This window comes from Manacus candei, unplaced genomic scaffold (assembly GCF_025592945.1).
Source record: "Manacus candei isolate 608988 ecotype Guabito, Panama unplaced genomic scaffold, ASM2559294v1 h1tg000014l, whole genome shotgun sequence".
In the NCBI taxonomy this organism is placed as follows: domain Eukaryota; kingdom Metazoa; phylum Chordata; class Aves; order Passeriformes; family Pipridae; genus Manacus; species Manacus candei.
In genome coordinates this window covers 10164303-10236391 of record NW_026138062.1, presented here as the reverse complement: position 1 = coordinate 10236391, position 72089 = coordinate 10164303, and positions in this window count along the sequence as shown.

The window sequence follows — 72089 nt, the reverse complement described above, 5'->3', positions numbered from 1 at the left end:
ATTCTTTATTAGGTGCCAGATGTACAAGGGGATATTTCCTGAAGTATCTTGCATGCTGAGTACAGAAAAGGCTCCTCCTTTACATACATATTCATTGATTTTCCCAGAATGAATGTACATATGATAGTTATTTCCCTGAAATCATTATCTTATATTCCCTCCCCTTTCCACATGCTTTCTTCTGTCCCAGAGGTCCCTCTGGTGGTCTCTGGTTGTCGTAGACCCCAAAGTTATACTCGACAACTTGATGAACTGGTGTTGCTTCCCAAACATGGAGCTGACTCAGCATACTTAGGCTGGTTACTCTCCCGTTTCTCTTTTTGCTAATGTTTAATGTGATCCCACAAAATAAGCATTGTGTGGTTCCATTGGCTAGTGATTTTTAAGAATAAGCATTGTATTTTCCCTACCAGCTGAGCAAACACTTGTTCATCTGGCAACACCTCTAACAACTAAGGAAAGAAATCCCATTTTGAACTAGCCAAGACCTAGAAGAGATAATGAAAGTCTGTAATTTATGTCTGTTTGAAAGGACCACACACACCAGAGTTTATATATGTTATTTCCTATGTGACTTACATTGAATATGAGTCTTCATAACCTTCTGAAATTATCTTGGTGAATTTACACACCAAAACCTCTCCAGTTACTCTACACTTCTGTTTAATAGTCAGCTTTGCTGAACTATGCACAAATTCCATATAAAGGTGAAATTAGAGGGTAAGATGAGACTAATTACAGTTTTATGTTTAATGAGTCAATCATAATTGCATTTGTATAACTACAGTCTAAAATATTTCACATGCATTTTGACAGATATTCACGGAATGAGATTAAAAAAACAACTTCAGAGAGATTGGGAAAATATTATGTAGCTTATCTATTGATTTCTGAAAATTCAATAGAAATCGTTCTTGCTTAAATAAGTTTTTAAAAGATTTTTTAAGCTCTCCTTATCCTTAGTCCTGATAACCTCAATACTTGTTTTTTACATAAGAAATAATAATGATAATTTAATATTGAATTTAAATCAATTTAGTCCATTGAATTGATATCTACTGTCAGATATCTGCCATTCTTTTAAGATGTTTATAAAGCAAAGATATGCTATTTTTTCTTAAGATTATATGAATATATCTGACTCTTGATCTTATTTTGAGTTTATTGATAGGATAGTCTCTATTGATAGAACTTACAAATAACAGCATATTTTCCTCCAAACAAAGTTTAGGGTAACTGAAACTATACATGTTTGGATCAAATGCAGTAGTAAAAATGGAGAAATATATAAAGAGGAAATACTGAAATGTTGATTTCATCGAATAAACTGTTTAAAGCTTTGCATCCTGAGCTTCCCAGTTTCTAAAATATTTGAAAAAAATCTGCTTACAATCTCTAGATAAATTAATTCTTACATTTCAGATTGAATGAAACATTTTGCAGAACCCAAAATATTCTCTGAGATAATTTTTGTCTTATTTCAAGAAAATATGTTTGAGACTGTTCCAAAACTTTCACTAATGGCATTTTCTTCAACCATAAAATGAAGGAAATATATTATCTGCACAATTCTCATTAAATATTCTTAGGTAGGCATGTAAATAACTATGGATTATATCAAACTGTATCAGTAGCTCTAGATACAGGTTGAGAAGGACAATCCAGGACAGATATTCGTGCCCAGCTTCCCTAAACAGAGCATGGTAACCGCTACATGCTTTAGGCAATTAACATAACCAGGAATTATAACAAAGATCATCAAACCTACCCTGCAGGGAAATACTAAGGAGGCAAAACTGCCTTAAGTCTCATATCCATTAGTTATTTAAGCCTCCCACATTAACAGTCCTTACTAATCAGAATCTACCTGTACTGGCTTTGGCTGAGGTACAGTTTATTTTCTTCACAATGTCTATGTTCTGGGTTAACCTTGGCATGGGTTGATTCTTAAGTCCAAAACTGCATTATGGTAGGGACACAGAAGACAGAATTCAAAATGTTAAAATACATGTAAGGTGTATTTGACATCCATTAAAAAAAAATCAAATCAAATCTAGTGGAAAATACCTACAATTACGGCAAAGAGTAGCTTCTCTTAATAGTGTGATTACAAATTTTGGTCCAGACAGAGGAGTGGAGAAGACCAGTAGAAAGGAAGGAAGGGCTCAGACTAAAGGGAACATCCTAAGTAAAGATAACTGCATCAACACCTGACTGAATAATTGTGTGAACTGCTTTTAAGATTCCTCTTAAATCAGCAGAATTAAACTATTGCACTTAGTAGTTTTTTGGTTGGATCCAAATATGAGATAATCGGAAAAAAAAAAAAGCAGTCATAAAGGAAACTAACCTGGGAAGAACTCTGTAAGGTTCATTAGTGTTAAAAGAGTATGAGGTAATTCTAGGCAGACCGCATAGCTGCAGGAACTGCCATAGCATCTAAGCATCAGGGAAAATACATTTGGCTGCACATCTAAGTATGTAAGATATATTCATTAACTTTATGGGGAAAGTAATATATTCATAGCAAAACCTTATTTAACAAACTTTGGACAAAGATTCTTTAAAATAAATGCTGAAGCTGTACCTGTAGCATCCTTTTTGCTGCTTTCATGAGGGCGTTTGCTCAGTGAAGGTAGACTCTGCTCACTATTGTTGCAGACCAGTAAGATTAATCTTGCACAGTGGACTGCTGTAAAGCAAGACTTCCCATGCAAAAAGTGTCAGGTTTTCTCTGTCCCATATCTCTCTGTACCAGCATGACATCATGGAAGATAAATCTTGTTGAAGTCTTGTAAACATGGACAGTTACATCGGTATTGTTAAATGCATTTATTCCAGGAAATTGTCCATGAGTCCCCCAAAAAAGTAGAGGAGTCCATCTATGCTGAAATCAGCTGAAACACCATTAGAGCAGACTCACTATGCCCACACTTGGCCTTTAATCCTTGCTGTCAACCACATAATACCTCTTTAAACCTAAAACATATATAACATTTCATGAGTAGGGCTTTTTATTCTCTCATTTCAAAACATCTAGGATAGAGAGAGGATTGTTATGCAGCACACAAGAGTGGTTATTTTCATGCTACAAAACTGAGGCTATCTTCTGCAAGACTGGAGTGCAGCTTAATTATATAAAAGATTGTTCGAAGATGCTGAGGTGCCTGGGACAGGCAAAGAATCATTTGGTACAGCCTCATTCATAATACCTCTCAGAACTGACCCTACAGTGAAACAACCTCTAAAGTACATTTGGCCATTATCTTGGACAAATGATTCTTGGAACAGCGTGAGACAGAGGCAGAGAGTAAACAGGAAGCAAATCACAAGGAAGGAGTTCATCACTCAAATGTGCTTCCCCAGCCTTTTTATTTAGCAGAGTAAACATGATTACATTTAGAAAAGTCTTGTGAATAAAAGTGTTCAAAAAACATTGCATAGGATATTCTTAAACACTGACATTTTTCTTTTTTTTTTTTTTTTTGTGGAGGAAACAAGACAAAAAACCATCCAATGGAAAAGTGAAAATTTAACAGCATTTTTTTGAGAGATATTGAGTAATTTCTTTTTGCAGTTGGTGAAATATTACAGCACAGAAGGCTGTACATTTTCTTCTGGAATAGTTTTCTGATATGTATTCTGTATACATTGTTCTGGCAGCTCCATTTTGGTTCCTTCAAAATAAACATCTCTGAATTTATAAAACAAACGAATAATTATGATAAATAAAATTTAAACCTGCAATATAAGTGTAAGAAAAACAAATCAAGAAGGTTCGAATGAAAACCAAAACATTTTGAGAACACCAAAAATAAAATAAATCAGATATACAAATGAATCCTTCAGACTTAAACTGTAATGAAATATTATTTGAGATCTTTATTTAAATATACATTTTTGTATTAGGGATCTGTCAAATGCAGAAGCCCAATGGAGAAAAGACTGCTTCAACTTCACATGCCCATATCAAACCAGGAAGAAGGCTGAGCATGAATTCCCAATGGGCATGTTCAGAAATAGACTTATGCAACACATACATACAAAAATACACATCTGGCCACATCATTCACAGTCACACTGATAGTTCACAAGAACACAACCCAAACACCCTCATCCTTCTCCCCCGTGTGACTTGTCAGGATAAAGACAAGTCAGTGAAAAATATCTGTGTGTATATATACACTGTGCAACACGGTTCCCTCTAGCTCAGACACTTGGCTGCCCAGTAGCTGGTCCTGCATCCCAGTCTCCCCAGTCGTTGGAATGCCCACTGTCCCCCTGCGCTGCATCCCCAGTCCAGTTGCTGGTACAGCCCCTCTCATACACATGCACCAACACACAAAGAGACACAAATACACAAACTTTGGATCCCTCTGGGAACTGGGATCCCACATACAGCCCATCCATCAGCTGTTTCTGGATCTTGGCTCTTCTAACAGTGCCTTAGACACAGAAGGACAGACACACATATAAATGTCAGCTGACCCCTGGGTCAGGCAGTGTTTGTCTCTCCAACTATGTTATTTGGCTTCCCTTACCTGCCCTGTAACACTGCACTCTTCTGTGGGTAGGAAGACGATCTTTTTATTGCATAATCAAACATTTTTCTAGAATAATTTTTTAAGCCATAATTTTCCTCTTTTTGCATATTAACAATGTTAGTAAGAAATGACATGTCAATGTTTTGATGCACTTAAAATAGCAGCCAATAACTTTCACTAGGACAAAGAATCTATCTTACAAAGTCTGAAGTTTACTGATACTTATTAAATAAATAATTTCATGTTATATTTCAAATTAAAGAGAACATTAATTTATGCTACATTAAAATGGAGAATCTCTGTAAGTGCAATTATTACAAGAAACTTAACTTTTAGGGAGGTTCATATAAATACTGAACTTAAGAAAATTACTGAGAATTGGTACAAGTGATCACACATCAGTTCTTGCAAAAATTGCATTAGGGAATCTCAGTTTCTTTTACACTCATAATTATACCTTATTGTCTGGACCAGACCGTCAAAAGAAAGTTGATGTGCAAGAAGACCATCTGCTAGAAAGTGGAAAAATAAAAATACTGTGTTTTGAAATTAATTTCTCTGTAAAACAGAAGGAAGGTGTTTTAATGAATATATAGGTGATTAACTATGGAATACCATGGAAAATTTCAGAGAACAGCAGCCTAGTTAAACCTCTTTTGTGCTGACTCAGGGGGTTCTGTACAGTTTTTGTTCCTGTGAAAAGAAAAAGAACAACAACTTACAGCTCTCAAATAAACAAATACAAAATGCAAGTAAATAGAAGTATTCACTAAAGGAAGAAGGAATAAACATAACACTACTGCAAATGAAATGTGTGATACTAGAACAGATGTTGATGCAAAGAGTATCTAGCAGACAACAGAAGTGACATTTATGGTAACAAGAGCACTTGGATAAATCTGTGTCTTAAACTGAAGCAGTATCACAACACTGAGGTGAAATACATCTTATTACTGTTTTATTGTAGAAGGGAAGCTGTGATTAACTTGGCAGACTGTGCAGGCTGTGGAATACTTAAAAAGACTAAGGGAATACATCTAGGATACTTCTCATGCAAGGGGAAGGCAATATGATGTTAGGACTTTTGCTCTTCTTGCGGTACTTGGGCAGCAACTCTCACAGCACAAAATTTCAACTCATACTGTTGGAATGAATGAGCAATTTGTGAATGGCAGTCTCTTCAAGTCTAACAGATATGATTTTTTAGGGTCTCACATGTCTCCATCCTATGAGAATACAAATTTCTGTCTAAGTAACTGCTGGTTCACAGTAATGTCTAAAAAAATTCAGTCATTGTAAAAATACATGGGTGTCCTCTTCTGTTTCCCATGAAGAGGGATTGAGATAGCAAACCATTTTGACCTCAATAAACTACCCTGCTTCTTTGCAAAGACATATGCACAAAGGAAAGACTAAAGTGCTTACAGACCTTCCTTCAAATGACACTGACCAAATCTGATTTGTTTCTTTGTCCATTGCCGTTTTGTTTCTCTCTTCCTCTCCCTCCTCTCTCTCTCTCCTTCTTTTTCTCTCTCCCTTCATTCTCCTAAGGAGTTATATGTGCACCATTGGAGCTATTGCAGAGTTACAACATCTTCAGTATCTTGTAGAATACCAAAAATTCTAAGAAAGAAGAGATGATGGTTGCAAAAAATATCTGGAAGGCAACTGGAGACAGCTTACCAAGGGTCATTAGTCAGGAACTTTCTCTATGTCATGAATCATATGATAATGGATTTGAGTTGATGGTTGTGTTCTTCACAGTCTACTAAAGTAAAGAATAAAAATCTTAATACTAAGAATTTTGTAAAACAATTATTGCTTCAACAGAAAATCAAGAGACCTGGTATATATTCAGGACATTTTCATAAGCCTGCCCCTCTGAACTTCAGGAAAATTATCCCACAGTCTGTTTCACTGGCTAAAATTGTGGTTTTCAGTGACACCAGGAAAAGAGCCAGTGTATGACACTGCATGCCTGCAAAAGGCAGGCATTTGATAGCATCCACAGCAGCAGGCTCACTAAAGCTGTAGCTCCTAAGCAGCTATGTAGGAAGGGAAGCACCTGCTAAGGGTATAGATATGCATAAAAGACCAGATCAGGCCTTTAAAACACAATATCTATTTCATTATTATATTTTTATTAGTAATTTCGAACTAAATCTCCCTGTAATTGTGCTTTTGTTGCTTTACTTACTATTATTTAAAGGTAATTATAAAAACTGTTTTGTAATTAAGGCCTCCATCTTATGGGCACAGTTATGTAGGCCACTGTTCTCTTTTCCTTTTTTGTACCTTTTAGGACGAAAGCAGAGACAGTTGTTTGCTTCTTAACTGAATTTTTCTGTGAACACTCTGCTTTTGTTCCACGTTGGCATTGTCTAAACAGAAATGCTTCCTGTGGTTTCGGAGTATTTTTAATTGGGTCCAGAAAGAGAATCCTTTAGCTTTAAATTTTTCTGCATGACCAATAGACATCCTTGAGAGAAGGCAGGGCTTTTAGTGTGGGAGCTTGAGCTGTCTTGATGACTGATAATGACCATAAAATGTCTGAACGGTCTTGTGAATAAATGTACCAGATATACAGTGATGCATATCCAAGGTGATAGTCTAATTTATGTGATATGCTCTGTAGTGTTTAGGTGTAAGTTCTGCTGAGCAACAAAATAAGCATTTTGAAATGTAATACTGACCTTATTTTGTGTTTTCATACAGATTCTGTAGTGATGCTGCCTCTTGCTATTAACTCTTTTTCCTGCTACCTTCACAATGGTTACATGTAATTCTTTTCCCGACTAGTATTCTTTGGAAAGTTCAGGTTTGAATCTTGTAATCAGTGTTGGTACTGATGTTGTAGGATCTTTGACAGTATGTTTCCAAGTGGGTCAAAAGTTTTACACAAATCAGGTACATCAAAAATGTTGAAGGTGCATAGGTGAGCTAATAACAAGTTTTCACATGAATATTGTCAAATCTACGTGCTGAACTTGATGTGATATGTTGCCCTGGGGGGTTTTTTGGGGCACATTAAGATTTGACCATGAGTTTCCCAACCTAACACCCAGCTCAGTGTTCCAGTGTAGACATGGCTTAGGAAAATCCTGCAAGGATACCAATGATGCATGCTAATCTTCCTTTGCCCAGAATTAAAACCAAAATGTAATGAGGTTTTCTTGTTTGTAAGCAATTTTTTTCTTTTTTTCCCTTTTGTTATCAAACAAAAAATCTGGTAAAATGAAATCTGGTTGTCAGAACGCTCATTAGTCTTGCAAGTTGTAAAGTCAAGGGTTTTCTCAACTTGAGCAAAATCGTATGAATCTGGAGTTTTCCAGGGGATGGCTAGGACTAAAAGCTATGACTAGCAAGGCACACTTTTCTTGAAAAGAAATCCAAAGCCAGTCCATGGAGCTTGGGGAGGAAAATTATTTTTTAATTAAAACTCTTTCTGACAGTTTAGCTTTGGAACTACTGTGCAGTACCCAGATAAGGACCACAAAGATTCCTATGAGGAATGGCTTTGAGAACTGAGATTGTTCATCCTGAGAAGAGAAGCCTCAAGTAGGGATCACATAATGTATATATATATGTGCCTGAAGGGACAGAGCCAAGCTTTTTTTAGTGGTGCTCAGTGGCAGGACAAGAGGCAATGAAGACAAGTTCAAATGCAGGAGGTTCTGTCCGAATGTCACAAAATTTTTTATTGTGAGTGTGACTAAGCACTGGAAGAGGTTACCCGGGAAGGTTTTGGAGTCTCCATCCTTCAAAAGCTGTCTGGACATGTCCTGGGCAAACAGTTCTAGGTGACTCTACTTGTACCAAATGGCCTCTACATGTCCCTTCCAACCTCAACCATTCTTTAACTTCTAATGGAGATGGAGTTTAGCTCGTCTTACCTTAGCTACCTGAAAATAACACACAAAATCTGTGGTCTGAGTTCAGTGAATAAGCAGCAAAAACTCCACCAAACATCATTCATTCCAAATATCTTAGATAACTATCTTAGTGTGGAATGCCATCACATATTCCTTATGTATGCATGTCTAAGTTTAGATATGTCTTTATCTTTGAAATCTCAATCCTGCGTATCAATTTAGAAATGTACTTTCTTGCCTTTCCAATATCAGTTATTCTAAGACTTTGCCAGCCATATAAACTACCAAGGTAGTTACACCTCTATGTTATAGATGCTATAAATATTTCTTCAGTTCTATAAATTATTAAATGCAAAGTAGATAAATACTTATAAATTCTGCTTATAGATTCTGATTTATAAATATCATAATTGTTCTCTCATATGGATTAATGTAAGCAATGTCAAATTTAATTGGGTTTTTTCAGTTGGTACTTAGAGATAAACATCTATTTCATCTCATGTGAAACACTAAGCACCACATTTTCGCAGGAATGGCCTCCAAGCTCTTCTCACTCTTCTAGATGAATAATTACATTGTGATCTCAAAAGCATTTGAGATCTCAAAATTGGGAGTTAGACTTTGTGGTACAGACTTACATTAGGAAGAATTTTATTCTTCTGGTTTATGATTCTGGTTCTTCAGCAGAGACTGTATAATAACTTTTGGATAAGTAACATACAAGTAAGTGTTAAGGTTTATGATTCCATAAAACTATTTTAGGGATTTTTAGCTTACCATTAAGGTTTTAAATTTTTTAGATAAATAAGGGTTTAATTGTTGCAATTTATAATTTTGCAATTATATGTGAGTATATACATACATACAAATACATATTTATATACTTATTACAAAGAAATTGGAGAAAGAAGCCAAAAGAAAAAAGAGAGACAAGTATTTTTATGTAAATTCATGGATGTAGAAAGGAAAATAGGATTTGGTTATATTCAGTGAGCAAAAAAAAAAGAAAGATGGAAGAAATATTTGTACTCTTTTATTATTATATTGTCCCTGTAGCAGACCATCTTTTAAGTATGTGCTGTGCAAGTTTTCTTTCTCGTCCTTACAATGTTTATGTGTTTCTACCAGTAATTTTCTTATCTTCCCCCTCCCTAAATCAAAAATTTTTGAGATAAAATTGATTTCTTATGAAATTTTGTGGTTGACAAATCTATTTTAATTCAAATAATAAGATAAAGAAGTTTGAAATGTATCCCACTGACAGTTTTTCAGAAAACTCACAGTTTATTTTCCTTTATAGCTAAAACACTTTTGAACATACCAGTTCTGAAGTGCCAGGATATTGCAGTAACGTGAAGAACAGAGGAAGAAAGCTGCTCTGTACTTCTGCTTTCCAGTTTTATCTAATATGCTAGTGTGTGGTTGTATGCTGTTAAAACCCATAAGAAACAGGAAGTCTTTTGGGATATAGACTCAGTGTTAAAGAGCGATTGCTGTGATTCTTTAGTCAACTGCAGATTTTGGAACCATTTCTTTCATTTTGAACCACTTCTTTCAGGACAATGATTCATGCCTGTGTGTGGAGAAAGCACTTCAAGTCGAGTCCTGTTCTGTAACATAGCTGGGTGTTCTGATGTATTAATTTACACATCACCTCAAACTTCTAGCACTTAGTAGTTCTGCATCAGCTTTGCAGTTTACGGATTCAGTCTCGTTCTCCTATATGTTAATCACAAAGATTGTATGAGGATTCACAGGATGCAGTTTATGGCACAGGGGCAAAAAGAGTTACCCAGCCTCACAGGAAGTAGCCTAGAACTCCTGATTATCCTAGTACAAAGAAAAATTTTTGTAGATATATTTCTGTTATTATTAATGATCTTGATCTATTTTAAGAAAGATTGTATTCTAACAGATTTTACCCATGCGAACTTCCTTTGAAGAAAAACCTCTACAGATTTCCTAATTAGCAGATTAATATAGCTGATAACTATGACTACATCAGTTTCTGAAAATCTTTTTGCAAAAGTTCCCTGAAAAGATGTCAGTATCAAACATATGTGACTATATTTGCTTTCACCAGATGTCTTTTCATATTCTTTTTGTTTCACTAGATATTTGGGGAAGGAAAGAATATACAGGTCTTCCTGTATGGACATCTTTAGGTAGCATCTCACTTTAGGATATGAGATGCAAAAGGAAAATGGATTTGTAATACTTGCAATTTACTGCTGGGTCTAGAAAACCTTCAAGCATTTTGCATTACATGTTCTTCACACAGCAATTATTCTTAGTGTAATTTATCCTCATTTTGAAGAAAAAAAAAAAGAAAAAGAAGAAAGAAGAAGATATGAAGATTAGAAGAAGAATGTTTCCAGGGAATATTTAGATGTTGACCTGATACATATTGGATTTGCTGTAATTTAAGGCATGATCTTAGTTATTAGCTTGCATTTTTGCTCTAGGTGGATTTTGATTAAATATTGCAAAAAATCAATTAACTTTTACATAACTAACTCATCTAGCTGATTGTAATTTAAAATGTGTACTTAGGACATGAGCTAAGACAAAAATAAATTAACACGATTATTTCACTTCCACTAGAGTCATCTGTGGGTCAAGGTCCTAGAGCCTGATACTAAAATTAATTTTGTAGGTGATCAAAATAATAAATGGATCTGCTCAAATCACTAAAATTACTTATAATTTGCCAGCTGCCCTTGACAATAGCTTTCCTCCACTTTTGCAGATATAGTGATGTCATTCATTGTTTGCCAACCTGGACAAGATCTTCTGATATGAAACTTTGAAACCTCCTCTTATAATTTTTGAAAGGTGCTGCCTCTCCTCATCCCTTTAGAACAGGAAGAGAGTACACATCACCAGGTAACTTGGTACCTGACTTTCAGTAACAATCCTGTCCTTTCAAAAATCATTCGCTAGTCAATGCAGGGGGGTGGGAGTACCTGACAGCATGGACCCTGTGAGTTTTCAGGGTGTCCCATAAAGTACTATGAACCAGAGTGGGGAATACAGTTGTTATGGTTTAACCTTATACCCCACTTAACTCCCTACACACACTGCTCTCACACAGTCAGACAGGGTTTCCTTACCAGCTTGACCCCAGATTCCTCATAGTAGAGCCTCAGATGCCTGGATTCTTAAAATAATTTAATCATGATGCAACAACAGAATAACAGACAAGAGCTGATGCCTCTGAGGAGCGACACTGAACAAAGGAGTCCCTGGGCTTTTTTACCCTCACAGTCTAAATCCACGAAAGTCTGGGGTCTTCTTATAGAGTCATCAGCTCCTGATGTGTCTCTGAGTGTCTGGTCACTTGACTGGTGCCACAGGTCCCTGTGTCCTTTGTTGCGCAAAGGGTTGTTGCCAGCTCCTGGCATCCTGTCTCAGACTCCTGACACCCGAAGTTCAACCTGCAGCTCACACACTGAGATACCTGCACTAAACAGTGTATTCCTCAACAACTAGCAGCTTTTTATATTCTAATTCTATTACTATTACTATGATTTTTCCTTTCCCTTTCTGGTCTACTAAACTGTCTTTACCTCAACCCATGAATTTTACTTTTGGTCCAAGTCTCTCCCTCATCCCATGAGGGGAAGGGACTGGGCAAACATCTGTGTAGTGTTTAGGTGCCTTCTGGGTTAAACCACAACTATTGATTAATTTTAATTTTATCTCTAGATACCACAAGCCCGTGTATTATTCAGAAGGAATCTAGCATTATTATAGTTAAGGAAGACAATGCATAACTTCATCTGACAATGCATTGCGTGTTTGTGGCATTGACATAAAATAACCATGACTGGACTATATCAAACTCTTATTAAAAATTTTTTTTGCATTTCTTGATGGACCAAAATTTATTTTTATTAGATGGAGTATCATTTCCTCTTCATAGAATCATAGAATCATTTAGGTTGGAAAACACCTTTAAGACCATCAAGTCAAATTACTAACCCAACACTGTCAAGTCCACCAAGAAACCATGTTCCTAAGCACCACAGCTACATACCTTTTAAGTACCTGCAAGGATAATGACTCTACCACTTCCCTGTACAGCCTGGTCAATGCTTGACTACATTTTTAGTAAAGAAATTTTTTCTTAATGTCCTATCAAAACCTCCCCTGGTGCGACTTGAGGCCATTTCCTCTTGTCCTGTCACTTGTTACCTTGGAGAAGAGACTGATCCATATCTTGCTACAGCCTCCTTCCAGGTAGTTGGAGAGAGGAATAAGGCTTCCCTTCAGTCTTCCTCTTTCCAGGCTAAACAAGCCTGGCTGCCTCAGCTGCTCCTCATAAGACCTGTGCTCCAGACTCTTCACCAGCTCCATTGCCCTGTTCTGGACATGTTCCATACTTTCCTGTAGCAAGGGGCCGAAAACTGAATACAGGATTCAAGATGCAACATCACCAGGGCCAAGTACAGAGAGATAGGTAATGTCCCTAGTCCTACTGGCCTTTTCTGAGCTCCTATGCAATACTTCTGGTTCAACATGTCTTCCGCACACAGACTTTACATTCTGTCAAACAGATTTAAAAAATTATCTTTTTCTTTCTCTTTTTTTAGATTTTGAACACTTAGCATAATTAAATTCTTTAATACTTTGGATTTGACTTTTAAAATCTGCTCTTTAGTCTAACATTCCTTATGTCTAATGTCATGATTACAACCTCCAAGTTTTTAAATTGGATTGTCAGAACATGCCAATTTAGACAGTTATTTCAGAGTTGCTTCCACATGGAAATCTGGGTTCTCCCATGTGACTACTGCCAACCTTAGCTAACTATGTTGCAATGCTATTTTAATGAAGAGAGAGACTTTTCATTGAGCACCTGCTTCTCCAAATGTGTCTGATTTTCACAAAATGGTGTAATATTTTGACTGTTTTTGAAGATGCACTTGAGTCAGGCATTTGTGTAAGAGCGGCTGTAGAAAATGCAAATTGAGCAATCTGCATATTTTTTTATGACACAAATTCTTCCTAGTAACATTGAATTTGTTGTAGTTTCATATTATTTAGACAAGTCAATCCAAAGCCAAATTAATCAACTACCTTCTCTATTCAGTAATCTATTCCAATCAGGTTTACAGTATGTTTTAGGGTCTAAGAAAATCTCCAAAACCAAAAACCAAAACTGTACCAAGAGAGAAATTTTCTTTAAGATAGAGAAATTGATATAATTTTAGTGTTTTAAAACAAACTGGTAGATGATGAAACATATTGGACGTGAGAATCTTTTCATTTATTTATTTATTATCTACCTCATAGTATAACATATTGTCATTGTTTGCCCATTGTCTGATTGCAAATGACAAAACAAGGTGACCGGAAGCCCATCAAAAGTGGTGGTGCATAGATATAGTTAAATCATCTTATGTCTTTGAATTTTTAGGCTTCCTAGGTACTACTTCTGTAGTTTATATGTGTCTGACTACCATACCTGCAAGACTGTAAGTTGCTTTTCATGGTATAATAACATTGCTGTCATCATCATCATGGCTAGGCTTCGTGAACGAAGATTTGGGAAGGGCTCTACCCACATTTGCTACAAGTACACTGGTGGCTAAAAAGGCCAATACGAGATAGACAAGTCCAGTTGCAAAAGGCACAGCAGAAAGACTCCTTGGGTGGTATCGGCAAGACACGATTCTTTCTGCATTGTCTTTTCTCCTTGAGGGTGATCCTGCGTGCGTTCTCAAAAGAAGCAGCAGTGTTATAGATGGTGTGTCTCCAGGCCTCCCAACTGGAGGCCAGAGTAGACCTGTGATGATGATCAATATGGCCAAGGCTGAGATGTTGTTTCAGAGAGTCCTTGTATCTTCTCTTCAGGGCTCCTCTCTTGTGGTAGCCAGTAGCATTGCTGTAGTTTTGGTCTAAAGACATAAATCAGATGAAGTTCTCATAGAGAGGCAATAGCTTTAAAGCACTTTGATTTAGCAAATGAGTTTTCAAGTAGATAAAACTTTTTTTTGGTACATGTAACAGAAAAACCTGCTGTCAAAGCTAAATAAATGTGCAGCCCACAATATTTCATGTTTAGCTTGGTTCTTTGACTTTGTAGGTGCTGTGGTTTAAGCCCAGCCGGCAGATAACCACCACACAACTGCTCGCTCACTACCTCCCACTCCTCTGGTGGGATGGGGAGGAGAATCACAAAAAAAGTAAAAACTTTTGGTTTGAGAAAAGAACAGTTTAATAATGAAAATAAAATTATTTAAATAAAATTTAATTAATTTAATAAAATTAATTAATTTATTTAAATCAATTAATTTACTTAATAGAATTAATTTTAATAAAATTAAAATTAAATATAATAATAAATAAATAATAATAATTATAACAATGAAAGAGAGAGAGAGGAATAAAAGCCAAAAACATCAAGCGATGTGCAATGCAGTTGCTTACCACCCACTGACCAACACCCAGCCAGTCCCTGAGCAGTGAGTGGTGGCTCCCAGCCAACATCCCCCCAGCTTAGATACTGGACATAGTGTTCTGTGGGATGCAATATCCATTTGGTCAGTTTGAGTCAGCCATACTGACTGTGCTCCCTCCTGTTTTCTTGTGCACCTGTTCATTGGCAGAGCATGGGAAATTGAAAAGTCCTTGACTTTGGGTAAGCACAACTTAGCGATAGCCAAAATGTTGTGTTGTCAGCACTATTCTCATACTAAGTCCAAAACACAGCACTGTACCAGCTCCCAAGAATAAAACTAACTCTCTTAGAGCCAAAACCAAGACAGAAAGTATAGATGCTAGCAAAAAAAGACATGGAACGGAGAAGGGATTACATATTAAGATAAATTCCTTAAAGATGTTAGGTGTAGAAATGTAAAAAATTCCTTTCTAAGAAGTCAACATCCAAAATAGGTAAGGCTGTGGTTTTGGTTTTTTTTTCCTTTTTGGGGGGAGCAGGATTGTTTGTTTTTTTGGGGGGGTTGTTGTTTGTTTATGGGGTGTTTGGTTTGGTTTTTTTGTTGGGGGTTTTTGTTTGGTTTTTGTTTTTCTTTGAAAACTCTATACTTGCTTGGAAATTCAAGATCTGTCATGAATATATACACAAAAATATAACTACATTTTCACATGTCCAATAGGTATGTTCTTTAGCTTATTTATGTGGGCATTTTCTAGAGCCAATAATGTATTATCAATACTAAAAATCAGACATATGAAAAAAACTTGTGTTCATGTCCTGGAAGTAAAAGCCAAACATTGCAAACATTGCAACGATTCCAAAAACAGAATTAAAATAATTTATCATTAATGAGCAAGTTTGTGACATAACCATTATATAAATAACTCATCTGAGAGATGTCATTCATGTAAATGTCCAAATGCAGTGATATGAGTAATCTCAAACTTTAAGGATTCTTACAAACTCTGAATAAAATGTTTAATTTCTGAGTTTGTACGTTCTCCAAGGAAAATGCTTTAATCAAAATATTAGAAACTTTCAAGCTCCGTGAATTTTAAAGGTATAACCTATTGCTGTAATATCTTACACATTCACAGACATAAAGAATTAAATACTCATGTGGAGAATATAAACAGGTGCAAATATATTTCAAGTATAAGAAGTAAGTGATAGATATCTATTTAACTGCAGGTGACATGTAGTAGGAGATAATGCATTATAATAACAACTTTCAATGGTAATGGTTTCTCACTGTTTTGTATATGTTATAAGAAACAGGAAATTTCTAAGTGTGTAATTCCTAAGAAACAGCTTGATCAAAACTCCAGAAAATTACTTAAGTGAATTTTAATGAGTTGTAAAAACAGAAATCCTGCTATAACTAATTTGTAGATAAGACTCCTGTAATTAAATATATCCATTCTTTATTTAAATTATATTTCTATTGTAATATCATTAATAATAGAATCTCACATCTGTTTAGTGAAAAATTTTAACATTGTATAGACTATAACTTTCAAAGAAGGATTTGTCACTGTTAAACTTTATTTCATCAAAAAAGCAACTAAATATATATATAAGTAGACATGTATAGGCAAATAAGCAGTATTTAATCAGAATAAAGTCTCATGACAAAGAAGAAAGAAAGAATTTTGTAAGAACAATTCAAGATAATATTACAGCTAAATTTTTTTCTTTTTGTTTTTTCCTGGTCTCTTCAAGTGATACTTAACACAGGACTGACCTGAAGAATTTTATGTCAGCGTATGAGTAATTTTCCATTACATTAGATGAACCTCTCAGACCAAAGACGCTCTTTAAAATAAGTGTGAATTTATCCAAAGAAAATTTAATGCTGAGTCTAATACACTCTTCTAAATTTGACCTTTCACATTAATTTGTAAGATACTTATTCTACTGCAAAGAAGATAATTGAGTCACCTTTGTATGAGCTTCTATCATGTAACCTAACATGTTCATTCACACACCCACAGAGCTCAGAGGGACAATACCAGGAGGTGGAGACCAGATAATATTCTGCCAGGATACTCTCAGCTCCATCTCCCTGGGACTCCCAGGTGAATCTGCGTGTCAGAACACCTCTGTGCCTCTAAGGCTGAGAGCACAGTAGGGTTTGCCTGATGGGATCAATAAGCCAGAGAGGGGAGCAGCATGAAGCTGTTGGTGCTGCTGTTGTTCATGTGAGTCCTCTGAGGATTTGCCTGTTATCTGTGTGGCTGGCATGTGGTGTCATATGTGTGCTCTGTGTGCTTGTGCCTGCATCAGTCTTCCTGTTTGGACCTGAGGACATGAGGCTGTGGCAGCCTCATCTCAGACATGATGTATTTTCCTCTAGCAATATGTATATTTTCTTTTAAAAATATCCAACAGATAATTGCATAAGATAGCTTCTAACTTCCAGGTAATTCCTTACTTATGATGTATCACTACAAAATTTCTTTTAAAATATTTTCAGTACATCTGAGGAATTACAGAAATTAATTATAAAGTTAAGATTGATTTCCAGTAATTGAAAATAACTAATAAATTAATGAGAATAGGATTGAAAAGAAGTTACAAACAGAGCAATGTAAATTGCAGTTTGGTCGGAAGAGCTTTTATATAATTCCTACTCACTAGTTTTGGTTCATCTTAGTCTTGTAGTCTGTGACTTTTTCTTTGAGCTTCAGGTTCAAATGAACTTCTCACTTCAAAGCAAAATTCAATCAATCTAGCAATGTTGCTTAAGCTTTCATGTCAACACCAAGTGAAACTGCAGGGAGCTATTTGATACAATTCCATAATAGACCTATTTTGTTTCATGAAAGATTTCTCTGCATTAGGAAGTTTGCTGAAGAGTTTGAAGTCTGCAGAAAAATCACTTGCCTGAGAAAATTAGCCAAGTTATATTTTTTCTAATTAACAGCATCAAGTGCTGAACCATGGTTAATGTCTAAACTACTGAAAAAAAATCTCAAATCAAACCCAACAGAATAAAAAGAGCTTGGTATGGGAAATAAGTCGATGAGTGAAATTAACTTTTCCTAGGAGCTGTTTGTTACCTGTTGCACAAGCATGTGTGCGGGGATTTTTTCAGCCATTTTTGAAACTGATATTATCTCCTGCTGCAAGACTAAGTCTGATTTGGGGGAAACATCTGATTTTTTACCTTTCTGAACATTTCATGGTCTCCCCACTGCACATTTTTTCCAATATTTTTAAGCGTAAAATTTCTTCTAAGTGTAAAGTCACCTATATAAAATTATTTCAGTAAAATGTTTTGCATTGCCTTTTTTATAAGAGTTCTTTCAGAGTTTTCACAGTTGAATTGTTTGAATATAATGCCACTAATTATTTTTCTATATTGTTTGTTACATGTCATATTTACTGTCATATTTCTGTAGGGTTTGTTGTGGGGTTTTTTTGTTTATTTGGTTGGTTTTTAATCCTACCTGACACCCTATTAAATAGCAATCCCAAAATCTCTATCTTCATTTAGCTCTTATTTTGTTTAGGAATATAGAAAGATATATGTTTTCATTATTGAATGAACTACTTCTGAAAATTCATACCAACAAAGTTTGCAAAGGACATAAACACTATGAGTGACTTCTCACAGCAACTTCATAGAACGACTTACTATATATCTGACAGTTTTCTTATGTATTTCTTGAGTAACAGATGACATCTGTCCTTGAACAGGTTTCTGACAGTACAATTTTTTGTGAAAAAAAGAAATTATATAGTAGGGACCAAATTAATTTTCACCTGTGACCTCAAAACCAATTAAACCGTTTAATTAATTGACAAGTGCCATTGATGTTCTCAGAATTGTATCATATAAATATGAAAGTTACTGGCTTAAAGTGGGAAAAAAGATGCTGATCCAAAATCAAAGCATTAAAAACTGACAGAAGTGTCATAAAAGTTCAATATTTTTTCTAATTAACACCCCAGAATAGTTATTTAGACCCTTCATAGCCTTTCATTAAGAATCTACTCATATGGCATCTGACGCCTCTTTGAAAATTTTGCAGAAATCTACTGATAAAACACGTTTTTCCAGAACAAAAATTGAACTTGCTAATTGATATAACATCCATATCAAAAACTCTACATATATAAGTACATTATCCTCACTCATCTGAATGAATTTATCAAGTGTGGTCCAAAGTCTGAAGTGTCTCATGTTGTTGCTTTTTGTATTTCTCTGATCTGCAGACTGCAGTATTATCCACACTTCTCTCTTAGCTACAGTATAGCTTTACCTGCTTCTTGCAGTAGTTTCTTAGATAAATATTTTTAGCTTCGCCACTGTTGAGACCAAAATTGTTGTTAGTAAAGTAGTAACTTAAAATGTTAATATTGAGGATTTCAAATACTCTTTGGGTTTACATTCAAAAACTCATTAAAGGAAACCAAATCAGATGAAAGACTTTCTAGCTTCTGGTAAATGTCATTTTCATCAAAACAAATAAGACTTAATGTGTCAAAGTGGTCCTGGTCAGTGTTATAACACAACATTGTTACTGGGAGTTTACTCCTTTTTGATGTTGTTAGACAGGGAATACTTAGAAATCAAAAGGATCGTATTTTTAAAAATCAAACACTTATTTTTATCTTTTTTTGTCCTTCATTTTGAAGCAGTTTACAAATCTGGTTTTATTGTCCTTCATTGTTGTTCTTTAATCATTAGATTTACTTTGACTGAAAAAAAGGAAAACCAACAGTTTGCCCCTCCAACCCTGTTACACTCAAACTTAAAAGCCTTATGAAATTTACAGATTCTCTGTCTATCCTCTGATGCAGTGTTTCTATACTTAGTGAATTAACAATCCTACTTTAATTAGAGTTAGAATAATTATGGGTTTTTTTCTTGAGTGTATGGCACAAAGCATGTATATGATATTTCCCTCAGCAATGTATGCCATAATAATATTATTTGAGCCCAAACGGCTAAGGTCCCTGATAAAGATAAGTCTTTTAAGTAGAACAGATGTAAAATATTCTTTTTATGTGAAAACAACAGAATTCCTCTCAAATAATTTTGAATTACCATTTTCTTTTCCTTTTGGTAACTAAAGTTTAGTTGTTATTCTGAGCACTCCTCTAGCTATGAAAGAAAAAATGTGGAGAAAAAGGAGAGGGAAAACCACATTAACTAGACTTCCCACTCTGGAATTAATATTCTTAATTGTAGAAGAGGATTTTTGCTTCTTTCCTTTTCTGAGTATAATGACTAGACAACTACTTATTATCCTGTGTGGGTCCTGTTTTGGATGCCTACATAATATTTTTCTAGAATACTGCCATTCACATTCTTTTATGTAGGACTTCATACTATTGATGGGTTCATGTTAGTTTCAGAGTTTAGATTTCAAATTTTCAAAAATCTGACTTGGAAGTCTGGTTATATTTTTTACAGAAAAATAGTTCATGTAAGCTTTTATTTATAGTTAACTTCAAATGGTTCAAAAATTAGATATATGTCTTTAGATATAGCCATTTCTGGTTTTGCATCTAAAAGATTTTTCATTAAGAATAAATTAAATATTCAACTCGAACAGTTGAATTTTTAATTTTGTCTTTGTATCATTTTTTTCTCATAAAATTAATTTCATGATTTACAGCAAGTGTTCCTTAAGTATTCAATTTTGACAACTCAATTTGCCAAATATAAAAAAGTCTTTTTAGATTATTTTCCTCAGTGGTCTATTTTGTAATTTATATATATACAGATAGGAGCTGTCGTAGGTTGCTTCTGAACTGCTTATTCCTAAATGTATTCCTACTTCTTCATTTTATTACAGCTTGCATGTCTACTTTAAATGGTGCTTGGAATCTCTTCTTACTTGGTCCTTATATTTCTTTTATTTACAAGTCTTTACACCATACTGTCTCTACTTATGTCACTCTGATTAACAGAATAAAGTTAAAATGAAGGTAACTGCTCTCCACTGGTTTTGGTCTTTAATATTATATCTATTTTAAACCCAAATCGGGCCTAGTGCAAGGAATTTCTCTCTTTTTTCTTTCTTTTTCTTGTAGCAGTTAAATTAGATTTTTCTTTTTTTTTTTTCACTTTTACTTATGTCTTTCTCATATCTCATTACCATTAATCCATTCTTATTAATTTTCTCTCATTATTGTAGCACCCTTTTTTTTTACCACTTAGTAATGTTCTAAACTCATTGAAGAGAAGGGTTTTTTTCCCTCTGATTAGATTATACTAAGAAATAACGTCAGTTGTTCAAAGCTGAAGTGCAAAAGAGTGGTGTCATTCCATAAACAAAATAAGCATTAAACTGAGAGTCAAAACTCCGAAGTGGAGGAGACATATATAACTTATTTTTTTCGAGAACAGTGAGGGTAAAATTACTTTTTTACTACTTTTTTACATACTTTTTTAGGAACTGGAAACTAATCCATTATTCAATTTCTGAATAAAAACAAAAAGAGAAAGAAAAAAAGGAAAACTCTCAGTTTATTTTATCTTAATTGATGTCCCTGATGTGTAGAAAATCGTGCAATATTGTACATTTTCTGTACAATTTACAATTTTCAGCACTATTTTTTAGTCACTGCAGGAAAAAAAATGCCATTGAGAATTTTAATATATGAAAGAATTTCCCCATATTTTTGATACTTGTATGGTTTTTGATACCTGTAATTTATTGTCTGTAATATCTATCACAGTCTGGAAAGTGGGTACAGTTCTGAATCCAAGCTGTATTCATGTATGCCTGTGTATAAGCCTTCCAGTAACTAGAGCCAAAATTTGAATTCTAATATTGTAATATTTTTAATATTTTGATTTGAACCACAAAAATACTTAAACAATTTTTATGTTCAGTTCTCTAGATAAGTGTCTGATTTGTATAAATGCTAAAATTTCACGTCACTTTTATGCTAAAAGTATTGTTGTTTATTTCTGTTTTTCTAGAGTTTTTGTTTCTTCTTACAGATTCAGCACAATACAGGCAAATAAACTATTTTATATCATGCAGGATGCCTTAATCATTATTTGAGGAAAAAGGCATTTCTCATTATAACTTTCAGTATTCCAAAATACTTTTTTTAAAAATACATTATGCCACATTGGCTCAACAAATTTCACGAAATAGTGATGGGAGATGTCAAGTAGGGCAATATATAACATAAACAGGAAATTATAGCATCACTCTTTCTTTCTGATTTTCTGAATACAAAGAGAGAAAAGTAAGTTAGTAAATTTATTCTAGGGCTAATTAAAAATCAGAAAGGAGAAAAATTTGAAAATTATGAATTCTTTTGAAGATAAATCTTTTGTCTTTTTGATTGAGCTTCCAGAAAATGTTAATCACAGTCCCCAAAAGCTTCTGAGAGATCAACCAGACTAGATTAGTGAGACAAACTGCAGAATTCATTGAATAAATTATGGGTATATTAAGCAAGGTAGCATCAGTAATCACAGTTATTCAGGTTTGCCACCTGCCTAGTGATTAGCTTCCTATGAGCCTCATCACAGTAATGTTTTAATAAGGGGTTTGAATGAAAGTGAAGTACTGGCTTCACAAACTAATGGGATTTCTTTTCTTACTGATCATATGCAACATGGCAGAAAATGAAATGTATGCAACAACATTAAGGATTTTTTTCCATCACAGTTGCCCTATGTACTATTTCACTGTGATGAAGCTACTTCAGACCTCCCAGTTAGAGGTCTCAGCTTCCATAAAGAATCTAGTGGATATGTAGACACTTAGACTGGGAGAATTGCTTTTCCTTTTGTGTATCCCCAAATACATTTATTTTTCCAAACCAGAACTAAAATTGTTCTGTGTTGATGAATCTGATGAAATTAGCTCAGTATTTTAATGAACACCTTGTCTCTTAGTAACTTTGATAAAATTCAAGTCCCAGGAGAAGTTTCTCAAGATCCATGTATATCCCTTTATCATAACCAAGTTCTAATGTTGAGGTTTCTGCACTTCCCCATAGAAGACATCCTAAGCCACGAGCAGCATGCCCTAACAAGGTTCACAGACTTAAAACCTAAAATCTGCTTCTTCCTCCAGATCTCCATAGCCACTCAGAGCCACAATATAGCCCATAATATATTCCTGCCAAGCCTGCAATAATTCACTTGTCATAATACACAAATGATACAAGCCAACAAAAGTGGATTAGTGTTTCATCTTACGTTTTGATCTTTAAAGTTATGCTTAAAGAAAAAAGTTTCAATGTAGGGCACTTTTTTTTGGAAACCATTTGTGATTTATTATTATAATGAGATAAACAGGCCTAGCACAAACGTTTGATTTACATAACAATATTTCACGTGGGCCAAAAAGTGCTTCCACTGCTGTCCTAGTTTATCACTACGTAGATATAACCAAAACTGTGTATTCTACACCCTCTATGTAATTTCTGATGGACTGTTAATAAATGGATTGTTTGCAGCAGCTGCCCAGGGCACACCTGACACCTCAGGCTACCAGCTGGGCAGTACAGAGGCTAACGAACACCATTCTGTTCTTGTTCCACATCTGGGTTACACATCTGTCTTTGTGGGTTAAAAACAGTTTTCTCAGACTTGTGATCTCTCTTGAGGTGGGTTCATTTCTCCCGCTGGTTTACTTTTAAACAAGCACAACTTCTTAAAAGGATGAACGAAGATCAGGACAGTTCCAAGGGATAGCAGAGTAATAGTGCAGACCTCAAACAGTTAGCAGAACTCTTTACAAAAGTAATAGAAGAAAAAACAGTCTGCAACCAAAACACAACCCAGACCTGTACACTGTTCTTGGAAACTAAGAGGCATACCTGGTATTCTATAACTGCATTTAAAACAAATCAAACCAAAAAACCCTCTGGATTTTTACCAAAACATGCTATGGCTAGCTATTGCCTGTTACTTTATCAAATATGTCATAGTAATCAGTACTGAGGTTGCTACAGCATGCTTTCCATGTATGCTTCATCTTCTTCTATATATCACAAAAGGACACTATTTGAGGACAATGACAGATAATATACTTTGAAAGGGCTCTATTGCATGTCTTTTTTTTTTTGCTTTTGATTACAAAATCATTGGGTTTTTTTCACACTTTTATCATGGTGAAACTTAATGAATATTTAGAGTAAGTCATTAATAGATATAGGGGTTTACATTTTAATCTGTGAAGGTATAGATACTAAAAGTAAACTCCTCATGCAAACGAAGGAGTGTTTAGAGGATGTGATATGGTAAACTTGAGGGGCTGTAAGAGAATATAGGAATCTCTCTTACTCCTTTAGTAATGTTTTGAATCATCAGTCCTGATATTTCTGGAAAACTGGGAACTTCCCAGGTCTTCACAACAGCTGATGCAGCAATGGCTTGCAAGCCTCCGTCACTTCCTGCCACAGTGCATTTGAGACGCTCTGATTCATCACTGTACCTCTTCCTCACTTCATTTTCTCAGAGATACAGTACATTACTTTCCCCTTCTCCTGGTTCACACAGCATCACTACTTGCATGCAGGATTTTCCTCTCAGAGGGCAGAGAATTACTAAGGAGAGAGTGAGGGGAAGTACATCCAGAAAAATATGTCCAAAATATTTTTCTGGATAAAAACCATCAAAGCTATTGAACTGTTTTGTAGTACTGATTAATTTCTAATATATGCTTGTTCAAATATATTTTGATAAAACTGAGTAAGTTTGGTCAGGTATGTATTTTTCTGTCTTGTCATCATCGGAGTATGTACAGGTCATATGGTTTGGTAGTAAATTAATTATTTATAAAAACACTTATAAATTCATGCAACATAATATTGATATTAAGACTGAATAAGAGGCTCTCCAGACAAATATAGAAGATAAGACATTTTTCAGGTTTGTTCATGTCATTCTGTAACTTGTCTTTGACAATCACTATTAACAAACTATTGTCAAAATGTACAGGAAATCTTAATATATTTAATCTTCCTTGATGTCTACAGGACAATTTCTTCTGATTTAAACAGAAGACAAAAGCCTAAAATACTTTCCACAGATTACAGAATGATGTTGAAATACCTTTACCATTTGCCCATAAGGAAAATTTCCCAGTCTTTAGGAGGAAGAGGATGACTTCAGTATTGAACTGTTTTTTTTTTTTCTCCTAATGGATCTACATAAAGAATGCTTGTTATACATCCAACAGGGTTTTTTTATATTTCAGCTAAGGCTTGTAACCCTCAGTATTATAATTTTATTATTAGTAGGGAGTTTTTTTTTTTTTCTGTGAGGTTAAAAATAGTATTAATTTTATAAAATTCCTATCCAACGGTCTCCTCTTGCTCAGATCTTTTTTCCTTTTACTTTGTTTTCACTTAAATTATGATAAATAAGTAAATGTAGGTGAGGAGGAGTTCAGCAATATATATTTTTATATTACTGTGTTAGAATGTATGCAAATTTTCGTCTCTAAGTAAGAATTTTAATAGCCTTAGGCTTCCATATATGGAATAACTGTAATACTACTCTGTGCTTTTATTTGTACTTTCTGTCTTCCTAGTATATCCTGAGATAATTACACATAATATTCTATGTTAGGATGCATCTTCAAATTAGATGGTAATACATTTTCAGCTTTATTTTTTTTAAGTTCTTATAATCTAACTGCTTTCAAGTAGTTAACACGTAGTTTAAGAAATTGTTTTGATAACTGTTTTCATCTGTTTTAATGTCCAAACTGCTGAAATAATGCCTACACTGCCAAAATAACTCTTAGATCTATTTCTGGAGTTCCCACAGGTTATTTAAAATCACTGAATGTCTAGATCCTTTCAACTTGCCTTTTATATGTCCTTCTATGTGCATGAAGATACTGAATATCACCACTTTTGGTAATATCTTTCTCATTTATTTTGACACTTTGAGAAGTCACTTAAGTTTTGCAATATTTTGGACTTCAGGAAAAATCCAATGTTTGCTTACAGGCTGAACAACCTAGGCTGATATTACTCATGTGTTTACAATTAACTATAACCATAAAATTTCGCTCAGCTATAGAGTGGTTTGTGGTAGGATTTTATTGTTGTTCATCTATTTCTCTTCATTTGAGCACAGTTTTCCACATTCTGGAACAACAAGTACATAAATCAAACAAGACATGAGAGGAAATATATTGTGCATGCCGTAGCTTTTCTGTAGCCATGTAAAACAGGAACCTGTAGCTATTATACGGCACAACATAACTGACAACCAATATAAGCAGAAATCTTTTAAAGTAATGTAATATTGATTTTGAAGCCTGATTACACTAGGTTTTTCCACATATTTTCTTAAAATAAATTTGTATTTTATGTTTCATTTGAGTGGCTGTCATTTTGTTCATTGTCATGATTTTGTCTTACGATAAAACCAGTTATAGCAAATAATTTTTTGCACTCAAATAACTATGTTTTCATATTTTTATATTGCCTTTTTTATGCCTTTATGTTTAGTGAATTCTGAATATTTAATGTCTCCATTCAAGTTAGGAAAATATAATCATAATATACTGAGCAAACAAACAACTCTTGAGCCACTCATGGTATCATCTCAGCAAAAGAAGCTTTTTTTGAAGTTAACAAACATTATGACTTTTTTTGAAACTATCAGCATTCTTGAAGTACTACATTAATTTATGTAATGTTAGTTATGATTTTATTTCAAATAAAATACAGAGTGGGAAAAGGCATTAAAGTAATAATTTTTTTTTTCTTTTCTGCCTGATGGAGGCTTTCTTCCTTGTTTTTCTTTTGTTTTATTATGGTCATGTTCAATAGGACAGAGACCAAATGATGCAATTAATAGATGCTGTCTGGCTCATGCTTCACTGAGCACTATTATAACAGTACTGTGGCTAATAGGGTGAAAGTGTGTACTTGAAATAAGAAACACAGAAAACTCATAAAAATCCTAAAAAAAGGTTTCAGATTTTCATGGAGCCTTTATCTCAAACAAATTGCATATTACTTGTAATCTCTGTGTGGTTAAAGATATAAAGGACATTTTATTAGCAATGCAGTAAAGCTGTTGACAGAGGTGTAATGTCACCCACCAACTCCACCTGAGTGGGCTCCCTGGAAGGAAATATTTAAGAGGAAAGAAGTTGAACTTTTGCATTCAGGACTTAGTGAACCAGTGTTCTGAATGATTCATGCTTAAGAAATCCCTGAATATTGCAGACATGAAAAATTTTGTACTCCTTTTGTATTATAAGCATCAGAAATGTAAAATTTCTCTTGATTTTCATAACCTAGCTAGGTGAGATGAGAAGGTGCAAGATTTATATTTTTTTTGTCTTCTATGGCTAAGAGATGCAGCAGATAAAGTAACTAAAGTTAAATTGATTTAAACTACAGTTACATTGAATTACAATTGATTTGTCACTTATGAATAGTAGAAAGACTAACATGAATTGTGTGGCAATGGAAGGATTGGATGAAATATAGGTATTAATTCTGTCATGGTAACTAGAAGATTTCTGTTGTCAAACATGTCATCAGAGGTTACATTCATGTGGGTGAGACTAGGTCTTGTATGGAGATGACAGATGATTAAAAAATGTAGTGCTGACAGTTAAGAAAAGGGGAAAATAACGTTCTGTATACACATTCTCATGTTTTATTTCTGCATTACTGAATTGCATGGAATGTTACCTTATTACATATCTACTGTGTCTGAGAAGAAGAGAATGGTGAGTAGCACAGAATATGGAGAGGTAGGAGGTGTTAAAAAGACAGGAACAGTAGAGGTATAAAGACATGCAACTGAGGAAATGTATGAGAAACTAAAGAAAAGCAGAGACCTGTATCCAGTTTAAACACAGAACACAAAATTAAGGTTTAAGTCTTGAAAGATTTTCATTAAAAGATATAATAACAGCCCTGAACTCCATAAATTGAGTTTAGATGAAGTAGAACCAGAATTGTTGATGAAATCCACACCAAATAATTGTGTGTTTTGACAATTTCTATTATTATCGGGCTTCGGTACTGTATGCATACTATATCATTTTAATTAGGGATATCAGCAGGGAATAATATATTGCTTGTGCTACACCACTGTTTTGCAATATTTCTGGGGTTTGACATTAAAAGAAAATTGACTGTGGTGAGCTGTCAGACACTCACCCAGCTGCTCTCCCACCCCCCTCCTTAACAGAACAGGAGGAGAAAATGAGAGTCTGCTACTGATGGGCTTGTCATGGACTAAAATTTCCTTCAGGGCGTGTCCACCTGCTCCACAGCGGTTCTCCACAGACTGCAGGACAGTCCTTCTACAGCTCCTGAAGCACCTCCTCCTACTGCTCTTCTCTGACCTTAGTCTTCACAGGGCTACTTCTCAGTTGGTCTGCATTGCTTGGGCAGCATTTATCCTGATTTCCCCTAAATGCCACAAGTGTGGCTGAGGAGTTCAGTCACGCGCTGTGGTAGGTCCATTGAAATTGGCTGAAACTGGCTGTGTCCAGCATGGTGCAGCCCTGGCTGCTCCTCACAGAGGCCCTGTGGTTCCCCACTGCCAACACCTGGGCACCTGCACCCAGCTGTAGCAGGCTACTCTGTCTGAAGTAGGGATAATACAACTAGAAAAATACCCTGTTTGCAAAGCTATAAGTGGTGAATTGAGAAGGGGGTGTCACGTTGCTTTTACTGTTGAAGAATGTTGAAAACAGCCTGACTTATCAACCCTGAAGTTGAATACCATGAAGAAGAACAATGTCTTCCTCACAGAAACTGGCACCAGTGACAATGTGACAGACTTGATAAAGTACCCGATACAGAAACCAATGAGTAACAGTACTGATAATTTTTCTAAAGATGACGAGTGGATACATCAGGCCTGACATATGACATATGACTCATAGTAAATTACTTTGTACCACAAAAGCCCATTCCCACATTTTAATGGTAGGTTCTTCTTGCATAACCCTTCTTGGGATGTGGGTGTGTTGGTATGGGTGAGTAACATCAATCTCTACCTAATAGCTGGGAGTTTTGCTAGCTTTAATATAATTGCTTCAATATTACTTAACAAATAGTGCACTATGCTAGTAGTTATAACTATCCATACTGTGTAATAAATAATTCTGATTAAGATCTTTTAGTTTAATTATCATAATCAATTAAAACAAATTATTTATTTATATAAAAATATTTGGGTTACTCTTTTTGATCCTGCAAGACAAAGTTGTATAAAGTTTTAATTATACCTATACAGTCCTTTAGACATAAATCATTGGCTATGTCTGGGGCCATGATTGGATCCAGCTGCACCTAGTCTCATCTCTGAGAAGGAGTATAGGAAGTAAGAGGGTCCTTTCTGCAGCTCATGACTCAACAGGAGGGCTTCTCCAATAAACTTTGTCTGAAGCTCCCATTCTACCTGTGACACCAATACATTGACACAAGATACTAAGGTGAATTTTGCTTGGTGACTGTACTTCATGAATCATACATGTTTGGTTTTTTTTTAATTCCATGTATCAACAAAAAAGAATTACATTAAAAACTGATTGTCCCGTGCTAAGTCTTTCACTCAGTTACTACATGGATACTAATTCATTTAATCATAATCTGATATTATTATTTGTCTCACTAACTCTGAAAAAAATAGACTCTGAGGAAACAAATCTGAAGAACAAGGTACCACTCTACTTCTAGTCTGAAACAGAAATGAGCCATTGACAAATGTATGATTTCAGCCTCAAGGTATTTCCTGTGTGTGATGACTTCTTTTATTTGCAATAATTTCATTTTAAGGGCTAAGAAATCAGGGCATATAAATCAAATAATACTCAAAACAATGTTCATATCAACATCCATAAAATTATACTCCTATAGAATAAGAGACAACAATGAAATAAACATAAGCCCATAATACACTTGAGTGAATCCAGCTAATGTAAGAGGTTAAACAAAAGCAGAGTAACCCTGAGAACAAATCCTAATATAAACTTTGTGTATTGATGCTTGTTATGTTTTTTCCCTTGATTATATAATAATAATAAAATTGTTATTCTTCAGGCTCACTTGTTTAATGCTGATGTTGGATGGTATTCTTGTGACCAATATAAAATGAAGCACTATTTCATTTGAAACACAAAAAAATAAGTGAAGCAAAGGTCCTTATGCCACGCAATCTGTTTTGTTTCACAAGTCAAATATGGTTCATTTAGTTTAATTTCCCTTTGGAATTTCATTTGAAGAAAAAGGAATATTTACCTTAATCCTGAGGGCAAAATATGCATATGCTTAAAAAAAGATGTTTCAACACATTGAGTTCTTAGTGTTAAGAAAAAATTATTTACTTTCCAGACACCAAATGCCAACACAGAAGACTCTATAGAGACTATGTTTTTTGTGAAATAATGATGAGAAAAACCTCCAGATTGAAAATAAGATATCCTAACAAATTTTAATATAAATTATAATAATTATTAATTAATTTATTACTTAATTAGCTTCACCAAGGTAAAAGGGGTCTTTTTAGATCTTATAACTGGATGTGGTGGATATAACAAGCATAAACTCTGAATGCTCCCTCACATTCAAATGATGGTCAAACCAAATGAAAATTACACTGAAGTACTCACAATAAAAAACATTAAATGTAAAACCCATAGTCAGGAAAATTCACAATATAAAACAGTGTAGCAGTACTCAGGAGTTAGAGAAAATGTTATCACTTCTGCTTTCCTCTGCAGCATGTTGTGGGTAACAAGAAAAAAATTATTTATTTTTCCTAATAAATAGGGAAAATCCTATCCTAGGAGTTACACCTAATCCTAGGAGTAATATAGTAGTACTTAGAATTTGGACACCTTTAAATTTTGAGCTTAAGTAAACCTCTGACAGAACGTGCCAATGCATTCATAACTGGCATTACAATGTTTCTTTACCAGCTTTGATACTCAGGTAATCCATCTACATTCAAAGCAGACTGTCTACTTCCAAGAATGTATGTGCTTCATCAGCTGGAGACAGAGCCATGGTAGAACAGCTATTTGAGAGCTATCTGAGTAAATAGATAACTGAAAGAAAGAAAAGGGCAAGCAAGTAGTCTGATACCATTTTAGCTGCAAAAAGGCCCCAAATTTACAACTACTAAAAAAACTGCTGAATAGGGAGAATGAAGATTTAGAGGGTTTGACAGTGTTAAAGAACAAGAGTTCATTTATACAGTATTCATCCCAGTTTTTCAGTTTACAGTGCTATCTTAGCTCTCCTATACATAATGACTGCTACTGAGGGTGGGAGGCACAACGGAGGAACATTTTCTGTTTCTAGAAGTTAGGGAAGATAGAGATGAACAGATGGATTTTACTACTTTTTTTTTTTTTCCTATTTCAGTATCTAGCTGATACAGTGATTCTGAAAGTAGTTGAACAATAGGCCAAAAATGGATTTTCATCTGTCAAGAAACTACACACTGAGTACAGTTTGGCTCATTTGTAGCTGCAATATTCTCATAGTTAAATGCTGTTCACCTTCTCTGTACAATTTCCTTTGCTCCCTTCTGCCCCCAACGATTTTTTCAATTATTTTCAATAATGTCAGCTTAATTTGTTCTGCATTTAATAGTTGATCTTGTTTTTTTTCCTCATGTGTTGGTTAAAAAAAAAAAGATTAATCAATTTCATATTTAAAATTGAGGGTAAACAACGCATAATGTAAAATTCTGCCTTTTACTGAGCTCTTATTTTTTGAGATAAAACCCTTATAGGTAAAAGAAAAACAAATATAGTATATTTGCAAGTCACTTACAACTTTTGTTCAAATATTGTAAGAAGATGCTTCTGTTTAAATAGTTAAGACAAAACAAACAAACAAACAAACAAAACCCTTAATGTCTTCCATTTCAACTTTAGTTTCTCCTCTTCAGAGGAGAAAAGAATTAAAACAAAAGTAATGAAAAATGAACTCCTTCCTTTTCTGTGTCATGCTTTATAATATTGTGCAATTTATTCATGTACTTTCACTCCACTAAGAAACAAACTACATGTATCTATTTTTTTGTGTTATCTCTACTTAAGAACATTAAAGAAATCACGTACAGTTGTCCTAGCTAGAACAGCTGGGACCAGTTCATCACTCCCTAATTAACATAGCTTGTCCCCCTCATTAACGTGTCCAGCCCATGAGGCCCTTAAATTGTGTTCTCGCATTCAATAAAATATTCTAGTTATATCCCATACTGGAATCGTGTTAGCTTTGCTATTTAGACCTCCACAGGATAACGCACTTAGCTGATCAAGGGAAGCCAGTAGATGTAATATTTTTGGACTTCAGCGAAACTTTTGACACTGTCTCTCACAGTATCCTTCTGGACAAAATGTCTAGCACACAGCTGAATAACCATGTTACATGATGGGTGAGCAACTGGCTCACAGGTAACATCAGGTTGGCATCCAGTACTTAGTGAGGTTCCACAGGGCTCCATCCTCAACCCAGTTCTCTTCAACAGCTTCACTAATGACTTGAATGCAGGACTTGAAGGAATACTAAGTAAATTTGATGATGACACTAAATTGGAAAGAGCTGTTGACTCCCTTGAGTGCAGAGAGGCCCTTCAGAGAGACCTCTACAAATTAGAGAGATGGAAAATCACCAGCCGTATGAAGTTTAACAAGGACAAGTGGTGGATTCTGCACCTGGGATCGGGCATCTCTGGTTGTGTGTATAGACTAGGGAATGAGAGGCTGGAGAGCAGCCAAATTTGGGAATCATTTGGGAATGGGTTTCCCAAGGAAGCTGAAAGTATGGGAACGTGCTTTGAACAACATAATCTAATTGAACATGTGCCTGCTCATGGCAGGGGGCCTGGACTGGATAATCTTTAAAGGTCCCTTCCAGCCCAGATCATTCTATGAGTCTATAATTCTCAAGTGTTTGCTAAAATAAGCAGAAATTTAGGAAGATACATAATAATGAAACCATGGTCAGAAAAGAGTTCCATGCATACCACTGTCACCTGTAATGAAGGCAGACAGGCAGGTCAATGAGGATAGCAATCGAATGTTTATAGATGTTACAGAAAGAAATCATCAAGAACTCTGGCAATAGAATTTTCATGTAATGAAATGCATTTATAGAATTTGAACAACTAAAAAACAGAAAAGTACAATTTATTTTATGCAGTATTCTTAAGCTTTGAAGAATCTGATCCAGGTGAGTATTTTACAGAGGATGTTAATGTGGAGTTCTTCTATGTCCCTCATTTGTGATATCTCCTGAGATAATCTGAGAAACGAAAAGGCATAGTGGAGTAAACAAACACCACTGTGAGAAAAAAACTTAAAGAAGATCAGCATTCTTCCTGCACGTTTCCATTTAAACACTGTTACTAAACAATTTTCAAATAGGGAATAGTTATTAAATTATCATTTCAAAGCACATATGTTAATATTTAAGATCACAAGTTGTCACCACCAAATATTGTTTTACATAAACCTATTTCAAAATAATGTCTAAACATTCTCAGTATTTTATACCCAGATTTACTACAAAAAGTTTTCACACTTACAAAACATAATCAAAATATTATACACAGTATAATATACGGAGTAGAAAATGACAAATGTATCAGCTTATCTCTATGGAAATATATACAAAATTATTCTGTACAAAACAAAGTCCATGATGCTTTCACAGTTATAAAAGGATGAAAAATATTCAGTGTTGTTTTCTCCTCATGTTTAGATGGCATAAGTTTTTTTAAACATTCTGAACATCTTTTACTCTCATTTCAGTGCAGATGGTAAATCAGCCATCCAAATTCACATATGCACATTTTGAGATATCACACCAGATTTTCTTCCAACCATACAACCATAGAAAAGAAGTAATATTAACTATTATTTGTAATTAGGTGATTAATTATAGTTTGTTAGGATTGACTGGTACTGTAGAAATTATATTTATAGACTTTACGAGAGCTCACTACATCCAAATGACATGTAGATATGTATATAGTGAAAACTCATCAATATATGTTCATGAGAGAAAGATCAAAATAATGTGCTTACTCTTACTGGTCTTTATGTAACCTACTTCACCTCCCTGACACCAGCTATACAAAAATAGTGATAGAGCTTCAGAATTTTCTTATTTCTTATATTTCTTCATACTTCTTATATGAGGGTATTTTTAAATATCCCATTAAATTATGACTGATATTTCCCAAGTTAATATTAAAGTAACAAAGCAAGACTCAAACTTTGGTTTGTAAAATAGTTACTTAAGCCACTGTAATCTCATATCTAAAATTAAAAAATATTGCCATCTGTATAAATACAAATTTGGTCTTATCTATAGAGAAGAAGCTCATTACACCCCTATTAATCTTCCCTTACTAGAATATTTCCTATTTTAAATTTTATTTTAGTTGTGATTTTGTCCATTTTGAGACATACAGCACATATGGAAATATCAAATCTTCATTAAATATATTTTACTCCAGTAGGTTTCAGGATTACTTATATTATTAAGCATATTAATTAGTTTGAACAGGAAATAAGAAGTAGTTAATTGGCAAAACAAACAAATAAGCAAAGAAACAAAACAAAACAAAAAGCTCCATTTGGATCTTGGTCCAAAACATGGATATTTCTTTCATTTATGGATAGAAGCATTGCAGTCAATTATTTAAGGAGTGAAGACTATCTTAAGTCTTTTCTCTTGTTATTCATACTAATGTTGTTTCATTTTTTCCCAGTTTTCACAAAGATGCTTAGAAAGAAATCAATTCAAGCAGCTCGACTTTTTGCAGAGGAAATTTTGTTTGTCTTTTAAAGGTATTAGAGTTTACATGTTATTTTTAAAAAAAATTATACTTAGATGTAAAAGTAAGATTTAATGTTCCTGCTCTGGAAAGAATACAGCTCAAAAACACTAATCACATACACAAAAATATTCTATTTTCCCAAATAATGACATTAATAATTGTTTGACTTATTGCTATTATTAGAAATCAGTTGAATACTAAATGTTTATTTAAAATTAAAATGAATATTCGCTTCAATTCTAGTTTATACTCTGCATCATTGTGCTTACTTAATAGAAAATTTGCTATTGACTTCACTAAGCTTTGTCTCAGGCCTCATTAGGCACAATAGGTAATACTATAGTGGTTAATATGTTAAACAAGGCTGTATTGTTGCTCCAACCCTATTCACAATCTTTTTCAGCATGATGCTCCAAAGGGCCACGGCAAACCTTGATGAAGAAGATGGTATCTACATTCGATACCGTACTGGTGGAAGCCTATTCAACCTAAGGTGACTGAAGGCCCACACTAAGACCTTAAATCAACTTGTCCAGGAGCTGCTCTATGCTGATGACGCCGCCCTCATCGCCCACACAGAAGCAGCTCTGCAGTGTTTAACATCCTGCTTCGCAGACGCTGCTGAGCTTTTTGGTCTGGAAGTCAGCTTAAAGAAGACAGAAGTCTTCTATCAACCTGCACCTCAGGAAGTCTTCCATCATCCCCATATCGCCATTGGTGAATCAGAGCTCAAATCAGTCCAGCAGTTTACTTACCTAGGTAGCCTCATCTCCTCAGATGGTAAGATTGACGGAGAGATAGACAACACGTTAGCAAAGGATTATAGTGCTTTTGGAAAACTCCATAAAGAGTCTGATGAAATAAACACCTGAAGAGAAGTACAGAGATCAGTGTTTACAGAGCCATAGTGCTGTCTACTCTTTTATATGGGTCTGAATCATGAGTCGTCTACCGCCACCACCTGTGACTCCTAGAACACTTCCATCAACTCAGTCTCCGTACAATTCTAAACATCCACTGGTCAGATTATGTGACCAATACATCTGTTCTAGAACGAGCAGCAGTTACAAGTATTGAGGCCATGTTGCTGAGAACACAGCTGCGCTGGGCAGGACACCTCTCAAGGATGAAGGACCACCGTCTCCCTAAGTAAGCTAATTTCAATTACATGCTGATTAATGAACTTTTTATTTATAAGACCTGGATTTTAGATACATATCGAATGGTTCTAATTTTCATTTCATTAGAATTAGGCTTTCTTAATGAGTTATAGTCTTATAAGCATGTACTTCTTTCATAGAATTTCCTAGTTGTTTCCTAATATTTCTGCAATTCAGTAGTTTTACAAGATTTTCTGGAGCAGTTGTTGACCAGTCATATATGTGTATATGTTTCTAGCATATAAAATTAAAATACTGTTCTTATACTGTAATTAAAACTTCACATGTTCAAAAGTGACTGCAGGTAATTGCAACATGTCAGACTTTTTCCTGTCCTTTGTGTTTATGTCTTCTAACAGAGTGCATGCTCATGAAATACACATTTTTCAAGGTTGTACATCTCTTAGCAGACAAATTTGCAGTTCTAAAAGCTTTAAATTCCACACTACTTTCCTTGTTATTCTTGTTCATTTCTGGCAGGAAAACCAACCATAAAGTTCTATGATTTTATATTTCTATGATTCTAACACACAAATTCCCTTTTCTCTGTCTTCTGTCACAGGTTTAAATCATAGAATCATAGAATATGCTGAGGTTTTCTAACCTGCACTTTGTTATTCCTCTGTAATTTTTCTGGTTACCAAAGATGCTTAAGAAAGCTTATTTTGAATCATCCTTTGTTACAAAAACTGCTGGATCTTCTAAGAACACTTTAAAAAGAAAAAAAAAATATTTGGAGTCCTTCAGCTTAATTAAATCATGGATTTTCTTGCCTGAATATGAAAAAGCAAAAGAGATGATTTGTAAAAATTTTTTATTATATCTAATAAAACATTAGACTTTTTTTTCAAAATGCATTGCTATTATTCTATCTGCATAATTCCACATGAATTTGCTGGGGTTTTTTGACACTATTGTGGTGAAACAAAAATGGACTAGGATTGTGATTAATGAAAAAGAAGAACAAAAATGCTGGGGTAATCACTCCAATACCATTGGAGTCAACGAATTCTACAAGTAAATATTGATGTTGCAGTTTAACCCCAGCTGGCAATTCAGCCCCACACAGGTGCTTGCTCATTCCACCCCCACTGGGACGGGGTAGAGAATCAGAAAGGTAAAAATGAAGAAAACTCATGGGTTGAGGTAAAGACAGTCTAATAGGTAAAGCAAAGTCTGCACACACAAGCAAAGCAAAACAAGGAATTGATTCACTGCTTCCTATAGGCAGACAGGTGTTGAGCCATTTCCAGGAAAACAGTGCTCCACCGCATGTAACAGTGACTTGAGAAGACAAATGCAGTTACACTGAACATCCCCCCTTCCACCTTCTTCCTGCATCTTTATACACTGAACGTGATACCATACGGTAATGAAAAATCCCTATATTATCAATCCTGTTATCTGCACAAACCCAAAACAATGCCACATACTAACCATGGTGAAGAAAATTAACTCTATCCCAGCCAAAACCAGTCCAATTGACCTGAGACAACTGTGGTCATCAATAAAATTGTTTTTGAAAAAAAAAATATATTTCAAACTCTTTCATGAGCTCTGTTTCCATTTAAGGTTTCCACATTGCAGGTGAAGATATACGGGGACAAAGGCTGACAGTCAGTCTGCAATCTTATTGTGTCATTTCATTATCAAGGCCAAAGTGATGTTAGTGTCATCCTGTCAAGGCTGACCAGCCACAAGTGTTTTATACTAAGCATCATAGGAGGAGTCAGGTGCATATGTCTCCTAAATGGAAAAGCGTTGCTCTCCATTGAAATAGGTTGACTAGTCAAAGGAGCCGTATAATTAAGACAGTTTTGTCTTATGCGAATATGATTCATTTTCTTTCTGTAGTAGTTCAGTCAATGTTAAAAGAAATGAAAATGAAGTAATAAAACCCTAGATGAATCTTCACAAAGGCAAGGATTAAAACAAGTTCAATGAAAAAGACATGTCTATGACAAGTACAGACTTCATAGCAAACAAGTATTTAAGAAATAGTACGATACAGAAAGCTTAGTCTGAATTAGAAATTGCAGAGCAGTATAACTCCATAAGTATTTGTTTTCTCTGTAAGTAATAAAATTGACAGTCTTTTTAGAGTAAGCAAACAACAGAAAATAAATATTTTCCTGAAGTTCACTTGAAACCTAAAGGGATACTGTGTTAAAACAACCTACCTTCCATTCTTTGCAGCTCCGACTTGTATTCCACAGTGATTTTTTACTAAGTCGTGAGTACAAAATAAACTGTGAAGAGATGCAAACTTGTCTACAGATTCTACTTGTTATTAGCATCAGCTCTTACCATAGAACATGTCACTTGAGGCTGGTATTGTCCTTAAAGTATTTCAAGAAAGGTGTTTTGGGTCATCTGAAAAAAGGAAAATCTGGGGTCTTTTTATAAAAACCTGTTATCTCAACTACCCATTTGCTTTTTCTTTAAAGAAACATTCAAGTTCCCTGGTGTCTTTCAGAAATGGTACTTGCCAACTTTGTTTGCAGTGGAGATAGTTTTAATTTTTATGTTATTTCTGTAACTTTCAGAAAAATATAATTTGGAAATTAGTTCAGATCAGAAAAAAGAGTTGTTAATCTACATTACAGAAAATGAATATAAATATAGTTACCAGTTACTAATAAATAAAGAACAGTGCTCTAAGGAGGTATCTTGACAAATACATAGGGAAGGTTAACTATAGTAGAATAGTAGAATAGGCTCTGACTGACATAAAATAATCTATCTTGTATTGCTTGAACATAATCTATTTTTTCCAAAATAATTAGCATAACAATTTAATACATTAACTTGTGAAAAGCCCTGTTTTCCAGGAAGTAAAATGGACTGGAAGTGGTAATGAACATATTTTCTTCAATGTTTATCTATATCTGTCTTTTCTAATCTAGAAATGTTTTAACTAATGGTTTTAAATTACCAGAAGGAAGGCTCCTACAAGATTAAATTGCTCTCATTCATAAAATGGGTTTGAATAGGTCAGATATCTTAAAAAAAAACAAACCTAGAAATGTCAGCCTGGAAAATTACCAGATTTTTTAAGCATAAAACAGAATCATAAGGATGAAACTCAGGACAGGGACACTGTGCTGAGTTAAAAACTGGTTGGAGGGCCGGGCCCAGAGAGTGATGGTGAAAGGTGCTGCATCCAGTTGGCGACTGGTCCCTAGTGGTGTCCCCCAGGGATCAGTGTTGTTTAATATCTTTATCAATGATTTAGATGAGGAGATTGAGTGTACCATTTGCAAATTTGAAGATGACATCAAGTTGGGGGGAGTGTCGATCAGCTGGAAGGCAGGAGGGCTCTGCAGAGGGACCTGGACAGACTGGAGAGTTGGGCCGATTCCAACGGGATGAGGTTCAACAGGGTCAAGTGCCGGGTTCTCCACTTTGGCCACAACAACTCCCTGCAGAGCTGTAGGCTGGGGACAGAGTGACTGGAGAGCAGCCAGGCAGAGAGGGACCTGAGAGTTTGGATTGACCAGAAGCTGAACACGAGCCAGCAGTGTGCCCAGGTGACCAAGAAGGCCAATGGCATCCTGGCCTGGATCAGGAACAGTGTGGCCAGCAGGACCAGGGAAGTGATTCTTCCCTGTACTCAGCACTGGTGAGGCCACACCTGGAGTGCTGTGTCCAGTTCTGGGCCCCTCAGTTCAGGAAGGATATTGAGGTGCTGGAGCAGGTCCAGAGAAGAGCAACAAGGCTGGTGAAGGGACTGGTGCACAAGTCCTATGAGGAGAGGCTGAGGGAACTGGAGTTGTTCAGCTTGGAGAAGAGGAGGCTCAGGGGAGACCTCATCACTCTCCACAACTACGTGAAAGGAGGTTGTAGCCAGGTGGGGCTTGGTCTCTTCTTCCAGGCAACTATCAGTAAGACAAGAGGGCATGGTCTTAAGCTCTGCCAGGGGATATTAGGAAAAAATTCTTTAGAAAGAGGGTAATCAGGCATTGGAATGGGCTCCCCAGGGAAGTGTTGGATTCTCCATCCCTGGAGGTTTTTAAGATGAGACCGGATGTGGTACTTAGTGCCATGGTCTAGTAACCACGGTGGTAGGGGATCAAGGGTTGGACTTGATGATCTCGGAGGTCCTTTCCAACCCGGTTGATGCTGTGATTCTATGATTCTATAATCAATTGATAATGTGACTCATAGTTTATAATTTTGGGGTTTAAGAGCTAGTTTCCAAATGTATTTCAATTAAAATATTAAAAGTATCATGTACTTCTTAATGACAATTAATGTATTCAAATAAAGCAAAATAAAAAACACCCAACAGTACAAAAAAATTTGATACCTGTTCATCATTTCAGATGTTTAGCAGACATTTAGACTGCAAATACACTGTATTTGATTTTTTTTTTCCTTTATTGACTGTAATTCCAAAAGTTTACTCAAACATGTGTCTATAAACCTATGTTCTGATTTTGGTGCATTCTGTAGTGCCCAGTAAATTACTTTTTTTTTGCCACCACTGTCTCCTCATCAGCAATATAGAGTGGGCGGTATTTGCATTGCTTGAGAAAAAGTCTAGTCATCAGCCTTGCAGTGTCTGGTACCTTTTTTCTTCTCTTTCATAATGACCCCACTTCAGCTGGTGAACTGGACACTGAACATTTCTCCTTCTGTTCATTCCTACTGTTAGTTCAGTGACTAGTGCACTCATCTGGGAGATGGGAACTACAGCTTCTATTCCTTTCAGTTACAAGCAGATGAGAATCCATGTCTCCTACTCTGTGTGTAAGTGCTTTAAACCTACTGTTCAAAAAGGTTGGTAGAAATGCCTTTACTGTAGTTTGTCAGTGTGGGTGTATGCTGCAGCTGTAATTGGCACTTCCAGAAGAAATGCTTTTGTACCTTGTCAGTGTAGTGTTAAGCATGCTATCATCATGCTTGTTAAAACACATCTTTCTGTGACTTAGGTATTTTCTTCTTGAACTCCAGTTAACACTGACATTTTGTTGCAGCTTTACTCCCAAGTACTTGAACTCAACAATTTAGACTGAATAGCTAAGTTTGTATACCAAGGAAACTTTTAGATTACCTGGAAAAGGGATTTATTGATTGCAGGCTTCCAAAACTGAGTGCTGGTGGACTGCTGTTTCTGCTGCATCAGATAGGAGGATATAAATTCTACCAGAACTCCATTTTGCATGTGTTAAAAGGTAAGAAAATTCTGATAGTCTAAATCTTTATGTATTTCTTTATATGTAAAAAAAGAGCTTCTAATCTTAACAAATGCAATTCAACATAAATATCACTAACAACAACAACGAAAGTCTGTACAATAATATAATATGTAATAGCTATTATTTTATTTCTGCTTTTTTTTTTTGTCATTAAGAAATGCCTATGAGAAATAGAAATACGGTTTTTATTACAAACAAAATTATAGGTGCATCATGAAGTTGTGAGATATCCAGTTCCCAACTGGACCAGATGCCAGGGCTCTTTTGTGGCCAGGATAAGGCAAATATAAAGTTCCTAAAAATTGAAATCTTTTTGGGCTGTTTGGCCAATTTTGAACACAGGGGTTTTTTCTTTGGGTTAAGAACAAAGGAAGATCCACCATTTTGACAGAGGATGCCTCGCAGCCAATCAGAAGGAGGGGAAAGCCCCTTTTCAGAGAAAATAAACCTTTTTAGGCAAAAATGAATATATTAAACTGATCTGAAAAGGGGTGGGATTTTTTAGAACTAGAAAATGCATGAAATTTAAACTCAAGAGGTCTTTTCTTCCCAGGAGTTGGTGTGAGATAAGACCCAGAGCACTGAATAAATCCTTCCTTGTTGATACAGTTTCTTTGTTTCATGAGTTTTTGTCATCTTTCTAAATTTAAAGGAGGAATTTTCTTCCCACAGAGCAGTATCCATAATCAGTTTAAACTGTTGTGCAATGATGTATCATTTTTACTCACTAAGGAATTTACTTGGTTTTTTTTAAAGGAAAAAGTATCTTACATCTCATTGTTCATTGAGCTTATTTAGGAATGATCATGTTGGTGGAGCTGTCTTAGACACAAGAACACATTTATTTTAAATATGTATCATTCTCTGTTCTGAAAGTATGGATATTTCATTTATCTGAAAATGCTATATATACAAGTATCTTGATCTACAAATCTGCAAGATGTGATAAAGCAGACATAGTGATTATAAATATATTTTTACATAATTTTTGACTATAAAAATAAATAAAATTTTGATTCTGGTCTCATGTGTTACAGAAAAAATTGTGAGGACTTTTTGTTTCACTTCTTTATTGTGATTTTTCCAGAGTTTTATAGGCTGATCACTATCCTGTTACTTGGAAAGTGAATTAGCTTATAAACTTAGAATATTAGATTGTTTATATGCAATTGAAGACACTATGTACATGAATATATATGTATATGTTTTTATAGATATTAGTAATCCTTAAATCCCATTTTTCTTAATAGCTACACTCAAGAACTTCTTCGTTTTTAGTTGTTGGATTAAAGGATTAACAATGCGGTGCACTTATCTTCTAAAATAATGTTGAATTGGGGGAAAAATAATAGACTAAAACATATTCTATTGTTTTCTGCTTTGGAAACTGTACAGGGAACAGTGTACAAAAAAAGCAGTCTCCTGTTTGTATGTCCAGCTTTTAGTTTTAATATTAGGTTATAGAGATATCTTTGCAGGTAAGAAAAATAACCATATTTTCTGTAACTGATTCATTATACATGAGAAGGTGAAATGCAAGATTCCTCTTGTTATATAGAAGTAAAAAAGTGAGTCTGTGTGGGTGGGAATATGTGTGTGAACAAAAATGAGAATGCAGTCATTCCTCTTATTTAGATAAGTTTCTATGGGAAAAAAAGAAGTTTTGTTTTCTGCCTTCAGGCATGAAGAATTTTATATCTTAAAAAGTAGCAACAATTTATTCTAGAAGTATGTATTCTTTGAACTAGTTGAGGGGTTATTTTTTGTTGGTTTGTTTTCTTCATCTTTTTTTAAATTTTCTGGTAACTTTACTAGATCAAAGGTACAGACTTAGTTTGTTCAACTGCACATGAACATCTACAGATAGTCAGAATGCTCTGAAGTATCCTGCCAAGCATCTAGCTGCCTTTCCAAAATACTACAGCTCCCTTATATCCAAACCGTTCTTGACAATGCCTCAGACAGATGGGGGATTGCAAAAGGTACTCGTATTCATGTGACGGAACAGACACATGGTTTGCCTTAAAATTAGGTGAGTAGCTCTTTAGTCTTGACAGAGAGGAAGATATGGACTGCGTGTGTACATTGTGACTATTATGGGAGCTCAAGCACCTGTATCACTTACAGACACCTAAATCTGAGTGTCTGAATTAAATCAAATCAAACCCTAAATACCTGAAGCAGCTAACTGTGACATAAAGAGGCAACTTGACATAACATTTTCCCTAATTCCACTATATAAGCCTCACTGTACACTACGGAAAACAATAAAGGGTGGAACTGCCTGAGGGTGAACTTCTGTCATGTTCTTTAAATTAGCAGTTATATTTTTGGAAATGTAAGCAAGTTTCCTTCAGTTTATATACAGTTCCTCCTGAACATGTGATTTGCAAGCAAAGACAGTGTTAGAATACTGGAGAACTTGGTCACTAGTCCTAACTATAAGGAAAATGTACTTTAATTTTTTTTTTTCCAATTAAATTGTTTGCATGTTTTTGGAACTTCCAAAGTTACTTTGGTACCCAAAAAACCGAAAAAAATTGGCTAATCTATTTTCAGGTTTCATGAGAAAAATTTAGACTCTGTTTGACATTAGTAGGAACCAAAGATATAATGTTTGTTTTTTTAAGATAGTCACAGCAAAATAAAGTCCACAGAATTACTTCTTTGACCTATTTGGATACCTTTCTTGAAATTAATCAATCCCTTTGATGCTGAAAGAAACCATAGCATGTCTACATCACTATATTTGGCTCAGAACAGGTAAATCCTCTATTATGTCATAGTTTTATTTTTTAAAATGCAAAAAGTAAAACATTAATCTAATGTTCTTAGATGGAATAAATGCTGAGTTATATTGATACAAGATTTTTTTTAATACTAAAAATTATTTTAGAATACATGTATTTAAAAATATATGACATGCTGGTAGTAAGAGATTCAAATACCTGGCTATCTACTGGAAAATAAATCTAATCTGAACACACAGTCTAAATGTTCCTTTAAAAATACCTTGATTAATAAAATGGAAGAAACTTTTATGGGAGAAGCTATCTTAGAATTTTTCTTTTAAATCATCAGAAACAAATTTTTGAATATCTGAAGCTGGAAGGTAATATGGTGAAAAGTAATCACAAAAAAAAAAAGGATTACTATGCAGGAAAGGAAAAGCAGGAGTAGCAAAATAAATGAATGAATTACTAGCAAAATACCCTATTGCTGAGGAAAGCTATGAGGCATACTGAAATAAAGTAATGGCTCTGTAATGAGCTCTGTAATGACTTTAAAAGGTATTAAAAAGGAATCATACAACACAGAAAATAAGGACATGACTGAATATTACTATAAAGGAATAGGTCAAGCATGTAAGGATTGTATCAGAAAGATATAACCATGAAATCAGTTTCAGCTACACAAGGACATTAAAAAAAAAGTGTGTATTTCAAATAAGAAGACATTGAAAAGTTCAATTTATAGAAAGAAGGACAGATTACATGTTATGTAAAAGAGCAGTGTGAGCAAATAGGGATTATCTGGGAGATTTCTGGACTGTGTCAAAGATATTTGCTGACACAGCTGTTGAGTATGGCAACAAAGATAAGTATTGGTGCTCTTTTGGAGTCACTGCTTGCAAATAGCCAAGAACTGCTTGGAGACATGATTGTAAACAGCAGCTTTGGCTGCAGTAATGCTTCCATTTCAGAGCTTAAGGTCTCAAGGGGCAATAGAAAGACAAGTAAAGTAATAAAGATCACTAACTTCAGAAGAGCAGATTTCAGCTTCTTCAGGGAACCATTAGGAAAGATCCAAAAGGAGCTTGTCTTTGGGCACAAAAAGGACTTCAGAAGTGCTCCGAGATTTTCAGGACAGCATTCTGAAAGCACAAGTGTAATCCATCCCCATGACATGCTAAGGAATGAGCTGCATTGGGTTTGTGTGGCAAGGGTTTGCATCCATCTACAGGAAAAAAGGAAAACGCAAAAAACTAGAGACCAGGTAGTCTCACTTCAGTCCCTGAGATAATTATGGAACCAGACTGGGTGGAAGATATTTCCACACACATGAAAGACAGGAAGGAGGTTGAGAATTACTAGAGTTACTAGGTTATGTTGTACTTAACCAAACTGTTGCCTTCTCTGACAAAACCTCAGTGAAGGTAGGAGAGCAGTGGACATCCATCTGCCTCCAATTTTACAGGGTGTTTGACATGATCTCTTAACATTCTGGTTGAAACTGGTAAAGTGTGGACTAGAAAAATGGACTACATGATGAATGAAAACTGACTCAACTGTCCTGTTGTTATAAATGTCTCAGATTCTAACTGTCAGATGGCCTAGATGGAGGTGCCTCAAGGGTTTCTATTAGGTCCAATACTATTCATGCCCTTTTTAAACTATCCGAATGATGGGATCGAAGGCACCCTCACCACAGATGATACCAATCTGTAAGGAGAGACAGATATACTGAAAAGAAGGAATATAGATATACCTCAACAGGCTGCAAGATTTACCCGAGAAGAATTGCATTAGACTTCACATAGATAAATGAGAAATTCTGAATTGGATTAATCCCAACCAGCAGTACAGACTGGGGTGTGACTAGCTAGTGGAGCAGTTGAACAGTAAACTAATCATAACCTTTTCCAACAATGAAGCAAAACCACGTCCTGGAATGCATCACCAACCATGTAGCCAGCAAACTAAGGGATGTGGTTATTCCATTCTTTTTAACACATGCTATACTATGTCATGGTTAAACATCAGGCAGCAATTAAGCATCACATGGACACTCACTCACTTTCCCCCCCAGTGGAATCAGGGAGAGAAAGGGAAGGGAGAAAGTGAGAAAACCTTAGGTTGAGATAAAGGCAGTTTAACAAGTAAAGCAAAAGCCACACACACAAGCAAAGCAAGGAATTAATTCACCACTGCCTGTGGTCGGTCATCTCCAGGAATCCAGGGCTCCACCACACGTAACAGTGGCTTTGGAAAACAAAATGCCTTATCTTCAAATGCCCCCCTTCTTCCTTCTTCTCCCAGCTTTATATGTTGAGTATGATATTATATGGCATGGAATACCTCTTGGGTCAGTTGGGGTCAGCTGTCCCAGCCGTGTCCCCTCCCAACTTCTTGTGCACCCCCAATCTAACTCAGTGGTGGACTGGTGTGAGAAGCAGCAAAGGCCTTGATTGTCTGTTAGCACTATTCTGCAGTAATGAAACCATACCTGTCTTATAAACATCGCTTCCATCACAAATCCAAAACAGCCCCATATCAGCTACTATGAAGAAAATTAACTCTATTCCAACTAAAACTACACAATGCAACACCAGAGATGCCAGCTGGAATACCTGAGGATGTTGCAAAAATTAGTAGTTACTTCTGTGTGATAACTGAAGCAAGCTTTCAACACTCTCCATAGTCTCCATAGATAAAAGAGCATACTCCCATTAATTGGTCCATGGTATCTTCTTCAGATTGAATGAACACAGTTACTGGTCCCCTCCCTCTATACTCACTTTCAGTCCAACTCTCTTGTATACTAGACAATGCACATTTATATGGATACAATATGAAGTCCATATTTGAACATCACTAATTTTAATATTTATTAGAGTGAATAGATTAGGATTGCAGACTAGTAACAGGAATTAGATGGAAAAACACTATGCAAAAGTTTTATGTATCTAAATTAACAGAGCCTGACTCTGTTTGCTCTAGAGTATTTAAGAAGTTAACTGAAGCAGTACCTGCATCTTTAATGTTTATCAAGGACAAAGGGAGCACAAAGAAGTGAATAACAACAGTGTTTGAGTCTTATTTTTGAGAAACATTAAGGGTTAGAAATTACCAATATCGTACAGTCAAAAAGAAACTCTGTTAAGTAAATGTCATTTATTTCTGTGATAGGATACCTAACAGATAAAGAAAAAATTACAAATTACATACTTGGAGACTTTTGTTGTTGACATGATGTTTCCTATATCATATTTGTATTACTACATTTCCTTTAAATTAATAACACCTGTTCCATTAGTATATGAAGACCTACAGTTAACTTATCATTCCTTAGCTGTCTTGACATATTCTTTTTTTACTGTCAGTTTAGTAGAACTAATTCACAGCACTAAGCTCTTGGTCTTGTACCACTGTAATCAATTGTAAGCAAAATCATCAACCAAAAGTCTCCCGTTAAATGAAATATGGCTTAGAAGACAGAACTAGCCTAATTGTTTGGTAGTTTTTGAATGTGAGGTATGTGTTTATTCCATTATTAAAATGTTAAGAGAAAAAATAAGTGCCACAACAAAGCAAAGAAGCCCCTCCTAAGAACCTGACAGCCAGTAATAGTATACGGAAACAAAAGAGCATAATGTGTGCCAAGCATAAATAGCCAAAACTAGACAGTTTGAAAGTCAGTTTGATTCTTGAAAATTCTTTGAAATAAGAGAAGAAAATTGGTCAGGGGATATAATACACAAGCTTCAAAGCAGAACAAGTTCTGTGCCAGTCTCTGGATCAAGAGAGCCTACCAAGACTCTCTCTTCAGAATCCCTGGACAGTAACAACTCTACAAATAACTCTGAAATCTTCAAGAATACTCATCAAAGTCTACAGTTGCTACCAAAAACAAACATATGGTCATGCAAGTCAAACATTTACCACTTCTTCAGGAAGCCCCACTTCCTACTACTTTTATTAAGCACAGCAGTTTGCAAACTGCTCTATTTTGTGTCCCCTATCACTACCCCAGGACATTAAAAAAGAAAAAAAAAAAAAAGAAAAAAAAAGGAATTTACACCGTATATTCCTTATTCTACTATTTGTGTTGCATTTGTATTGATTATTATTAACAGTTCACCATTTCTTTGGGACTCTCTATGCTTCTTAACACAGATTAAAAATGTCAGGATTAATAATAAATCTTACCCATGACTTCTTCATAATTAAAAAAAACTGAGGAGAAATATATGACTTACTCTAATAGATTGTGATAAAAAGACACAAGGTATTTAGTTCAGATGCCTGAACTTAAGTCTTTTTACGTGCTCTGGGGGTGTCCATCTAACCTGTCAAGCTGTTTCTCCAGAAAAGTGTGGAGTTATTTCAGATATTCTATGGCATCTTAGAGAAAGGCGACTGAACTGAGTCTTTAATTGTCACATCTTAAAGCAGATGCTACATCTGGTCTACTGAAAAGATCTCTAGACTCTTAATTATATTGTGGATACATTTACAATAATCATCTGATTTTCCTTTGTAATGAGATATTGGTGTTTTAAAGCTATTTAATTGAATCTGAAGGCACATATCTTAATTGAGTGGAGTGACTTGTACTCCAGAAATTATTATCGTAAGCATCGACGACAGGATACAGTTGCTTGAACATGGGCATCTATTCACACTTTGTGTACTCTAAGGCACTTTATAGTTACAATACTGGACCAATGGGGCACTCACTTGCTTTTTGAGCAGCAGTTGGAGACCATGCAGAACAAAAGAGATTACGCTCAAATTGCACAACTTCTCTGGTTTTTGGCAACTGGAATCTATTCATAAAGATAAATGAATTTCAACCAAACTGCTTTTATGTAACAGCTCAAATTTAATCAAATCTATATTTAATTTTTTCCAAGGTAGCATACTAAATAATAATCCAGTTTTTGTTAATATTTGATATGTTTGAAGATTACATACAATAAGACTGATACTTGTAGATTTGAAATGTGGTAGCTTTCTAAACCACATGGGCTGCGACTGACATATGTTGTTCAGTACCTTTATGGGGGTGCCTATGAAGGTGATGGTTTAAGTTCACTCTTTAACTTGAAAGAGAGGATATGCAGTCACTTTCTTGTCATCTAGCCTTTGTCGGTAATTGGTAACAAAGGTCCAACTAGAGAGATGACATCTTCCCAAACAACCTTTCAACTGTAACTGGCTGTTTAAACTGTTGTTGTACCTATGGTATCAGGAGAGTGACCCTTAATTTCTGAGGCAGCAAGGAGAGATATCACAACATCCTCTGATACAGAAAGGAAAGTTGTCTCAGGGATGTATCAGGCTGTGAATACCAAATTACCTTATTCTTAAATAAAGTGTGAGTTACAGTGACATGGAGACAGCTGGGTGTGTGGACAAATATTTCAGAAAAATATTTCTCTGTGTGTAGAACAAGAGAATTAAAGCAAATTAAATCATAACTTAGTACTGCAGAAAGTACACTCTTCCCTTTCCTGGTAAATATATCTCCTTTTGTTCTGAGTTCCAGAAGCATATAGTACCTGGAGGAACTCATACTGTTGAAAGGAGAGCTTGGACTTTGTGGTTGTTTTTTGTTTCTTTTTAAAAATAATATGGTTGTCAATATCTATGATCCATTTTTGATATTCCAAAATGAAACCATAAGAAATTTTACATCTATTTCTTACTAAGAAAAGAAGAGATCTGAGTCATTAATGTTGTTGATCTTTACCAAAGAAAAGTTTTTTCAACTCTCCCCAGGTTTTTAGTGTTCTTATTTTTTGCAGTTCTTATATTAAAGAAAAATAAGACGTATTGACAGACAGTCATGTTAACAATGTCTTTATAGTGTTGTTTTTGTTAAGTATATCTTGAGGTAAGCTCTTCCCCCAGTGTGATTAGGAATTTTCATTAGTAATTATGCCTTGTAAACCTAAAATAATATTACACATATATATATTCATGTAACTAAAACTTATTTAATATACACACTTTATTTAAGAACACTTACATTTTATACTGCAAATATGATTGCATTCTGCTTACTCTAAAACATTCAGAACTAAAAAATGCTGATTTTTATTTGATTTTCTAGTCCTTCTATTAGAACCATTGTTTTGTAATCCTATTCTAATTGTAAATAATGTATTTTCAAAAATATCTGTTTATATTTTGTAAGAACTTCCATAGTAAATGTTTGATTTTTTTCTTAGCTTTCTTAATATCCACAATAAAATATTGGTCTTTCTGTTGCCAGTAGGAATTCATATTCTGATTGTTACTCATTATGATGTCTCCTTAGGAGGGGAAGCCCTTTGTTAGCAAAGAAAAATATCAAGATGGCATTTTGGTACTTTTTTAAAAAATTTTGGTTTTGTTTTTTTTTAATAAAGAAAATTTCAGTGAAATAAAGTAAATTTCAAATGTCGTATTTGTTCGCTTTTACAAATGGAGACTGCTTAGGATTGAAGACAGACTCTCCACTGCAATCCTGAGCTTTGTACATGACAAAAAAAACCTCTTGGTTTGTTTGTTGTTTTTAAACAACTACATGTATTACATTCAGATGTCTCACATATCACAAAATAACTTTTTCTGCCTTTTAGGCACTATACCTATTTCCTCCTTATTCTTATGAAATGAGACAGTCAGTGGAAACTAACAACAGCAAAAACTTCACAAAATAAGTTAAGCACTTGATATGATCAGACATATAATAGCAAGAAACATCATGGGCAAAGCTCTGGGAGCTCATCTGTCAAGCTCTTTTCCCAGTATGGATTTGTCCAGGCTAGAATTTTAAACCTCTTTCAGCTTAAGTTAATGGATAGCCAATTAGATTAAGTTGAATGATAAAGCTGTAAATGATACTCTAGGCATTATGCTAATGTGTGTTCTTGTGGTATTTTCACTATATTTTCCCCAGGATTGAAAAAAAATATGCAATTTAGCAATAAATAAAGTTTTGAAGCCAAAAATTACTGGTTCATCTATTCAATATTTTACATCTATGAGCTTCCTGCTAAGTAAAACACTCTGCAATTGCTGTCACAGAATGTTGTTTTGCTGATTTTGGATCTTAGTGTAATTTATAAAGATTATTTTTTACACCTAGTTTTGCATCTTCTGTAAACTGAGTAAATTCCATTTCTCTTCTAAGTACACTGTCATACCAGTGGTTATTACAACATTGGTTGATCTTGGTGGGATTCCATTTAGTGTGTCTTTCAAACCTGCCTTATTATATTCAAGAAGAATGTTCTCAGAACCAAAATACATGTATAATAGTAACTAATGTTTGGAGCCATGATTTTACACCACTAACTCTGGACTAAGAAATATTTAATCAGAGGAAATCTGAATGAGTCAGCATTTCACAGAATGGCCTGGTTGGAAGAGACCTTAAAGGTCTTTTAGTTCCAGACCAGCTTCCATGGGCACGGATGCCACCCACTAGATCAGGGTCCACCCAAACTGGCCTTAAATGCTATCATAGAGGGGGCATCCACAACTTCTCTGGGCAACCTGTTCCAGGGCATTACTACCCTCTGAATAAGTAATTTCTTCCAAACATCTTATCTAAATCTCTCTTATTTTAGTTCAAATCTGAGGTTTTGGGGCTTTTTGTGGTTTGTTTGTTTGTTTGTTTGTTTTGTTGTTGGTTTTGTTTGTTTTGGTTTGGTTTTGTTGGGTTTTTTTTAATATATTGTGAAAGGTAGAATTCTCTGAAATTCTTTCAGCTTGATAGCAATATAAAAGCTTGAGTCAAACAGAATTTTGGGTTTAACTCTGTTCAAAAAGTGGGATGAAACTGGTTTTTTTTCTCAGTTGAACTTTATGAACAAAGTAGAAAAATGCAGATATCTTACATACTCTAAATAGCTCTAGGCCAGCCAAACCAAATTGTTACAAGCATCAAATAATCCACTTACCATGTGAAAATCAGAACAAAATACAGTTTTCCCTTCAGTACTAAAGAAATACAAAGCTGTTGATTAGATTAAATAGCAGCATCTAAATGATTCTGTATTTCCTGAAAAATGTACCCCAGCACTTCTTTACTGAAATAATGTTATTTTCAGAGTAGCATGTAGATAGGCAAGTTAATCTTTTCAAGATCTTATATAGTGACATCTGAGAACTTTTAAATGAATATAAGTTATGCCTCTGTATATTAATTAAGTTTTTGCAAAATTCTAACAGGACTCAATAGTGTAATTGTGAGATAGATAAATAATTGCAAACAGCTTTTCTATGTGATTTTTAACATGTTGTTTTGAAAACCTCCTTTTATAAGGTGTGACTTTTCTTCCCTATTCAAGAAAGCTGGTATGAGTCTGGTGACCTTGAGAGGGTATCTGCTTTAAAATAATTACTTAGATATGTTTGTGATGTAGTGCATGAATTGAATGGCCTTCTCTTTGGATATCCAAGAATACTGATATTCCTGTAGAATAGAATAGAATAGAATAGAATAGAATAGAATAGAATAGAATAGAATAGAACAGAACAGAATAGAAAAGAACAGAATAATTTCAGTTGGTAGAGACCTAAATTAGGCCAAGTCTCTGACCAAGTCAGGGTTGAACAAAAGTTAAAGCACGTTGTTAAAGGCATTGTCCAAATATCACTTAAACACTGACAAGCATGGGGAATCAACCGTCTCTTTAGGTATCCTGTTCAGTCAACACTGAACCTCTCCTGGGGCATCTTTGAACCATTCCCGTGTGTCCCTTCACTGGATACCTGGGAGAAGACATCAACATCTCCCTCTCCACTTCCCTCCTTTAGGAAACTGTGAAAGGAATGAGGTCCCTCAGTCTCCTTTTCTCCGAACTAGACAAAAGCAGAGTCTCCAGCTGCTCCTCATGGAACATTCCTTTCAGCTCTTTCACTGGATTTGTTGCTGTCCCCTGGATTCATTTAAGGAGTTTCACATCCTTCTTAAACTATGGGGCCCAGAACTGCACACAGAACTCCAGGTAAGGCCACACCAATGTTGAATAGAGCAGGATAAGTTATATAACAGAAAATGTTTGTATCCTTGTAACTTTCAGGTTTTATTCAGAAGAAACACTAGGACTTACCACAATTAGTTGCTGGCTATTTCATCTTCTATACAAATGTCACCTATGTGCACTGTTGCCTGCTGTTAAAACCCATTTTCCTTTATTTTTACTATTCTTTTAATAACATGGGACAAACTGTGGTGAGTATTATAGGGCCCGTAATGGTCCTTCTAGCCTCAAAAGCTCACATAGATTTTTTGCAATCTGAAGATAATATGGAAAGAAAAATCTGATATTTTGAAAACTGACAATTTTTGTATAATATTAAGACACTTTCATTTGAAACATTGCAGTCTGCTGTTCTTGGTGCACATTTAAAGCAAATTATGTTCCATAGTGCACATTTTGCTGGTTATATGAGCAGCACACTGAAATTTTCCACTTTCAGTGGATGACAGATTTCAACATGAAACCTTTTCTGTAAGAATACTAGCTTTTTTAAAAAAGAAGAAACCTATGTCTGCAGAAAACTCAACTAAAAAAGACATTTAATGAGCAAAACTGGGGGTTTTAATTGTAGCACAGTCTGTAGTGCTAATAAAAGGGACACATACACTGCTCCTTGACACTGAAGCCAAATGACACTAGGTTGTGGTATAACCCTATCTGGCATCTAAGCCCCACCTGCCACTCACTCAGCCCTCCCCAGTGGGGTGGGTCAGAGAATCTGAAGGGTAAAAGTGAGAACATTCATGACTTGAGATAAAGATAGTTCAATAGATAGAGCAAAAACTGTGCATGCAAGCAAAAGAAAACAAGGAATTCATTCACCACTGCCAATTGTCAGGCAGGTGTTCAGCCCTGCTCAGGAGAGCCAGGCTGCTTCGCACATTAACAGTGACTTGAAAAGTCAAAACACCTCAACTCTGAATGTCTACACCTTTCTTCTGGAAGAGGTTATATATACAGTTATATGAAGCACAGTTTCTTGGGACTACACAGGCAAGAAAACAAACTTCACCTGATTTAGACTAAGAAGGAGTGGAGGAGAATATATAAATATTTAATATCATCTCTCTGTTGTATTGGGCATATTAATCAGCAAGTTCTTTTCATGCTCACATATATTTCTGTGAAAAACTGGGACCATTCTCATCCAGTCAAACTTTCTACAGTTTTAACTGCCTATGTAGGATAAAATGTGGTCTAATTTTAGCCCCCAAATGTCTAGTATATGAAATAGATGCCTTTTTAGTCAGTAGTTTTCCTTCCTCATGTTCTCTTTTAGTGATTCATATGCACTTTAATGTTTGAAGCAGCACAATAAACAAATATTAGGCAGTTACTGCTTTTTCTATCAAAGCCACAAAGTTAGTGTAGTTCTCATTCCTCAAAGAACACACACATTAGAAGTGTACACCTGGTATTTCCCACAGTCTATTAGTAGTTGCACACACAAGAAAACACCTTTTTTTTCACTGTGAGGGTGAACACTGGAACAGATTTTCTAGAAAGATTTTGCAGTTTCCATCCTTGGAGATATTCAAAATTCATCTAGATATAGCTTTATGTGGTCCTGATTAAGCTGGGGATTTGGACCAGATGGTCACTTCTAACCTCAGACATTCTGTCATTCTGGGATTCTATAAACTTAGGTGTTATGTCTATGTTGCTAGGATATGTCAAATATGTATATGTTTAATTAAGTTTTCTCTTGTGCACTGCTTTGCATTTATTGATTTTATTTTTTCTTTTTATTTTCACCACAAGATCAATCTTAAGTTTTCACAGATTCTTGTCTCTGGTTCTCTTAAACAATGAAAGGTATCATTTCTTCATTCATGTTGGCTACTATTTTTTATGTCCATGTAACTTCATATATTCTCCTATTAAGACTTCCAAATGAAAACTTTTTTCTAATAGCCAGATATATCTTTTTTTTTTTTTTCAGGAATCACTGCATTGGCTTGTTTGTTTTTTTCTTTGATCAGCAATTCATTCACTAAAATAAAAGCCAATCATGGTGGCTTTATATTTTTTTTAGAGAATCTTGGTAATATTGTTTGTACTTTATTTCCTTCACTGTCCTATAGATGAGGGATTTGGTTTCTTTTAGACTGGTTATATTCTGTCATCATGTAAAGCGGCTATTCGAGATTTTGTTTCGTGTGTTATGAATCTGAAGAATTTCTGATACAGAAATTTCTCTTTCATATAGTTGAGTAACTGTTAAGTTTGCGAGACATAGTTTTCCATTGCTTCAGTTGCAGGTTTGTTAGAAATTTAGGTTTCAGAGGGTTTTGATCTTTTCTAAATATTACCGCAGATGCCTGTGTTTTCAGACATACACATGCTGGTGTCTGAAACCCATCAGCATTGTAACACAATATGTAACTCCGTGTGAAATAGATTCAGTAGCAATCAATCTTGATACAAATACAAGCAATAAAGCAGACAACATGAAGTCACTGACTCACATGTAAACGTCTAATTCTATGTTCAGTATGGTAAGGCTTCTGAAAGGTCTGAAAGAAGCTATGACACATAATCAAAATCAGAGTACCAGCTACAAGTGAGACAGTGTCACAAATGGCATTAGGCACTTTTGCAGGGAAAACTGAATTCAGCCCACATTTTATGAATTAAAAACAATCAATAAAAATGTTGGTTCACTTTGTCCTTGTTATTTAATTAAAAATATCTCATGTTCAGCAAACTGTTAAAAACTCCTAGGCAAAATTCCAAAGCAGTGTTTGGAACCACAGATGAGCTTCCTTACTGAAGCATCTGCTCCTATGGTGAGAATCATCATGCAACTTCAGACATCTAAAACAACTCAGTTGCTCAGACAGAGCCTTCTGCTGTCATTTGAAAGGTCCTAAGGTATCCAGCATGGGACAGGCTCATAATAAAATATTTCTATATGGTTCCAGACTTTATGCAGTAGCAAGTAGAGACCAAGTGAAATATCCTTGGGAGCTCTGGATGATGCCGCACTCCTATGATTAAGGAAGCTCAATTTTGTCCTTTGTCCTTAGAAGGCCTCTATAACAGGTAGATGCAATCCACCAAAAGATGTTTGAAATAAATAAGATTAATACCATCATGAATGTATTTCCCATGGAAATTCTAATGGTCCCAGGAAGAGGGGATTTCCTAGAGTATTGTTTGCTTAAGGATTGAAGGCATGTGGAGAATTGAAAGTATGTATCATGGGAAGATTCATAACAATATGTGTGAGCAACACGTAAAATCTGTCACATATAATGATACATTAACTCTTTCATTTTCCCTTTCATTTTTTACCCTTTTACAAGAGAAGACATTGCTTACCTTTCTTTTACAAGGGAAGACATAGTATCTCCAGTTTTGGTCTTATTTTCAGTGAAGGTCATCACAGCTATGAAGGACTTAGTTCAGTTACCTAATACCTGTGAAATTTCCTAGGGTATCTAAGGTATCCATAGAAGACTCATCTATATTACAAAAGAACTGCAGGCAACCTATGCCCTTCTGAACCAGAAAAATCCATAAAGCAGTAGATGGCTATGTGCTGAGGGTGGAATTCATCCTAAGTTTCTAATACTGGCTTTTATTTTCATGAAAATGATTGGAGTTCTTTGAATGTTTTAAAAAAAAGGACTAAGATTGCAGAAATGCATTTCTGCTGCTTTTATTTGGAAGTTTACTTCATACAACAGTCTCAAGGTAAAAAAGAACTTCTGAAAAATGCAATAAGTCTTCAGTTGTTCCCGGCAGAATTTCATTGTATTCATAGCTTTTACAAACTTTAATTTATTTTAATATCTATAGTGGGAAACATCACTAGTCTTGGAGAATGACTTTTCTCACTAAACAGTTGAAAGTTTTATAACTGCAGTGGTTTCAGCTGAGCATAATACTTTCAGAGAAGAAGGATATTTATTGGAAACAATAAGTATGATGATACACACTAAAAATACACAACATTAAATGGATGGATTTATTTAAGATTTATTTACGTATTTAGGAAAATACCTTGCTGCTGCTGCTTACAAAATATTGTAAATGTATATTTTATCAATTTAAAAAGTAATTTGATCACCTAATGCTAGTGGTAGAGTTTCCAAAGGTAGTGTAGTCAAGACAATAAAGAACATTCTGCCTATGGATCTATAATAGCCTGTTAAAACTAGATGCACATAGTCAAGATCACCGAATTTTGACACTGATTTTAGCCACGTTCTTTTCTTATCACTGAATTCCAGGGGGTTTTTTTAATTAATTTTCAGCTATTCAGTATTTTAAACAAATATATTGCCAGAAATACAAATGGTGATTAAGCTAACTAACTCCCTCAAAAATCTATCAGCTGCTAACTTTCTCTGATGATCCACTGCTAATGTGGAATGAAGACTGATGGTTTACAGATAAATTTTTATCTAACTTACTCAATTAGATCTCTGGGTACAGAGATAGACTCACAAAGAAAATTGAAAGCTAAAGCTAGAATGAAAAAAGGCACTGTGATGCTTGGTAATGTATTCATTGACTAGAGGTTAGAAAATTCATTACAAGAATTGAATTCACAGTGCTAAATTAAGCTTTTAAAATTTTTTTAGAGACATGGGAGAATTAAATGGCACAGAATATGGTAAAAATAAGCTTGTAAGTTGCAGGGAAATATGTCTGAAAGTGTATTATTCTTGGATTTAGGGACCTCACTTATGGTTGCAGCTAGCTGCCTGGGTGAAGTAGTAACCCATGGTACATATGGTTCATATATTTTCTGAAGGAAAAGACCTTGACTGGCTGCCAGGTGCCCAGCAAATCAATCTATTACTTCCTCACTTCATGAAGACAGGGAAGAAAATATGACGAAAATCTCATGGCTGAAGACAAGGACAGGGAAATCACTCACCAATTAACATCATGGGCAAAACAGACTCAATTTGGGAAATAATAATTTAATTTATTGTCATTTAATTAGAAATTAGGATGATGAGAAATAAAAACAAATCCAAAACACTTTCTCCCCATCCCTCCTTTTTTCCCAGACTCTACTTCGCTCCTGAGTCTCCCATCTCCCAAAATAGCACAGAGGGATGGAGAATGAGGATTGCAGTCAATTCACAGCACTTCCTCTCTGCTTCTCCTTCCTTCTCACACTGTTCCCCTGATCCAGAATGGGACACAGCCCTTCACAAACTACTCCAAAGTAGAGCTTCAATTCTTCAAAAACTGCTCCAGTGTGGATCCTTTCCTAATGGACTGCTTCAGCCTGGGTCCCCCATGGGACCCCCGTGGGGTCACAGCTCCTGCCAGAAAGCCATGGGTCCTCAATGGGCTGCAGGTAGATATTTGCTCCACTGTGGTCCTCCATGGACTCCAGGGAGACAATCTACATCATGATGGTCTTTTCCATGGGCTGCAAAGGAATCTACTCCAGCACCTGTAGAACCTCCCTGCCCTTCTTCACTGACTTTGGTGTCTTCAGAGTTGTCTCTCTCACATTTTCTTACTCTTCTGTCTCCCAGCTGCTGCACAGCCTTTTTTTGCCCTTTCTTAAATATATTATCACAGAGATGCCAGACCATTGCTGATGGGTTCAGTTTTGGTCAGCCACACATCCAACTTGGAGAGGTTTAAAACGGACTCTGCCCTACATGGTGTCTTCTCACAGAAGCCAACCCTGTAGGAAAAATGCCAGATGAGAGAAAATCTGATTTCGTGGTCTGACAGTAAACATAGCTACCTAAAATGTGAACAAACTCCTCAGTTCCATTTCTAGAATTATTAGGGGGTGAGTGGGTGTCATTCTTTGGTTTGATATTCTTTGCTTATCCTATAGTGCTTCTAATAGAAAGCAAAGATAAGAGAATTCAGGTTTCCATTAGATTGACTCCTTCAGATTTGGGAACCAAACCCTTTATTAAAATTGGTGTTTATTTCTAATGGTATTTCAGATCTGTTTCAGTCATTATTGCTGTTTTCATTAAGTGTATTTATTCATAAAATTAAGAAAAATCAATAAAATAATAGCATGTCTGTGTATAAAACAGGAAAACGATACAATTATATAAGACACTTATTGTCTCAGGGCTTATCGGAAAGATCAAATTTAACAAGATGAATAATTCAGAATTAAATTTACATACAAATTACACTTGTAAACAACCATAATGGCAATAACTATAATTAATTGCTCCAGTCATAAAAGAGATAATTATATATTTAAATAAAATAAAGACTATACCTTTAAAACACACCTGGATAATTTTACATGAAAGAACAAACAAGACAAATTACTTTAAAAAATCTGGTATTGAAAAGAATGTGTATTTCTCTCTCACAGACTACTAAATATTTTTCAACCTAGTGTCATACAACCTGTTCATAAAATATCAACAAAACAGGTGGACTGTTCAAGATTTGGTTTACTATTTGCATATATATTAATATACTGTGACTTTAAAAATTTAAGCTTTTAAGCTTTTGTTTATGTACTCTTTAATTTGAAAATGCATAGCCCTGAAATTTCTTAGTAGAATGATTCTTAGTGTTTCTAAAAAACACAGTGTGTTTTTTCTTTGTTGCCAAAGATGTTAGTAAATATGTTAAAATAATTTTCTATATCTATATAATCTGCGTAATAATTTATAATCTGTGTAATAATTGTGAATTATAAATTATGAAAATTTTCTAAAGCGGAATCATTAGCTGCTCCGACAATCTTATTCTAATATGCATTTGATATATAGGGGATTAGGTCTAATCACTTTTTACAAAAAACTATGCCTGATTGTTTTGCAGGCAGAGATTGTTCCCTAGCCTTTTGTTATTTAGCCGTGGAGACGAGCCAGGAGACGGTGAAGATCACTAAGCATGAACCTGGTCAGCTTCAAAATTTCCACAGAGCCTCAAGGCTGCATCCTGACTATCTATTTGGATGAAATATCAGAGACTGAAGTATCCATCTCCTTGTTTCTTCTGTGAGGACAGATTAGTGTGTAGTCAAAGAGGAAAATGTGATGCATTGGAAAAAACCTCAGCAAACAATTGAAGAATGGGACTGCCAAGGCATAATGACTGCACCTGCCTTGAGTTAAGATGCAACTTATAATTCCAGGTAGGCTTTATGTAGTCAGTCACAGTGCGTGCTATACAGGCAGTGCTGCAAAAACAAAACAAGGACAACACAAAGTCACTAATAGGCTGACAGATAAAACTTCTGTCTTAATATCAAATCTTGAATATATGAGCACAACATATAATCAGTGAGATAAGAATAATATCACTTAAGCTTACAACTTCTGAAGAAACACAAATATTAGAATTTGAATAGAAAAGGCATAAAATAAGCTGCCCCATTTCTGTTCAAGGAGCATCTGAACAATCCACTTAGTCGTATGATTTAGTTTTAGATAGTCCTGCGAGCAGCAGGAAGCTGGTCTCAGTGATCCTTACAGGTCCCTTCCAACCTGAGATATTCTATAAATTTATGATTCTATTTCTCAACATTATGTAGTGGCCTCAGAGATGTTAGAACTGACTGTAAAAGTATTCTGAAGTGTTCTGGTCTGAAGTGATGAGATAATGCTTACTGAGAGAACAAGAACTTGCACTAAAATAGTGCATAGAAATAATACTTCCCACAAACTAGATGAAAAAAAAATAGTAAGTTTACTAGTGCGTACCTTTGGGTTTTTTTGATGCTTGGGGGTTTATTTTCATATTCAAATGATAATGATTTCAAATAGGAATAGTTGTTTTACTTTCAACTAGGCCCTGATGCAGGTTGACAAACATCTGTATTTAATGTTCTTGGTGTAGCTGTCAAAGATCCATTTATTTTCAGCAGAGATGGAGGACTTAACTGTTGATGTGAGCAGTCAGGAAGACGGCCTGATTAGAAGAGGAAAATTACTGAACGGAATAAAATGTCTGCTGAAAAGTACTGTCAGAAATTGTCTACCAACCTGGGAGCTGTGAGCCTGGGAACTGGGGCTTGGAACCAGAAACATCTTTGAAAATTGTAGCTGGCATCTTTGAAGTACAGCTGGGTACATAGAAATCAAAGACATCTTGAGATACCACTGAAAAGTGTAAATCCCAAGATACTGTAATGGCAACTTATCTAAAAAAGTGGAGACAGTGTGGTAAAATAAAATAGGTCTGAAAGAATAGAAAAATCATAATCTATTGGCTGTAACAGGTGAAAAATGGAAATTAACAGCATCTATTGGCTGTTCATAGTGATGATGCCCTAATTCCTCTAATGTGTCTATTATATAGAAAGAACCTAATTTTTATCCAAAATGAAGCCTCTCTCTCAAAGAACTTCCCATGCTGCACATACTTTTCCTTTCCTAAACAGGTTGAATTCTATGCAAAACTCTCTGTGAGATCTTGGACTTTAACCAGGGACACCTAGTAAATTCCAGATTCCATTAAATGGATCATCTGTGAAGATAGATTGTTACTTTTTTGCTATCCCCTCTGGCCCACTGCTGGGGTTGGTTCAGTTTGTATCTCTGGTATGACTGGGTCCCCTTCTGGAGTCAGTTTGTCCTCCCTTTTGGGGTGGTTTGCCCCCTTCTAAAATCTATCTAATTCACTTGGTACCAATACTATATACCCATATAAGGAATCTATCAAAAGTATATCTGCTATTATATTGTTGGTAAGTTGCTTCGTTAATTAGAATTTTGTAGAGACCTTTAATATTGTGTGCCTATGTGGGTGTTGATATATGAATAATTGCTACTGTTATTGATTGCTACCATATTAGTGGTTGAGATGATGTTATTGATTACTGATAGTAAATTGTAATAGCCTTATATGTATTATAAATATATATAAATATATTTATATATAAATTCCCTTAATTAATCATAAGTGTATTTGCTGGTCCTGATATTTGACATATTATACTTGCTAGAGGTAATTTTTTTTGGTGGTATTTATGATAACCTGTAATACAGTAGAGAAATTTAGAGGATAAAAGTCCCTGTATGTGTTGTGGAATCCTATGAACCATACAAAACCTATGAACCATAATCATTATCTCTATACATCTGCAGCCTCCATAGCCCATTAGGTTCTGACATTAATTAGTGTAAGAAGTGAGATCCTATAAAATACACAGGTCGTGCATGGATGCAAACCCTTGGTAGCATGTAGGAGAAAAGAATAGAAAGGTAGTAGAACATGAAAAAGTGTAAGAAGCCCTGCAAGCAGAATTTCAGGAGTGGCAGGAAAGTATGGGACTTCTCACAGAGACATATGCAACTGCAGCTGAAAGCTGTTAGAGAGGAAGCTCAAGACATTTTACAGTGACTTAGAACAAATAGAGCAACTGTCCCTTGGAACTCATAGTCCTGATAAAAGTCAGCTATTGTAGGAATTAGAAACCAATCTCAGACCTCTTTACAACAGCCAGAGCAAGAGCATGCACACTCACTCTCAGAGAGTGAGACCATTGAAAAGATACATATACTGAAAACTGATAGTAAGGAGGATGAGTCTGGGCCTTTTGTCCCTGTTTCAAGAACCTTTAGAATCTGTTTAGAAATTCTGTGCAAAGGTCAGGAACCAAAGAAGTAGACATTAAACTTTCTAAATCTTCACCTACTTCTAGGATGTTTTCGGGTAGTTTTGTCAAACTGCTAAGAAAAAGGGGTTCATTCAGTGTCAGAGGACTTAATTGATATTGTTTTCCATAAGAAACAGTCCTCATTTTGAGAGGACTGAATTTTCCTTAACACTGTTAATAATGTCTAACAGGAACTATAACATTCCAATTGGTGAAAAATATAGTAATTTGGGTTTTTTTAATATGTAGGATAAGAAAAAGAAATACATATATTCTTGAGTTAAATTACTGGAGATTGGTAGAAGAAGCTTCATGTTATATTAAAAAATAATTTATTCACCTAACCCTCATTTGTTCATATGACAGTTCTTATTCCTTTATTAATCTTTAATTTATTTTTGATAGAAGGATTGAAGAGGACAGGACAAATCTCAAAACCCACCACTAAGTTCCCATCATCCAGAACCCTGAAGGGAGAGGTAAATTGATTATTGGGGTATATGCAGCTCATCAGCCTGTCGAGAAATTGGCTGTGAGGAAAGGAACAACATTTTAATGAGATGAACAGCTTGAAAGCATGATTATTTTCTTTATTCTGTTTTCAGAGCATTAATCCTCATCATAATTTTGACAACAGTTTTACTGATTTGAGTATTCTTTCTTCTCCAGACAAAAATAATAATGTGTATTATTATTAATACATATTTTTTTATCTTGAGCTCTGTGATTCTTTGAATGTGTAAAAATCCATCATACATATCAGGGTTCATTCATATTTTACAGGTGAAAAGTCTGAGGTGAAGCTGATTTGGTCCCTAAAATAATGTCTAATGCATATTAGGAACTAAAATGTAGGAATATATCCAGTCTTCCTTACATGGAAGTAGCACCATTATTTGAAATTCAATAACTGGTACTCAACTTGTTCAGATCAGAGATCTGAAGCAATGCCTAACAGCCTCCAAGTAAGGGAAAAATAAACTGCCCCCTGAGGCCTTAGTGGAGGTCTGTGTCTGTTGTGAGCATATACGTCAGTGAGACTGGTTTAGTGAGTGAAAATTACCTATCAACAAGAACTTCAGTATTTAGTTAAGGTATTTGCAAAACTATTTTGACAAATTTCTGAGCAATCTGGACAGTGAAAAATGGAAGCCAATTAAGCTCATCAAAAAAGTACTGGGGTTTGTAGATACTATATTTGAACAATCCATTTTAGCATGCTATCCATCCACAATACTGAGAACAATTTTAAAAACCAGTGTCAATGCACAAGACAACATATTTAGTACTTTTCAAGGGAAATTTGAAAATGGATAGTGTTTATCATAACCCCTGTTACTTAAAAAATAATTAAAAAATTATGATAAGAAGGTTTATGTAAAACTGAAATGGAGAAAGTTTTTAGCAGATGGTTTCTACATTATATATATTTGATTATTTCTGTGGTAATAATAGACCTGATTTAGTAGCTGTGCCATTTTCATCATAAAGCTGAAACTGAAAATTTAAAGGAAGCATCTCTAATTTTAAATCTTTTTTGTTTTGAAAATTGTATAGATTTTCACTTGTTTCATGCAGTGTTTCATAGGAATTTTTTACCCATGCCTCAGAGAGCTTTCTGTGTCCATTAGAATGACACAGACAAGGAGAAAAGTGAAACAGATGGAGAACTAGAAAAATAAAGATGATGAAATGTTACACTACTTCATTAGAAGAATGTACTGATGCTCTTCTTTGGGGAATGATGTGTCAGAAAATGAGGAAGCAATAACAGAAGAATTGGTTTTGAAGAAGGACACTACAGTGCAGGCACATAATTCTTTGTGAAGGAGAGGGGACAAAGCATACGCAGCTTGACAGTAGCAGTGGCAGGAGAAGACAAATAGACTAAAAAGATGTGCAGAGTATTCAAGACAGAGAGAACAGTGTGGAAAGATCAGATACAAGGAAGGAATTAAGAATTGCTCATTCTACTGAGAAAACTGAAGTTGGAATTCAGGAAGAGAAGTGACAGTGAAAAATACTCAGGGAGAGGACATGTAGAGAAAGGGCCTTATCATAGAGATGGGTAGAAAAGAATGCTGTGCCTGTGAATATTGCTGTCTTTCACATGGGGGGAAGACAAAAATTGTGAGGCTATAGGTGAAAGAGGCAGGATTTGAAAAGCAGTGTAAGAATAGGAAATGGAAAGTGTGATGATTGATAAAAAACAGAATATGAGGGTACAAAAATTGTGACTAAGTTGATTCTGTAGTTTGATTTGTGGAAGTAAAAAAAATGTGTTCAAAATAAATCAACAAAAGTTCAGTATGAATACTCAGGGATATTTTATGAAAGTATCCTATTATTTTGTAAACCCTGTGACCCTGGTGTCAAATTCTTTGGAACATTCATTTGTGGCTTTTAACCCTTACTCATTCAGCTAATTTCAGTAAAGTATACAAAAGAAATTTTGCTTTTTATCCTTTAGTACTAGGATCCAATACAGCTAAAGAAAAGAGACAGAGTCCCTCTCTTTTTGCATCTGTGGTTATCAGTCAGTTTGGCATTCACATATAGCAGCACCTGACAGCTCACACCAGCCTAAGATACTGCTCCTATCTGACTAGTGGACATAAATACTGACACCTGGGGGAGGTGGGTCTGTCAGTAGCTGATGATACTGTTAGCTGAAGTTAAGCATGATCTGCCATCTCCTATTTGGCTACATCTTATTCATGTAGTCAATCAAATAAGTGTAAAGGGTAAATAAGTGTGAAGTGCATCAGAAAAAGTCAGTAATCTGCAGTTTAGGAAGAAAATTACCCTCACCTGGATCCCGAAGTACCTGCAAGAGAAAAAAACTTGTGGTAAAAACATATGTATTCCTGAGCATCAGGGAAGAAAGAAACCTGTTTAATTTGATGGCTTGTCAGCTCTATGCTGAGACAATTAGATCCTTCCAGAAGAAATACATCTCCTCAATGAGCAACAAACATAGGGCAAGTTGAAACAGGTGGGGGGACAGCAGAAAAGGAGAGTGGAACAAGTCAGAGCAAATATGAGCAAACAGAGAATGCTGAGAGGATAGCAGGGTGCAAACAAAGTCAGGAGTCAGATTACAGACAGAAAGCCTAAAATAGCCTGTAGGAAACCACTGAAATGCTACTTGACTTGGAAAACAACTAAGAGCACCTTTATCATATTACACTTCTTAAAAAAGGTGAATGTTGGCCCCTTGAGAAAAAATAAACACACAAATAAGAAACTTCAGTTGTATGTCACTCAAAGTAAGATTTTTGTCTTGCTACTGTTTCCTTTTTTCTTCTTTTTTTTTTTCTTCTTTTATTTTTTCCTCTAGTTCATCAAGTCTGTAGTCTACAGACTCTAATGCTTGAATTTTGGTGCTGTATTCAAATAATCACACAAATATAGTGGTGGTAAAGAGCTCCAGGAAAAAGACATATATTAGCTACATATTACTTGAAAGCTTAGTTGCTAGCCATAACTGATATTTGGAAGGGTGTGCAAAATAAGGTTGAGTCAACATCTGTTTTTCGATAAACTGTTCACTGCAGGTCACTAACAATACCAATTACCTGATTAGGTATGTCTCTGATTTGACTAGGATGTCTGTTCTTATGCTAAGGGACTCTTCATTCACTGCTGCTTCAGTAAAATTTGTACTGTTTTAAAAAAAAGTAGTTTCTTCTTTGAATAGTGGCTCCTACAATAATAGAGCTTACACGCATTTCCTACTGGTTGACAGTTCAGCTGATCAATCCAGAGAAAGAAAACAATTGTAAGATACTAGTGGTGAAAGCAGTAAAGAAAGAGTTCATTTTTAACAGTACCAGTTTGAATAGCTAGCCACATAAAAACTAGGTTGTTTAAATGACGTTGATCTTAACTTGCTTTCAAGAAGAAAGGGGAATGAATTCAAAATAAATGCTTTTCTCTTTAAATTCACTAACCATCTTCACTAGGCCAAGTCTATGTCTCATCTTGTTACCTGCTGAAAAGTTAAATTACATGCAATTTGGTTGCATGCATGCCCAATTAGATAAGCAATTGTCAATGGTCGCTGTGACAAACTTATATTTTTGAAAAGGTAGTGCTAAGAATCAGTATAAGACAGAGATAAAACAGAGAAAATAAATATGATTTAGCTATATATTTCTTTTATTTACAAGTTCATTCCTAGTTTATGCCCTTACAAAGCAGTATTTCGAAATGGCATTAACAACATAGTGTGAGAAGATATTTTTTAAAATGACTTAAAACTACATCTAAGTTACAGACCATTTTCCTTAAGAACTCTTGTGATAAATGCATTTCAACCAAGTGGAAAACATATTCCTTTTCCTGCTGTGATTGCACATTTGTACTCTTGAGTGCAGGCACATGTATTTGCAATTTCTTTCTGACAGCTTGATTAACCTTGAAAAGTTGCAAAATGAAAAAAAAAAAGAACTTTCATAGTTAACTTTCCAAATATACTTGAGAAAAACTACAAATGTAATAGTGCCAGTAGCTTTATTAAGTTTCTGTATTCTTCCTGTTACATAATATATAAAATTTCATTTTATAAAATGAATAATGTAAAAATAAGAGAGTCAGAGGTTCAGAGAAATATAAAGAGTTTGTATTTTGGTCCTTTTATTTAGTGTCAGTGTCGAGGTATTTGTAGAAGAGGTTATGGGGTGGGAGTTTCAGGACTTTTGTAAGGAGAGGCTGGGGCTGCGCTCTGCTGGTAACAGCTTGTTCCAGAGAGCTGCAATGGACTCACCACAGGGTGTGGCTGAGACCCTCAGTCAAGATGATGGCACCTCAGGTAAAAGTGTATTTAAGAAAGAGCAAAGTTCTATCTGAGAGAGAGACGGGAGCAAAGAAAATGTGAGAAACAACCATCCAAGCACTAATGTGGAAGAAGAAGTAGGGGGAGGAGGTGCTCCACGGGACAGAACAGACATTCCTCTGTAGCCCTCACAGAAAACTATGGTGAAACACATACATATATATTTCCTGAAGGAACTTCAGCCCATGGAGGACCCATTTGAAGGGGGCAAACAATAAGGAGGAAGGAGTGTCAGACAGAAGCTGGTATGGACTCATCACAATCTCCACTTCCGCTTGCCTTGGGCCACTAAGCAGGGTGGGAAGGAGGTAGAGGAGTCAGGAATGAAGGAGTGAAGCTGAGTCTAGAATGAAAAGGTGATGTTTTGCCTCTGAAGATAGTTGAAAAGTGATCTCACATGAGATTTTTCATCTTATTTTATTTTCCTGTCCTTTTGAGAAGTGGAATGAGAGAGTGTAGAGAGCATCTATGTTGACATCTGGCAGTTGACTGAGTTCAGCCCACCAAAGTCATGAATTGAAGCATCCTCAGTACTGGTGTGTACTATTCATCTGCAGAAAAATAAATTCAATAAAAGTTTTATTTAATGTTGATCTTAGCATTTATTCTTATCATGTTTAGCTGAGATACAGTAATAGAATGCATAGAGAGAATAATAAATTATGTAATTAAAAACTTAAACTGGTAATAGAAAAATGTAATATCTTAAATTTCTGTATCTCTAGGGATTTTTATTTTGATAACGTGCAACTGGGATGTATTGTCATGCCAGGATTAAAAAGGACTGTATCAAAGCACATAGTAATCTAAATATTAAAGGAAGATAAGGAGGAAAGATTAAACAATATTAAATAAACAAGATATTGTAATTAAGTGTTCAAATAAATGCAAATAATTATGTTCCTTCTGTGGTCAGATCGCTGGTTAATTTAATTACATGCATGTATAGGAAATGAACCAGGAAGATTCCTATAAAACTGTAGTATAAATAACTATTTGAATGTAAACAAAATGATTTGGAGAACAGTGCAAAATCTCAACATCCAGAGCAGAAGATGAAGACTTAAGATGTTAATTCTGATTTCCATTAGAAAGAAAATAAAAGCTTTATTGAAAAGTTACAAAAATATATGAAAAAAAATCCTTATAGGATAGGTGTCAGTTCTAGAATTTTCAGAACATTTTACCAGCTACAGACAAGTTTACTCCATGATCAATTAAATTTCTCGTCTCTGAACTGCAATGTGTTCCATGACAAGATTGTCATATTTAAGATACTTAATATAGGGCTTTGATCTTTTTTTTTGCACATGAACAGCTGAGAAGTGTTGATATTTTTTCTTACATTGGAAAATGTCACATGCTAAGTAGGATTTCATTATAATCACCTGCATAGACCAAAGTAAATTAGGCCCTAAATGATGCAAGTATGTCCCTCTGCTTCCTTCCCCACTCCAAACTTAAATGTGTATATAAATTTATTTTCAATTTATATAGAAATTGAACTATATTATTAAATTATGCCTGTTCAGCTTTCTCTATTGGAAAGCAATGGCACTGCACTTAAGCAAAATTTAGTCAGTGTTCTGTTTCCTATCTAATCCAACTCTTTTTAAGAGCAAATTTCCTCTTTAAGAGAAAATATTATGAAAATTGCTATATTGTACACTAAAGTTTGTGGCATTAGTTGTTACAAAAACATCTACAGTTTCATTGGCTTCAGCATAGTAGACAGAAATACTTCAGCCCAACTTCTACTTCATATGGGTATGGATGTTACATTGTTGTTTGTAGTTATTGATAGTGTTATCATCTAACAAGCCCATGTAACAGGTGTTCCCTATGTTTTTTTGACAATCAAATAGTAGTCTGGGTATTTATGGACTGAATTTATTCTGATAAAAGATTGGATGCCAACCTCCCCCACCCCCCTAATTTCTTTTGTAGTGCAATCCAATTAGTAACACGATAAAAAAGTCAATTATGCAAGTGTTGTAACAAATACGTGTGTCCATTAGAAAAACAAAAACCAGACCACAAACCCCCATGTTTCAATAGTTAGGACACAGGTCCACAAAAGACAGTCGTTTGGAATGCATGTGGATGTGATATATCAAAGTTTGTGAAAGGCTGATATTCTAGTGCAGTTGACAGGAATTTGCCATCATCATATAAATCATCTATTCCTTATGAAAATGTTTTCCAGGTGAGCATAATAGGAAATAAAAGAGCTAAACACACCCTTTGACTCTAAATTTTGAGTTGCAAAACTTTATGGGAACACATTGAAATCTGTGACTTGAGCTAAGCAAGAACTTTATTCCAAGGTAAACTTTAAAATTAGTGAAAGATCAGGACAGTATCTTTTAATACATGTTTGCCTCGTCTATAACTTTCAGTTCTTAACTGAAACACCTAAAGGGGAAATCGTAGAACTGTAGAATGGTTTGGGTTGGAAGGGACCTTAAATATCACCTAGTTCCAACACCCCTGCCATGGGCAGGGACATTTTCCACAAGATCAGGTTTCTAAAAGCTCCATCCAACCTGGCCTTGAACATTTTCAGGGATGGGGCATCCACAACTTCTCTGGGCAACCTGTTCTAGTGCCTCACCACCCTCATTGTAAAAAACTTCTTACTTATAGATAATCTAAATCTCTCCTTTCAGTGTAGAACTGTAACCTTCTGTTCTGTTACTCCAGGCCCAGGTAGAAGTCTCTCTCTGTCTTATAAGCCCCCTTTAAGAACTGAAAGACTGCATCAAGATCTCCCCAGAACTTTTTCTTCTCCAAGCTGAACAACCCCAAGTTTCTCAGCCTTTCTTCACGGCAGTGGAGTTCTAGCCCTCTGAGCATTTCTGTGCCCTCCTCTTGACCTGCTCCAAGGAGTTCACATTTTTCTTGTGCTGGGGACTCCAGAGCTGGCTGCAGTGCTGCAGATGAGGTCTCACCACAACAAGGCAGAGAGGCAGATTCCAGATTCTGTGTGGATATAGACACTTCTGCAAATCCAGTCCTTGATAGTATAGCTTCCATAAGGGACAAATAATGACTTTAAAAACTTCACTTCTCTAAGCTCCTGGTTATTATACACAGAGGTTGCAGTCCCTGAGCTCCATGGCTCCTTACTCTTTTTCTGTTTCCCAGGCAACAGAAATTTTCTCAAAGACCAAGGAATGATCAGCTGTGGGCTATCTTGCCTGTTGGTGTCACAATATTGGTGTGACAGTAACTGACTAAGATTCTATTTTTTTTAATTTTATTTTGAATCTGCTTTTTACATGAAGCTATTACTATACAGAAAATTGATTTCAAACTTAATTTTCTTAGGTCATTTAAATGCAAGACTGCATTAATGTCATGTCCTTTATCATCTTTGAAAAGCAAGACTTTCATGCATCTGAATTTTTATGTTTTGACACCTGAATTTGGATGAAATATGCCTACTGTCACACTAAGAGTTTTACAGAGCTTCAGTATCCATAAGAAATTAATTTATGACTCATGTTTGTTGCATCGTGTCTTTTCCGCTGTTTTCTTAGTGTGATGGCTTGTGTGAGCTCTTCCTGAACACACAGTGCTTCCCAGCATAAAGTACAGATTCTAGGTATGTGACCTTGGAGTATGAATTTTCCTGCAGTCATTGGGGAGGACAATAGATGGACACTGCAATACTCACTATAATAGCTACTTATCACAGAGATTGTCTTTTATTTATCACTTGCTATTACTTTCCAAATTAAAACATTACTGGTGAGCAGAAATTCCGAATGGATATATAATCGGAGAGAAGCCATAAGGATGAATGGACAATTCTGTTCATCTAATTAGACTTCCCATTCTTTTGCCTCTCAAATGTTCCCCATTGCTTTCCTACTCAGTTCATTTGGAACAAATTGTGCCCTTGCTAAGTGAAGGCTACTGACACTGGGGAATTGTAATATATTACAAACTAAGTAGAACTTTCCATGCATTAGTTCATAAATCTTTGAAGTACAAAATAATGAAGTTTTGCACCGCAAGTGCATATGCCTGCAAGTAAATAATATTCCTTAATGTAGGTAGATCTTTTTGCATTAAGCTAATCATCCTTCATTATTTTATCAATAATAACAAATACCTACTAATTAGTAGAAAGCTGTCTTTGTGAATTTCATTGTCAAATGACAAGCCAAATCAAGTTCTACGGAAGAGGATAAAAGCTAAAAATTAATATCTTTCTTCAGCTTCCAGAAGTTTCCTGTGAAAGTAAAAGAGGCTAAAGAGAAAGCGAGAAACTAGAGATGTCAGATACTAATCCTTAGCCTTTGCTTCTTCTGCATTCTTTCAGTAATCCAAATGCCAGAAAAAAAATCCTGGTTAAATTGTATCAATTAAATAGGAATTAAATAATTGGAATAACGCGTAAAGTACTCTAAACCACATTGTACTGAATAGAGAATATTCTCCTTTTGTCAGTCGTTTAAACCATGTTATATGACAAGGTATAAATCACTTTTTGGATACTTAAGAACATTAAACTTGAGTTACTCTGAGATTATTTTTTGCATTTTTGCATTACAGTATTACAGATTATTACTAGGGAATAAACAATGTACTGTGAAAGAAAATATTCCATTAATTGCAGAAAGGCAATATTTTCTGCAAAAAATCCCCAAAGCTAATGTGACTAAAAAGCTACATTTTACTCATGATTTTGTGTCAAACTTCAGAAATAAATCCAGTCAGCCAGGTGTACCAATTACAACTACACAGTCAACTAAAAGATAATGGAAAGATGAAATATAGATTTAGCTTACATTTTTTTGTGAACAAAATAGAGAGCACTAACATTATATTCCAATATAGTTCTTTCCATTACAAAAATCTTATCTATCTTCTATTCAATATGTATGCAGAAAATAATTTTATCCCTGGTTGTGCT